The sequence below is a fragment of the Aquarana catesbeiana genome, linkage group LG08, assembly GCF_042186555.1.
Source record: "Aquarana catesbeiana isolate 2022-GZ linkage group LG08, ASM4218655v1, whole genome shotgun sequence".
In the NCBI taxonomy this organism is placed as follows: domain Eukaryota; kingdom Metazoa; phylum Chordata; class Amphibia; order Anura; family Ranidae; genus Aquarana; species Aquarana catesbeiana.
Genome location: NC_133331.1, coordinates 275,744,068 through 275,816,156, shown reverse-complemented (window position 1 = coordinate 275,816,156; position 72,089 = coordinate 275,744,068). Strand labels below are relative to the sequence as shown.

Here is a 72,089-nt window from a genome sequence, read left to right as displayed (position 1 = left end):
CAACTTTGGTAAAAGCCGCACTTGTATGTATATAGGGCGTATGTCATTTCCGGAAATGGATGGATACTGCGGCAGGGAAGCCCCGCTGTGCTGAATCACGTATATGTACGTGATGCAGCATCTCCAGGTAGGGGCGCACGTGGTTGCGCCCGCCGCTCCATCTGTGCTGTGATTCGCTACAGCACAAGTCGGTTAGCAGGTCCTGGCCAATGGGTGTGAACTGCTGATTGGCTTAGCGAATGACAGCACAGAGCCCTGTGTTTAATGACAACACAGGGCTCTGTACATGGAGCAGAGATGTGGCTGTTTTTTTTTTTTAATTAGCCACATTGATTAGTAAAATCGTCACATATTACACATTGTAGGCACACAGTTAACCCTTTGATCGCCCCTAGATGTTAACCTCTTCCCAGCCAGTGTCATTAATACAGTGACAGTGTTTAGTATTAGCACTGATCACTGTATTAGTGTCACTGGTGATGTCAGTGTCAGTTCCCACTCAGTGCCAGTTAGTGTTAGATTGTCCGCTGCGCTATCACAGTCCCACTATAAGTTGCTGATCACCGTCATTACAAGTGTGAAAAAAACTTATGAAAATTCCAGTATATATCCCATATAGGGATGGGCGAACGGTTCAGCCCGAGCATAAGGCCGGACTGAACTTTCGTTGTTCGGACGTTCCAGCGAACATCCGAACAAACGGGTCGTTCGACCGTGTGTTCGCCCCCCGAACCGACCACAATGCATTGTGGCGCTGAACAGTGCATTACAAGCCGTGATTGGCTGAAGCAGTGAAAGCTTCAGCCAATCGGGGCACAGAGCACTGTCAGAGTCATGATTGGACACTGTCATCATGACTTTATCCAATCATGGCTCATTCCCAGCCCCACAGTATAAAAGTTTTCTTTCAATGGCAGCCATTTTCAGTGTGATTTTGGCGTGGAGAGAGATAGAACAGGGCTCTGTTCAGTGCTGTTAGTGAGTGTGCTATACTGTGCTATTTTCTTCAATTGTCAGTGTAGAATATTAGTTTAGTCTCAGTCTAGGGATAGTGTGAGTGTAGTGAGGAGGACCATCATTCAGCTTTGCATAGTGTGCAGCTAGAGTAGGGACAGCTCAGTTAGTTTCAGTGTAGTGTAGTGAGACCATGGGGTTGATTTACTAAAGGCAAATCCACTTTGCACTACAAGTGCATTTGGAAGTGCAGTCACTGTAGATCTTAGGGAAAGCTCTGAAATGAGGGGAAGCTCTGCTGATTTTATCATCCAATCATGTACAAGCAAAAATGCTGTTTTTTTATTTTCCTTGCATGTCCCCCACAGATCTCCAGCGACTGCAATTCCAAGTGCACTTCCAAATGCAGAGCAAAGTGGATTTGCCTTTAGTAAATAAATCCCATCATGTCAGTAATCTTTACATTAGTGTATAGCTAGAGTAGGTAAAGTTTAGATAGCAGTGTAGTGACGGTTGAACACCGTCTATTTGATTGTTTTACTGCCAGTTTAACGCCATATAGTTTTGTGTGTGTTACTGCCAGTTTAACGAAATATAGTTCTGTGTGCGTTACTGCCAGTTTAACGCCATATAGTTCTGTGTGCGTTACTGCCAGTTTAAAGGCCATATAGTTTTGTGTGCGTTACTGCCAGTTTAACGCCATATTGTTTTGTGCGTTACTGCAAGTTTAAAGCCATTTACTTCTGTGTGCATTACTGCCAGTTTAACGCCATTTACTTCTGTGTGCGTCACTGCAAGTTTAACGCCATATATTTTTGTGCGTTACTGCCAGTTTAATGCCATATAGTTTTGTGCGTTACTGTCAGTTTAACGCCATATAGTTCTGTGTGCGTTACTGCCAGTTTAACACCATATAGTTCTGTGTGCGTTACTGCCAGTTTGACAGCATATAGTTTTGTGCGTTGCTGCAAATTTAACGCCATTTACTTCTGTGTGCGATACTGCCAGTTTATATTATAGTATAGTATATACATATAGTTCTGTGCGTCACTGTACATTTGGCGCATTATATTGCAGTATATTATAGTGTATCCGTGAAGTGTGTCTGTGTAGTGTGAGTACTCAAATTAAAGTGCACCAAACACCACTTTACATCGATTAAAGTGCATATACGTACAGATTTCCACTTCTTCTTTACATTTGCTTATAAGTACCGCCCCCTCCCTCCCAATAATGTCTGGGAGGATAACAAGGAGAGGAAGATGTTCCCTTGGCACTGTAAGGGGGCCAGCAACAAATGTGTCCACAGGCAAAGGTGGACATTGTCGTCAGTCCTCAGGCAGGGCATCATTTCCTCTTCCATGAGTCATGCTAAAAGGTGCCATGCAGTGCTTCAGCTGGTGTGTTTAGGGGACAGTAACCACACCGGAGCAGATTCTTGCAGCTCTGCTGAGACAGGCCCAGAGGTGGTTCACACCACGCCAGCTGGAGCCAGGAATGGTGGTGTGCGATAATGGCTCAAACCTCCTGTCCGCCATTAGACAGGGAAAGTTGACACATGTGCCATGCCAGGCACATGTCCTCAATTTGGTGGTTTAGCTTTTCATAAATACATACCCAAGCGTTGCAAGATGTGCTAAAGCTGGCCAGAAGAGTCTGTAGCCATTTCAAGCAGTCATACACAGCCAGTGCTCGGTTGGCTGAAATTCAGCAGGAATTCCACCTGCTCGTAAACTGCCTGATTTGTGACATGCCCACCAGGTGGAACTTGACTTTGGCAATGCTGCAGCGGCTATACATGCAGCAGAGGGCCGTCAACGAGTACCTCTGTGAGTATGGCACGACGGCAGGCTTAGGCTGCCTCTGCTTTTTTTCCCCACGCCAATGGCTGATCATTAAGGATGTATGTACTGTATTGTCACCATTTGAGGAGGCCACAAGGATGGTGAGCCATGACAGTGCATGCATCAGTGACACAATCCCTGTTGTGTTCCTGCTGGAGCAGACTCTGCGTGGCATTATGGACAGGGCACTGGATGCAGAGCAGCAGGAGGAAGAGGAGAACTTCCTTTCCTCTCAAGGCTCACTTTATCCAGACACCATCATTCCTATGTCACAGAACACACAGGAGGATGGAGGGGAGGAGGATGAGGGGGAGGATTCTGGCACTTTCATAGGCTTTAAAGAAGAGGAAGGCATGCGTCAATCTGTAAGCGATGGCTTTGCAACCCCAGGACCCTTGGGAATAGTATGGCTGGGAAGAGGAAGTTCCAGATGCTGTCATCCTGAGTGACCCCGAGGAGTCTGCTTCTCAAACCTCTGCAAATTTGAGGCGCATGGGCAACCTTAGCCTTCAAAGCCTGCGAAAGGACCCAAGAATATGTGGCATAAAGGAGAAGGATGATTACTGGTTGGCAACCCTCCTTGACCACCGTTATAAAGGGAAGGTCTCAGAACTCATCCCGTCCCCACAGAGATTGCAGAAGATAAAATCTCCTGAGGACACGTTAGAGAGGATTTTATTGAATGTTTTTCCTGACTCCAGTAGGTTGCAGTGTCGTGGAAAACATTGTTTTGAGTCTTCTGTTGGTCAAGAGAGGAGCGTTGGAGAAGGGGTCCACCTAAGTGAGGCATTTCGGATTTTTTTTTAGTCCTCGCCGCCCAGGGCTGTCAGCTTCAACATCCCATCGGTAGCGTCTGCATCACATGGTGGACAATTACCTCGGGGCCAAAACAGAGATGGAGAGCTTTCCAGCTGGCTATCCACAGACTGACTGGGTCATGATAATAGACCACTGGCCAGAACTTGCCCAGTATGCTATTAAGTTGTTGGGCTGCTCTGCATCCAGTGTGCTTTCAGAACGGGCATTCAGTGCTGCAGGAGGTTTAGTTACTGATCATAGAACGCGTCTGTTCACAGACTTTGTGGACCGTTTGATGTTTAGAAAAATGAACCAGTCCTGGATTACCAGCTATGAAGCCCCTGATGCTGATATCACTAATTAAGTCTTTTTGGGATGTCCAATCTCTGCAGGACTTCGAGGATGCCTAGCCTTGAGGGTGTTTAATCATTCCAAGAATGTTTTTGGTATAGGTTTCATGGGCACAATTAACATCCAAAGCCCAATTTTTTAGCACCTGTTTGACTGGTGCATATCATTGCAATTTGTTTTTGCCTTCATCAAGAGCACCTCTATAGGGTTACAGTGGGAAGGCGCCCCCAACACCCAAAGAGTAATTTTTCTGCACCTGTTTGACAGGTGCATATTATTGCAATTTTTTACAGCAAGTCCAATTCTTGCTTTCATCAAGAGTACCTGTTTTTCACAAACCTTTTTTTTATATTGATACATGTCCCATAGAGCAGGACCCAGACCCCTATAACCATTGTATGCCAAATTACTTGCATATAACCCTTCACAATGGGCACTTTTGATTTTTGACGTTTGGGTCCCATTGACTTTAATGGGGTTCGTTATTTGGGTCCGAATTTTCTCGGTGTTCGAAAGTTCTGGTGCGAACCGAACAGGGGTTCATTCGGCCCATCCTTATAGATGCTATAACTTTCACACAAACCAATCTATATACACTTATTGGGATTTTTTCTTTACCAAAGACATGTAGCAGAATACATTTTGGCCAAAATGTATAAAGAATTTAGATTTTTTTTTCTTTATTGGATATGCTTTCTAGCAGAAAGTAAAAAATATATTTTTTTTCCCCCAAAACATTTTTAGTGTTGTTTGTTTTTATAATAAAAAACCCAGTTGTGATCCAACACCACCAAAAGAAAGTTCTATTTGTGTGAATTTTTTTATATAAAACGTCACTTGGATACAGTGTTGCATGACCATGTAATTGCCAGTTAAAGTAGCGCAGTACTGAATAGCAAAATATGCCCTGGTCATGAAGGGGGTAAAATCTTCTAGAGCTGAAGTTGTTAGCCCCCCGTTCACACTGAATCCAACTTTGAAGTCGCACGAGTTCAAAGCTGCAGCTCAGTGCAACTTCAGGTACAACTTGGCTGACATCTGTGCGACTTAATGCACAGATGTCTAAGCAAGTTGCACCTGAAATTGCAAAAAATGTGCAGGAACCTTTTTGTTTTTCAAATCAGTGCGGCACCCCAAAGCGGAGTTGCACCGATTTAAAGTTTCATTGCCAGCAAAAGGGGTGCGACTCATCATGCAAGTTGGACCTGTCAAATCTTATAACAAGTCACACCGGTATGACTGGGGGCTTAAAGTTGAAGAAAAGCCTAACTTAAAAATGTTCCCTCCTCCTACCTATCCTGCTTACCCTGTATAAAAAAAGATTTGTGTACTTACGTTTCAATCTGCTCTGGTCCGGTCACGTGATACCGCAGCTCCGTGTAAGCCAGGGGTGCCTATCCGCTGGCCCACAGGCCACATGTGGCCTGGGCGCCCTCTGATGTGGCCTGCCACCTCCTGCTCTGGGATTAGCGGTTTGGCAAGCCCAGATCGCGGGTTCTTGACCCACCATCCCCAAGCATCAGAACAGAGCTGGCGATAGAGGAAGCAGAGCCGATGCTTCCTGTATACCACCAGCTCCTGTCACAAACGGAGTGATACCAAATGTACCTCGCCTGTGACAGGAGTGATATAGGAAGCATCGGCTCTGTTCTTTACTGCAGCCACATGCTTCCTCTAGCGCCGGCTCCTGTCAAACTGATGCTCGGGCATGGTGGGTTGGGAACCAGCCAGCAATACCCAACAGTACCCACCCACAGTACCCACCAACAGTACTCGCCAACAGTACCAACCAGCAGTGTCCACCAGCAGTACCAGCCAGCAGTGCCCACCAGCAGTACCCGCCAACAGTACCCACCAGCAGTACCAGCCAGCAGGACCTACCAGCTATACCAGCCAGCAGTACCCGCCTTGGAGGACAGCCAATAGCAGCCACCAGCCATACCTGCCTGGGGGACAGCAGCAGCCAGCGATACCTGCAGGAATTCTGAGGAAGAAGTGACGATTACGGTCAGTTGAGCTGCAGGTAAACCACAGTGCATCAGTGTGAAAGCAGCCTTAGGTCCCTTTCACATGATCGGGTCCACCTGTCTGTTTTTCAAATGGACCCAGTCGGACCCTCCATTGACTGTCCTCTATAGAGTGCCAGATGTAAATGGACTTGAGTCCGTTTACACCCGCCTATCTCCAATCCGATCAAAAACAGAAGGGGATCTGTCCTGCTCTCTCCCAGGGTGGTTTTGTTACATTGCTGTATCTTTAGTGGTTCCTGGGTGTTGCTTGCTTGGTGATTCGCTCTGACCTCATTGCGCCACCTTGCTTTTTCCCTTTGTTGGAAATTACTTTGTCGATCACTGATTGCTTAACCACTTGCCGACCGCCTCACGCATATATACGTGAGCAGAGCGGCACGGGCAGGCAAAATCACGTACCTATACGTGATTGCCTTCCCGCGGGCGGGGGGTCCGATCGGACCCCCCCCCGGTGCCATCGGCAGTCGGCATTTGGCTGGGAGAGTTGAGAGACGAGGGGGAGGCCATCCGATCGTGGCCCCCCCCTCGCGATCGCTCCCAGCCAATGAGAAACATCCCCTGCCTCTGTATAGTACACAGAGGCAGAGGATGTGATGTCATCTCTCCTCGGCTGGCCAGTTTCCGTTCCAGCACCGAGGAGAGATGACATGTAAGTGCACCAACACACACACACAACACAGTAGAACATGCCAGGCACACTAAACACCCCCGATCGCCCCCCGATCCCCCCCCAATCACCCCCCCCCCCTGTCACAAACTGACACCTAGCAGGTTTTTTTGTTTTGTTTTGTTTTTTTCCTGATTACTGCATAGTGTCAGTTTGTGACAGTTAGCAGTGGTAGGACAGTGAGTATTAGCCCCCTGTAGGTCTAGGGTACCCCCCTAACCCCCCCTAATAAAGTTTTAACCCCTTGATCACCCCCTGTCACCAGTGTCACTAAGCGATCATTTTTCTGATCGCTGTATTAGTGTCGCTGGTGACGCTAGTTAGGAACGTAAATATTTAGGTTCGCTGTCAGCGTTTTATAGTGACAGGGACCCCCATATACTACCTAATAAATGTTTTAACCCCTTGATTGCCCCCTAGTTAACCCTTTCACCACTGATCACCGTATAACTGTTACGGGTGACGCTGGTTAGTTCGTTTATTTTTTTTAGTGTCAGGGCACCCGCCGTTTATTACCGAATAAAGGTTTAGCCCCCTGATCGCCCGGCGGTGATATGCGTCGCCCCAGGCAGCGTCAGATTAGCGCCAGTACCGCGAACACCTACGCACGCACCGTACACGCACCGTACACCTCCCTTAGTGGTATAGTATCTGAACGCATCAATATCTGATCCGATCAGATCTATACTAGCGTCCCCAGCAGTTTAGGGTTCCCAAAAACGCAGTGTTAGCGGGATCAGCCCAGATACCTGCTAGCACCTGCGTTTTGCCCCTCCGCCCAGCCCACCCAAGTGCAGTATCGATCGATCACTGTCACTTACAAAACACTAAACGCATAACTGCAGCGTTCGCAGAGTCAGGCCTGATCCCTGCGATCGCTAACAGTTTTTTTTGGTAGCATTTTGGTGAACTGGCAAGCACCAGCCCCAGGCAGCGTCAGGTTAGTGCCAGTACCGCTAACACCCACGCACGCACCGTACACCTCACTTAGTGGTATAGTATCTGATCGGATCAATATCTGATCCGATCAGATCTATACTAGCGTCCCCAGCAGTTTAGGGTTCCCAAAAACGCAGTGTTAGTGGGATCAGCCCAGATACCTGCTAGCACCTGCGTTTTGCCCCTCCGCCCGGCCCAGCCCACCCAAGTGCAGTATCGATCGATCACTGTCACTTTTTTTTGTAGCGTTTTGGTGAACTGGCAAGCGCCAGCGGCCTAGTACACCCCGGTCGTAGTCATACCAGCACTGCAGTAACACTTGGTGACGTGGCGAGTGCAGTTCAAGCTGGTGAGGTGGCAAGCACAAGTAGTGTCCCGCTGCCACCAAAAAGACAAACACAGGCCCGTCGTGCCCATAATGCCCTTCCTGCTGCATTCGCCAATCCTAATTGGGAACCCACCACTTCTGCAGCGCCCGTATTTCCCCCATTCACATCCCCAACCAAATGCAGTCGGCTGCATGAGAGGCATTTATATGTCCTCCCGAGTACCCCTACCCAACGAACCCCCCCCAAAAAAGATATGTCTGCAGCAAGCGCGGATATAGGCGTGACACCCGCTATTATTGTCCCTCCTGTCCTGACAATCCTGGTCTTTGCATTGGTGAATGTTTTGAACGCTACCATTCACTAGTTGAGTATTAGCGTAGGGTACAGCATTGCACAGACTAGGCACACTTTCACAGGGTCTCCCAAGATGCCATCGCATTTTGAGAGACCCGAACCTGGAACCGGTTACAGTTATAAAAGTTACAGTTACAAAAAAAAAGTGTAAAAAAAAAAAAAAAACACAAACAAAAAAAAAAAAAAAAATAGTTGTCGTTTTATTGTTCTCTCTCTCTCTATTCTCTCTCTGGTGTTCTGCTCTTTTTTACTGTATTCTATTCTGCAATGTTTTATTGTTATTATGTTTTATCATGTTTGCTTTTCAGGTATGCAATTTTTTATACTTTACCGTTTACTGTGCTTTATTGTTAACCATTTTTTTGTCTTCAGGTACGCCATTCACGACTTTGAGTGATTATACCAGAATGATGCCTGCAGGTTTAGGTATCATCTTGGTATCATTCTTTTCAGCCAGCGGTCGGCTTTCATGTAAAAGCAATCCTAGCGGCTAATTAGCCTCTAGACTGCTTTTACAAGCAGTGGGAGGGAATGCCCCCCCCCCACCATCTTCCGTGTTTTTCTCTGGCTCTCCTGTCTCAACAGGGAACCTGAGAATGCAGCCGGTGATTCAGCCAGCTGACCATAGAGCTGATCAGAGACCAGAGTGGCTCCAAACATCTCTATGGCCTAAGAAACCGGAAGCTACGAGCATTTTAGGACTTAGATTTCGCCGGATGTAAACAGCGCCATTGGGAAATTGGGAAAGCATTTTATCACACCGATCTTGGTGTGGTCAGATGCTTTGAGGGCAGAGGAGAAATCTAGGGTCTAATAGACCCCAATTTTTTCAAAAAAGAGTACCTGTCACTACCTATTGCTATCATAGGGGATATTTACATTCCCTGAGATAACAATAAAAATGATTTAAAAAAAAATATGAAAGGAACAGTTTAAAAATAAGATAAAAAAGCAAAAAAATAATAAAGAAAAAAAAAAAAAAAAAAAAAAAAGCACCCCTGTCCCCCCTGCTCTCGCGCTAAGGCGAACGCAAGCGTCGGTCTGGCGTCAAATGTAAACAGCAATTGCACCATGCATGTGAGGTATCACCGCGAAGGTCAGATCGAGGGCAGTAATTTTAGCAGTAGACCTCCTCTGTAAATCTAAAGTGGTAACCTGTAAAGGCTTTTAAAAATGTATTAATTTTGTTGCCACTGCACGTTTGTGCGCAATTGTAAAGCATGTCATGTTTGGTATCCATGTACTCGGCCTAAGATCATCTTTTTTATTTCATCAAACATTTGGGCAATATAGTGTGTTTTAGTGCATTAAAATTTAAAAAAGTGTGTTTTTTCCACAAAAAATGCGTTTGAAAAATCGCTGCGCAATTACTGTGTGAAAAAAAAAAATGAAACACCCACCATTTTAATCTGTAGGGCATTTGCTTTAAAACAATATATAATGTTTGGGGGTTCAAAGTAATTTTCTTGCAAAAAAAAATAATTTTTTCATGTAATCAAAAAGTGTCAGAAAGGGCTTTGTCTTCAAGTGGTTAGAAGAGTGGGTGATGTGTGACTTAAGCTTCTAAATGTTGTGCATAAAATGCCAGGACAGTTCAAACCCCCCCAAATGACCCCATTTTGGAAAGTAGACACCCCAAGCTATTTGCTGAGAGGCATGTCGAGTCCATGGAATATTTTATATTGTGACACAAGTTGCGGGAAAGAGACAAATTTTTTTTTTTTTTTTTTGCACAAAGTTGTCACTAAATGTTATATTGCTCAAACATGCCATGGGGATTTGTGAAATTACACCCCAAAATAAATTCTGTTGCTTCTCCTGAGTACGGGGATACCACATGTGTGGGACTTTTTGGGAGCCTAGCCGCGTACGGGACCCCGAAAACCAAGAACCGCCTTCAGGATTTCTAAGGCCGTAAATTTTTGATTTCACTCTTCACTGCCTATCACAGTTTCGGAGGCCATGGAAAGCCCAGGTGGCACAAAACCCCCCCAAATGACCCAATTTTGGAAAGTAGACACCCCAAGCTATTTGCTGAGAGGTATGGTGAGTATTTTGCAGACCTCACTTTTTGTCACAAGGTTTTGAAAATTGAAAAAAGAAAAAAAAAAAAATTTTTTTCTGGTCTTTCTTCATTTTCAAAAACAAATGAGAGCTGCAAAATACTCACCATGCCTCTCAGCAAATAGCTTGGGGTGTCTACTTTCCAAAATGGGGTCATTTGGGGGGGGGTTGTGCCATCTTGGCATTTTATGGCCTTCAAAACTGTGATAGGTAGTGAGGAGTGAAATCAAAAATGTATGCCCTTAGAAATCCTGAAGGTGGTGCTGGGTTTTCGGGGCCCCGTACGCGGCTAGGCTCCCAAAAAGTCCCACACATGTGGTATCCCCGTACTCAGGAGAAGCAGCTGAATGTATTTTGGGGTGCAATTCCACATATGCCCATGGCCTATGTGAGCAATATATCATTTAGTGACAACTTTTTGTAAATTTTTTTTTTTTTTTGTCATTATTCAATCACTTGGGACAAAAAAAATAAATATTCAATGGGCTCAACATGCCTCTCAGCAATTTCCTTGGGGTGTCTACTTTCCAAAATGGGGTCATTTGGGGGGGGTTTGTACTGCCCTGCCATTTTAGCACCTCAAGAAATGACATAGGCAGTCATAAAATAAAAGCTGTGTAAATTCCAGAAAATGTACCCTAGTTTGTAGACGCTATAACTTTTGCGCAAACCAATAAATATACGCTTATTGACATTTTTTTTACCAAAGACATGTGGCCGAATACATTTTGGCCTAAATGTATGACTAAAATTTAGTTTATTGGATTTTTTTTATAACAAAAAGTAGAAAATATCATTTTTTTTCAAAATTTTCAGTCTTTTTCCGTTTATAGCGCAAAAAATAAAAACGGCAGAGGTGATCAAATACCATCAAAAGAAAGCTCTATTTGTGGGAAGAAAAGGACGCAAATTTCGTTTGGGTAGAGCATTGCATGACCGCGCAATTAGCAGTTAAAGCGACGCAGTGCCGAATTGTAAAAAGTGCTCTGGTCAGGAAGGGGGTAAATCCTTCCGGGGCTGAAGTGGTTAATATGTGATTCCTTTTGTAAGTATTACACTATGGTCAGTTCTTTTTCATCCACATGCCTTTGAGACGAGAGTTTGGGGTCCCTGCTATATCCTCTTAGCCACGCTGTATGCAGTCAAGTTACACCAGCTGGACTTCTCATACCAGGACGGAATACAGGCTGTTTTTTGCTTGCCTTGTGGTAAGCCCAATATTTGTGTGGTGGCGGATCACTGAGTGTAGTGTTTCTCTCATCTCTACCACCGAGTCTTGTTGTGTCCATTTATGGGTTTCTCTCTGAGACTGATTTTGGTCAATTATTGCACATAAGGATTCCCATCTACTACATATGGACATGACCTTTTGATTCACAGTTATATGCATGGACTTATATATATTTTTCTGATTACTGTAATGGTTCACATACATACATGAACTTTTCAACAGGAGTCCTTGGGACATGGTTATAAGAATATTTCACATATCTTATTCATACATTTTAGCGCGGTTATTTCTTTTTCTTTTTTTCATCTGTCCACTTCTGTCTGGGCGGATCAGATCGGGGGGCCCATAGAGTAGAGTGGGCTGCGTACGTGTCTGCTCTGCATATGCAAGGTGGACACAGACCTGTCATCTGCCCACTCCGCTCTTTGTGGCTCGCGACCGGTTACCAAGTTACTAAAGTGGCCCTCGCTCCTCAAAAGGTTGGGCACCCCTGGTGTAAGCCTTTGCTCGCATCTCTGCGTGCCCAAGTGGCTGTGCGTGCGTCACATGTAGGGCTCCGCCCACATTGCTGCACCTAGTAGTCTCATGCCCCTTCCTACATAAATACAGCATCCTCCTCATTAGTTACATGACTTGAGAAAGAGGCAGGTGCCTTGAAACACATAGCCATGCCCACTCTGAGTGTCCCGTGACATCACTTCCAGCTGAAACCCCTTGCGTCCTGTTTCTCAGTTACTTGGACACAGTACACTACCTGAACAGTGGCGGTGATTCTTGGATGGTTGACCTGCATAACAAATATTCCTATCGCCACCACCATGATCTACAAACATGCGCTATGTTTCCTGAGTGTACTGCCACTTGTTTTGTTACATCCTATATCACTATATTGGTGCACTTTTGGTGCCCCCTCAGCTTTTTCAGGTATTGAACATCTGCCCTACCCTGTGTGCCTGCAGAAGCTGCATCCTAGCACCATACCTTGCTGAGAGCCCCAGTCCAGTTTGGTGATGATTGATGGTAAGCAGACAAGTGCAATTCGTTTCAATCCAAATGTAAATCAGTGATGTCACAAGGGGGCAGGGTCACCCCTTAGCTATTTAAGAAATGTCAGACGGAAGAGCGGGCAGTCGGCGGGGAGCCTGCGACGAGACCAGAGTTGTTGTTTTTTTCGGGTGCGGCGGGCGGTGTGATTGAGGCTGGATCTACATCGGGGGACCTTGTCTTTGATTTTTGAATAAATGAATTGTCAAAAACTTCTGTAGTGTCTTTTTTCACTTTTTTGGTGAATGGGTAGTGGTACTATGTACCCTATACTCATTCACATGGGGGGGGGAATCGGGATCTGTTTGCCCCCTTTGTTAAACGGGGATTCCAGATTTTGATAAGCCGACCACCCAGGGTTATGGGGATGAGGCCCTTGTCCTCATCAACATGGGGACAAGGTGCTTTGGGGTGGGGAGCGGAGCCCCCCTGTGCCAAGGCACTCCCCCCATGTTGAGGGCAAGTGGCCTGGCATGGTTTGGGGGGAGGGGTGCTCGCTGCCAGCCTGCCAGGCTGCATGCTCAGATAAGGGTCTGGTTTTGGGGGGGGTGGGACCACAACATTTTTTTTTTTATCTTGGCGTGGTGTTCACCTTGAAAACCATACCAGACCCGAAAAGGCCTGCTATGGACTGGGGGGACCCCACTCAGTTTCTTTCCAGAATTTTCTATTGTCAGCATTTTTTTATTCCATTCATCTGTCAGTGGGGAAGCCCGCTGACAGTTGATAACTCATCAGTAAGGACGCGGTGGCTGGCTTCTCAGACTGTTACTTAACAACCTGCTATTCTTCTCACAGAATTCAAATTGGTCAATTTTTTTCGACCGATCCAAATTCGAATCGTTCTGAAAATTTGGAATTAGTTAGAAAATTATTAAACGAAACGAAATTAAACTAAACAAATACTGAAACAAATCAAAGAAATGAATTTAGCAACGTAACGAATCTATCCGAAACGAAACAAATGTTTCCGTTCTGCACATGTCTAATGGTAAGCATGCTTTAACTGTCTCCATAAGGGTTGCCACTTGTCTCTTTTTTATAAAAATGTAGTGTATCTGTGGGGGTGCTTCAGATGTTAATATGGCTGTGTATGGCCTCAGCCAGCGCTGCTTCGGTCATGCCCGCCCTGACATGTTTCGCCCCACCCTTTCAGGACTTGGTCGTGGGGCGAAGCATGTCAGGAGGCGTGGTCATAAACAGCCAAATTCACATCTGAAGCACTGGATCGGTTTTGAGCGGCGTCTTACCCCACATACAGTGGATATAAAAAGTCCACACACACCCCTGTTAAAATGGCAGGTTTATTTGATGTAAAAAAAATGAGACAAAGATAAATCATTTCAGAACATTTTCCACCTTTAATGTGACCTATAAACTGTACAACTCAATTGAAAAACAAACTGAAATCTTTTAGGGGGGTGTAAAAATTAAAAACTAAAATACCGAGGTTGCATAAGTGTGCACACCCTCTTATAACTGGGGATGGAGCTGTGTTCAGAATTAAGAAATTACATTCAAACTCATGTTAAATAGGGGTCAGTACACAACTGCCATCATTTAAAGTGCCTCTGATTAACCCCAAATAACCCCAGTCATGTCTTTCCTGATATTTTCTTAGTCGCATCCTACATCAAAACCCATGGTCCGCAGAGAGCTTCCAAAGCATCAGAGGTATCTCATTGTTAAAAGGTATCAGTCAGGAGAAGGGTACAAAAGAATTTCCAAGGCATTAGATATACCATGGAACACAGTGAAGACAGTCATCAACAAGTGGAGAAAATATGGCACAAAAGTGACCTTACCAAGAACTGGACGTCCTTCCAAAATTGATGAAAGGACGAGAAGAAAACTGGTCAGGGAGGCTGCCAAGAGGCCTACAGCAAAATTAAAGGAGCTGCAGGAATATCTGACAACTACTGGTGGTACATGTGTGGTACATGTGACAACAATCTCCCATATTCTTCATATGTCTGAGCTATGGGGTAGAGTGGCAACATGGAAGCCTTTTCTTACCGAGAAAAATATCCAAGTCCGGCTAAATTTTGCAAAAACACATCTGAAGTCTCCCAAAAGCATATGGGAAAATGTGTTATGGTCTGATGAAACCAAGGTTGAACTTTTTGGCCATAATTCCAAAAGATATGTTTGGTGCAAAAACACTGCACATCACCAGAAGAACACCATACCCATTGTGAAGCATGGTGGTGGCAGCATCAGTTTTCTCTGGTGTGTTTATCTGTTACCTAGGGTGGTCTGCATGCAAATACACCCTGCCTAGGATTGCCCACTTCTCCTGCCTGACACCCACCCAAGACATTTCTGTAATTTCATAACTCCTCCCAGGAGCCAGCCCACTGCTTTCATCAGGGTTGAGGGCTTGAGAGGAGTACTGAGGCAGGGTGATGTAATGTTGTCAGGAAGCTACATACATCACCCTGCTGGCCCCTCCCATCAACTATGATCTGCCTGCATTGTATACAAAAGCACAGAGACTTGGTAATGATGCTTAAAGCAAGGCATGCAAGGTTTTGTTAACTAAAAAAAAAAAAAAATAAAAAAGGCAAAACGTAACCACTTTAGCCGCGGAAGGTTTTGCCCCTTAATGATCATGGCATTTTTTGCGATACGGCACTGCGTCGTTTTAACTGACAATTGCGTGGTCATGCGACGCTGTACCCAAATAAAATTGATGTCCTTTTTTTCCCACAAATAGAGCTTTGTTTTGGTGGTATTTGATCACCTCTGCGGTTTTTATTTTTTTCACTATAAACAAAAAAAGACAGAAAATTAAAAAAACAAAACAATATTTTTTACTTTCTGCTATAAAACATATCTAATAAAAAAAAATAAAAAAAACAAATGTATTCATTAGTTTAGGCCAATATGTATTCTGCTACATATTTTTAGTAAAAAAAAAAGACAAAAAAAAAAAAATAATAAAATCGCAATGAACGTATTTTGACTGGTTATAGCGTCTACAAACTATAGGAAAGATTTATGGACTTTGATCTTTTTTTTAATGTTTTCACTGTAATGGCGGCGATCTGTGATTTTTAGCAGGACTGCGACATTGTGGAGGACAAATCTGACTCTAAGTGACACTTTTTGGGGACCAGGGACATTATTACATTGATCAGTTACACAGAGGCAGAACGGGGATCTGCCTTATTTACGTAGGCAGATCCCCGTTCTGCCTCTATGTACCGCGATTGCGGGTCGCTAGCAGACATCGAGTCCGAGGGACCTGCTGCGTGCAGAAGACGCGCAAGCCCACAGTGTCACATGCACGGAACGCCATATGGGTATGGCAGTTTGCGCAATAGAGCCGACCTGCCGCTGTGTATATATATGTATATATATATATATATATATATATATATATATATATATATATATATATATACAGTGGCTGGTCAGCAAGTGGTTAAAGAGGAGCTTCAGTCTGGGCAAAAACTGTAGCTGCTGACTTTTAATAGGACACTTACCTGTACAGGGATCCCCTGGATCACTGCACATGCTTGAAGCATATTAACTGCTTCCCGCCCGGTCTATTGTGGGAGCTCTCCTATCCTGGGTGGACCTCATACGACGTCCTCCCAGAATTGCAATTCGCTGCAGCGCGATCTGTCCACCAGACACAGTGGATGACAAATCATTGTAGTGGGCCACTGCTGGTACCATGTGATCGCTGTGACCAATCACAGCAAATCACCTGACAGTTGAACACAATGACTGGTTTTCATTCATAGCCATTCACTGTGTAATCTTGTGTTGATCTCTGTGATTGGTCACAGTGATCACATGGTACAGACATGGCCAATCACAGTGAATCTGTACCATGTAAAAGCTGTGGCCAATCACAGCTTCACAATAAGGGATGAGCCGAACACCCTCCGGTTCGGTTCACACCAGAACATGCGAACAGACAAAAAATTTAAAGTCTATGGGACACTAATGTGAAAAATCAAAAGTGCTAATTTTAAAGGCTTATATTGAGGTTATTGCCAAAAAAGTGTATGGGGACCTGGGTACTGCCCCAGGGGACATGCATCAATGCAAAAAAAAGTTTTTAAAATGGTCGTTTTTTCTCCTGGCCTTTTACTTTTTTGCCACTTTTTTAGCGAATGGGTAGGGATACAATGTACCCCTACCCATTCACATGGGGGGGGGGGGGAGTTCTGGGGGCTCCAGATTCCGATAAGCCCCCCTGCCCGCAGACCTCCACAACCACCGGGCAAGGGTTGTGGGGATGAGGCCCTTGTCCCCGTCAACATTAAAAAAATTGGCGCAGGGATCTCCGTAACCACTTCAATACACTGTGTTATATAAACTACACTGCCTGCACTGACTGAATATAGAACCTACACTGAATATCTAGTCTACGCTAAATGCAGAGTATATATACAGTCATATGCAAAAGTTTAGGAACCTCTGACAATTTCCACAATTGTCATTTATAAATATTTGGGTGTTCGGATCAGCAATTTCATTTTGATCTATCAAATAACTGAAGGACACAGTAATAATTCAGTAGTGAAATGAGGTTTATTGGATTAACAGAAAATGCGCAATATGCATCAAAACGAAATTTGACAGGTGCATAAATTTGGACACCCTTGTCATTTTGTTGATTTGAATACCTGTAACTACTTAGCACTGATTACTTGGAAAACACAATTGGTTTGGTGAGCTCATTAAGCCTTGAACTTCATAGACAGGTGCATCCAATCATGAGAAAAGGTATTTAAGGTGGCCAATTGCAAGTTGTTGTTCTCTTTGACTCTCCTCTGAAGAGTGGCAACATGGGGGCCTCAAAACAACTCTCAAATGACCTGAAAACAAAGATTGTTCTACATTATGGTTTATGGGAAGGCTACAAAAAGTTATCGCAGAGATATAAGCGGTCAGTATCCACTGTGAGGAACATAGTGAGGAAATGGAAGACCACAGGCACAGTTCTTGTTAAGGCCACATAAAATATTGGAGAGGCAAAGGCGAAGGATGGTGAGAATGGTCAAAAACAGCCCATGGACCACCTCAAAAGACCTACAACATCAACTTGCTGCAGATGGTGTCACTGTGCATCATTCAACAATTCAGCACACTTTGCACAGGGAGAAGCTGTATGGGAGAGTGATGCGAAAGAAGCCTTTTCTGCACACACGCCACAAAACGGAGATGCTTGAGGTATGCAAACGCACATTTGGACAAGCCAGCTTAATTTTGGAATAAGGTGCTGTGGACTGATGAAACAAAGATTGAGTTATTTGGTCATAACAAGGGGCGTTATGCATGGTGGCAAAAGAACACAGCATTCCAAGAAAAACACTTGCTACCCACAGTAAAATTTGGTGGAGGTTCCATCATGCTGTGGGGCTGTGTGGCCAGTGCCGGTACTGGGAATCTGGTTAAAGTTGAGGGTCGCATGGATTCCACTCAATATCAGCAGATTTTTGAGAATAATGTTGAGGAATCAGTCACAAAGTTGAAGTTATGCCAGGGCTGGATATTTCAACAAGACAACGACCCAAAACACTGCTCAAAATCTACTCGGGCATTTATGCAAAGGAACAAGTACAATGTTCTGGAATGGCCATCCCAGTCCCCAGACCTGAATATCATTGAACATCTGTGGGGTGATTTGAAGCGCGCTGTCCATGCTCGGCAACTATCAAATCTAACTGAACTGGAGATGTTTTGTAAGGAGGAATGGTCCAAAATACATTCATCCAGAATCCAGACACTCATTACAGGCTATAGGAAGCGTCTAGAGGCTGTTATTTCTGCTAAAGGAGGCTCTACTAAATATTGATGTGATTTTTCTGTTGGGGTGCCCAAATTTATGCACCTGTCTAATTTTGTTTTGATGCATATTGCGCATTTTCTGTTAATCCAATAAACCTCATTTCACTACTGAAATATTACTGTGTCCTTCAGTTATTTGATAGATCAAAATGAAATTGCTGATCCAAACACCCAAATATTTATAAATGACAATCATGGAAATTGTCAGGGGTTCTTAAACTTTTGCATACGACTGTATATATCAAATACACTGCCACTAACTAACCTGCCTGATCTAGCTCAATCTCCATCCACACACTATACATGGCCACTATGTAAGCAGCCTTATATAGTGTGGGGCGTCCCCCTGAGCCATGATTGGCCAAAGGCACTCTGCCTTTGGCCAATTATGGCTCTCTCAGCAGAGTGCGCTGATTGGCCAAAGCATGCGGATCTGGTGCATGCTTTGGCCAATCATCATACAGCAATGCAATGCAATCTCGCAGTGCATTATGGGGCACTCAAATTTCCCGCGAACGCTCCATAATATTCGCTGTTCGGTGAACGGGTGAACAACCGATGTTCATCAAGCTCGTCCCTATTCACATTAGTACACACTGGCTGAATGGACACCATTCATAAAAAATGATTGCTTAAAAGGAATCATAGTGTGTAAAAAAAAAAAAAAAAAAATCCTGATCACTTCCTCACTTACTACAGTAACACTGTACTGCTCTGGTCACAGTGTGGAAAAAGAAAAAGGAAAAAAAGTTGTTCAAAATTGAAAAAAAATCTTAATTCTTTTTTTTTTTTTTTGCATACTGTCACCAGTGTCCCTGACCACCACCACGCCAGTTATATAATGATGCTGTAATGCACTAGTAACATTATGTAATTGAAAAAAAAAATGTTTTTAATTCCTTCATTTTTCAAAAAAATGCGTAAAAAAAAAATTACAACTTAAAAAAACTCATGATGCCTCTTACTAAATACCATGGGCTGTCTACTTTCCAAAAGAGGGTCATTTGGGGGATATATGTACTGTTCTGGCAAATGTACAATTAATATACAATTAATATATCTTTGGGATTTCTTTTTTTTTTTTACCAAAGACATGTAGTAGAATACAGTTTGGCTTAAATTTATGAAGAAATTAATTTTTTTTTTTATTGGATATGTTTTATAACAAAGTAGAAAATATTGTATATTTTTCAAAATGTTCAGTCTTATTTTGTTTATATATATATATATATATATATATATACACATACACACACATATATATATATACACACATACATACACACACACACACACATATATATATATATAAAAATATAAAACTCAGTGGTGATCGAATACCACAAAAACAAACATCTATCTGTGTAAAAAAATTATATACATTTTATTTGTGCACAGTGTTGCATGACTGCGCAATTACCAGTTAAATAGTGCAGTGCAGGATAGCAAAAAATACCCTGATCATGAAGGGGGTACAATCTTCCGGAGCTCAAGAAGCAATAACAAACTCTGTAGCAGACTAAGAAATATGAACGTGTTTATTTTATTTATTTCTCCATATAAAAGAGAATTCATGCAACTTACATTAAAACGAAAAAAAAAAAAAAAGATATATATATATATATATCAAAATGAGAAAAGTTAATAGTCACCGTATAAACATAACATTCCTTATAACTTTTATCTGTGTTAAATAATTTATAACAAAACTCTTTTCTGCCCAAATCTATCACGCCAACACCTTAAAGCGAAACTCTGCTCAAAAGATGGGAAAATCTATTGGCTGCTGCTCAGCCGCAAAAGAAGGCTATCTTTTTTCTGTACAGTGACTCTTTGATTTGCATCAGTGCTTCAAAAGCTACATAACGGCTTTATGATGAAAAATGTGACGTTTCCTGAAGCTATAATTTACATCCAGTGTGGTCCCTGCCCCGCCTCCTTAAACATGTTGGAACTCGGAGTGCTACCTGACCCCCCCTCCCCCAACACAACTCCCGTAAGGGTCTGTAAGCAGGAGACATGTCAGAGCTTTAAGCTGGCTATACACTAATAGAATTGTGAACTCTTTCGCCACCAAAGCAGTTTTTAATTTTTTTTTTTTTTTGCGCATGGTTTAACCACTTCAGCCCCTGGCCAATTCTTACACCTCTCCCTTCCACATTTTTTTTTTTGCTAGAAAATTATTTCGAACCCTTAAACATTATAAAAGTTTTTTTTACCGCTTCAATACTGGGCTAATCTTGGCACGCCTTTCCTACATATAAAAATCTTTTTTTTTTTTTTTTCTAGAAAATTACTCAGAACCCCCAAACATTTTATATATGTGTATATATATATATATATATATATATACACACATACATATACACACACGCGCACACACACACACACACACACAGTATCTCACAAAACATTTATTTCACATTTTTGTAAATATTTTATTCTATCTTTTTATGTGATAACACTGAAGAAATGACACTTTGCTACAATGTAAAGTAGTGAGTGTACAGCTTGTATAACAGTGTAAATTTGCTGTCCCCTCAAAATAACTCAACACACAGCCATTAATGTCTAAACCGCTGGCAACAAAAGTGAGTACACCCCTAAGTGAAAATGTCCAAATTGGGCCCAAAGTGTCAATATTTTGTGTGGCCACCATTATTTTCCAGCACTGCCTTAACCCTCTTGGGCATGGAATTCACCAGAGCTTCACAGGTTGCCACTGGAGTCCTCTTCCACTCCTCCATGATGACATCACAGAGCTGGTGGATGTTAGAGACCTTGCGCTCCTCCACCTTCCGTTTGAGGATGCCCCACAGATGGTCAATAGGGTTTAGGTCTGGAGACATGCTTGGCCAGTCCATCACCTTTACCCTCAGCTTTTTTAGCAGGGCAGTGGTCATCTTGGAGGTGTGTTTGGGGTCGTTATCATGTTGGAATACTGCCTTGCGGCCCAGTCTCCAAAGGGAGGGGATCATGCTCTCCTTAAGTTTATCACAGTACATGTTGGCATTCATGGTTCCCTCAATGAACTGTAGCTCCCCAGTGCCGGCAGCACTCATGCAGCCCCAGACCATGACACTCCCACCACCATGCTTGACTGTAGGCAAGACACACTTGTCTTTGTACTCCTCATCTGGTTGCCGCCACACACGCTTGACACCATCTGAACCAAATAAGTTTATCTTGGTCTCATCAGACCACAGGACATGGTTCCAGTAATCCATGTCCTTAGTCTGCTTGTCTTCAGCAAACAGTTTGCGGGCTTTCTTGTGCATCATCTTTAGAAGAGACTTCCTTCTGGGATGACGGCCATGCAGACCAATTTGATGCAGTGTGCGGCGTATGGTCTGAGCACTGACAGGCTGACCCCCCCACTTCTTCAACCTCTGCAGCAATGCTGGCAGCTTTCATACATCTATTTCCCAAGGACAACCTTTGGATGAGATGCTGAGCACGTGTACTCAACTTCTTTGTTCGACCATGGCGAGGCCTGTTCTGAGTGGCACCTGTCCTGTTAAACCGCTGTATGGTCTTGGCCACCAAGCTGAAGCTCAGTTTCAGGGCCTTGGAAATCTTCTTACAGCCTAGGCCATCTTTATGTAGAGCAACAGTTCCTTTTTTTCAGATCTTCAGAGAGTTTTTTGCCATGAGGTGCCATGTTGAACTTCCAGTGCCCAGTATGAGAGTGAGAGCGATAACACCAAATTTAACACACCTGCTCCCCATTCACACCTGAGACCCTGTAACACTAACGAATCACATGACATCGGGAAGGGAAAATGGCTAATTGGGCCCAATTTGGACATTTTCACTTAGGGGTGTACTCACTTTTGTTGCCAGCGGTTTAGACATTAATGGCTGTGTGTTGAGTTATTTTGAGGGGACAGAAAATTTACACTGTTATACAAGCAGTACACTCACTACTTTACATTGTAGCAAAGTGTCATTTCTTCAGTGTTGTTACATGAAAAGATATAATAAAATATTTACAAAAATGTGAGGGGTGTACTCACTTTTGTGAGATACTATATATTTATTTAGCAGAGACCTATGAAATAAAATGGTGGTTATTGCAATTTTTTGTCACACAGTATTTGCGCAGCAATTTTTCAAAAGTGATTTTTTTTTTGGGAAAAAAAACACTTTCATGTATTAAAAAAATAAATAAATACATAAAAACACACACTAAAGTTAGCCCAATTTTTTGTATAATGTAAAAGATGATGATACACCGAGGAAATAGATACCTAACATGTCACGCTTTAAAATTGCGCACACTCGTGGAATGGCGCCAAACTTTGGTACTTAAAAATCTCCATAGGTGACACTTTAAAATTTTTTACAGGTTGCCAGTTTAGAGTTCCAGAGAAGGTCTAGCGCTACAATTATTGCTCGCACGCTAACGTTTGCCGCAATACCTCACACATGTGTGGTTTGAATGTTGTTTAGATATGCGGCGTGACCTACGTATGCTTTCACTTCTGTGTGCCAGCACTAGGGGACAGGGGCACTTCAATTACATTTTTTTATGGTCTATTTTTTTTTTTAATTATTTTTACACTTTCCCTTTAAAAAATGTTTTAAATCACTTTTATTCCTATTACAAGGAATGTGAACGTCCCTTGTAATAGGAATAGGGCATGACAGGTCCTCTTTATGGAGACCTCTCTGGGGTCCCCACATCTCTCCTCTAGGCTGGAAAGCCTGAGATCCAAAAAAATAAAAAAGGTCTCAGCTTCCAAGCAAAAGAAAAAAATCTGCCGGCGCCGGAAGTGATGTCATGACATTGCTTCTGGCCTCCGAGGATCATAGAGATTGCCAGCTCTATGGTAAACTTCCACCGCTGGCCAACTCATTTGCCCATTCGATTGGCGAGCCAGTCAAACTCCAGGACATCATATGATGGCCTATGGTATGGAAGTGGTTAAGCAGAGGCCTTAAAGAATAAAATGGTGCGTGTTGCAATTATTTTATGCCACGCAGTATTTGTGCATCTGTTTTTTTTGGAAAAAAATACATTTTAATGAATTTTAGTGCACACAAACAATAGAATAGCCAATTTTTATGGTAAAATCTAAAACAGGGGTAGGCAACCTTAACCCTCCAGCTGTTTTGAAACGACAAATTCCATGAGACGTTTCAAGACACCGACAATCATAGGCATGGCTCCTAGAGGCAGAGGCATGATGGGATTTGAAGTTTCAAAACGGCTGGAGGGCCAAAGTTGCTTACCCCTGATCTAAAAGAAGATACACTGAGTAAATAGATACCCAACATGTCACGTTTTAAAAAACTGTGCACACCTGTAGAACGGCAAAAAACTACAGTACATTAAATTATCCATAGACACCAATTTAAAAGCCTTTACAGGTTACCACTTTAGAGTTACAAAGGTGGTCTGGTGCTGGAATTGTCGCTCTTGCTCTGATGTTTGCAGTGATACCTCACATGTGGTGCAATCGATATTTATGACGCGCACGTTCGCCTTTGCACACAAGGGGGTGGGGGCTCTTTAAACATTTTTTTTTAACCCTATCGCTTAAAAAAAAAATTCTATCAACTTTATTGCTATCATAAGAGATGATCTACATCCCTTGTAATAACATGGGCAATGATAGGTCCTCTTTACTGAGAGATCTGGGGTCCTCCCTTCTACTTGTCGACACCTGCCATACCGGTCCCAGGTTAGCTAATGGGCGCCTGTAAAACATGGCAGGGGCATGCACGAAGATGGGAGGGACCGGAGCTTATGGTCCCCTCTACCTGGCGGCACCCTCCACATCGGTCCCAGGTCCACTAATGGGCGTGCACGTGGGGGGGACACTGCCATTTACAGTTCCCTCTACCTGGCAGCATCCACCATGCCGGTCCCAGATCTACTAATGGGCATCAACATGAGAGAGACACTGGCACTTACAGCCCCCTCTACCTGGTGGCATCCCCTATGCCAGTCTGAGGTCTACTAATGAACTTGCACGTGGGGGGGGGACACTGGCATTTACAGTTCCCTCTCCCTTCCAGCATCCACCATGCCGGTCCCAGGTCTACTAATGGGCATCCACGTGGGAGACACTGGCACTTACAGCCCCTTCTACCTGGTGGCATCCACCATGCCGGTCCCAGGTCTACTAATGGGCCTGCAGGTGGGGGGCACTTGCATTTACAGTCCCCACAACCTGCCGGCATCCACCATGCCGGTCCCAGGTCCACTAATGGGCACGCATACAGCGGGGCACCGCCACTTACAGTTTCTTCTACCTGGCGACACCTGCCATGCTGGTCAAAGGGTCTGCTAATGGGTGTTCAGAGCCCAGAAAACATAGCAGGGGCACGCAAGGGACGACAGTACTTATGGTCCCCCTCTACTCTGTGGCACCCACCATGCTAGTCCCAGTTTAGCTAATGGCCGTACAGAGCCCGGAAAACGTGGGAGAAAAGCACACCTGGGGGGACCGGTGCTTACGGACCCCTCTACCCAGGGGCACTCAGCACTCCAGTGCCAGGTCCTCTAATGGGCGTGCAGAGCCTGGAAAACATGGCAGGGGTGCACCTGTGGAAGCAATCCAGCAGCTGCACAGGAGCAGGATCACTTTCATCTGATAGCTGACACAGTGGCAGTAAAAGGGTTAAAAAAGTTTTCTCAATTTTGTAGTTGTTAGTGGGATCAAATTGACGTTCCTTTTCTACCACGGTGATGAGAAAATTCCAAGAAGGGAAAGTTGTTTGTTCAGAACATGACATTTATTCCAAAATCAAATATTAAAGGAAATGAAATGTAAGTACTTTCGACTAACATTCGCCCAGTTATCGAATGTACAAACATTTTTCAGACGAACGTTCATTGGAAAACCTATTAGTGTATTTCATTGGAAAACCCATTAGTGTATAGCCAGCTTTAGTCCAGGAATTTTAGTTAACCTCAACCAGTACAGACTTGCCCAATGTAAATGTCATCTGGATGATGAAGACCATAAATAACGGTTACAGGTACAGACTGAACGTGTTTTATTTTTTATTCTTTTAGTTCTTTACACGTATGTTCACTTTATTAGGTACACCTACTTAATGCAAAAGTCAAGCAGAAAATCACGTGGCTGCTATGCAATATAAAAGCAACAAGTTCATCAATGGTCTCCCAAAAAAGAGAGGATGTGCGATCTAAGAGGCTTTAACTAGTGGTGCAGTTGTGATGTCTTACGCATTTCGGAAACTGCTGACCTCTAGGGATTTCAAAGCACTAACATCGACACTGCCGACAAAGAGGACCCTCAGCAGAAAACTCTTGGATGGGTATAGAACAGTTCATATCACTCAAGAGTCTGGTTGAAGTGTTTATTGAAGAGGACACCTAAAGGTAACGCGTTTCAGGGGAATGCCTCCCCCTTCCTCAGGGTTGGAATTATGGATGTCATTGAAACAGCTATTAGATCTAGAAGGAGGCTCATTACAACTTCTCCAATCTTCCTATAATTGCTGAGTGGCGGCATGGTATTGGCTCATTCTAAGTCCCATTGCTGTTCCAATTACATTCATAGGCATTTCAGAGACATTTTCCCAACAAAAGCGTTGGCTTTACCCGTTGTCTTCAACAAACATTCCAAAAAAATAGGTAAAGCCAGCGCATTTCAGAGTAATACCTCCCCTTTCCTCAAGGTTGGAATAATGGAGGTCATTTGAACAGCTATTAGACCTAGGAGGCTCATTACAACTTCTCAGATCTTGCTATAATTGCAGGGGGGGCGGCATGGTATTGGCTCATGCCAAGTCCCATTGCTGTGCCAACTACATTCATAGACATTTAGGAGACATTTCCCCTGAAAAGCATTGGCATTACCTGTCTGTAATAAACATTCCACAAAAACAGGTAAAGCCAACGCGTTTCAGGAGAAAGGTCTCCAAAAAGCCTATGAATGTAATTGGCACCTCAATGGGACTTTGAATAACCATACCACCACTCTGCACACTTCCTTTAGATTTACCAAAACCATATAATATGAGGTCAGACCTTAAAAGTTTCAACTTGTATCCAATCAGGCAGGCCCATGCACTACATGGTTTTGGTAAATCTAAAGAAAAATCAGACAACAAAAGTTGTATAGCGTGTATGGGGTCTTACTCACATTCATTATTCCTACTCTGAAGAAGGCATTCCTCTGAAACGCGTTGCCTTTACCAGTTATCTTCAATAAACACTTCAAATAGATTCTTGAAGGGTATGAACCTTTGTACAGGGTGCTCTTCTACACCCATCCAAGAGTTTTCTGTCGTGGGTCCTCCTTGTCACCATGAGAGAGGTAGAAGACAGTAATAGGCTCCCCTCTTCATTGGGTACTAGCCCCCCAGAAGGAAGGCTTACTCCACAGTGCATGCACCAGTACCTAGTCTTGTATTTATTGGTCCAGCATGGTCACAAAACACACCAAAATGTTCTCTTGGTGCACACCCTAAGCTCTTTAATACCAACTAGGCATCCTTTTCACATTCTCAATATATTAATATTGTGCCGATCACATGTATCTTTATGGGATTTAAAAGATAGGTGTACCTAATAAAGCACTAGGTTCAAGAGTAGTGATAAGTAGCTTTAATAAGTGCCAACCCATGCGGTACAGGGAACTCTCCACCCTGAGGTATACAACCTAGGAGTCAGTTGTTCTGTCAATCCTGAACGACCTTATAGACATGGTGAGGCTAGCATGCACTGACCTGTCTGTCACCCGATCCTACTGGCTTTGCCCTGCCCACTTTATTCCTAATTAGGAATTACAACGCTTGCTTATGCTTTAGTTTCCATCATTTTCAATTAAAGGATTAGTCCACCCAAAAAGCATAACTTGGTGTTCAGTAAATGCCGATGTGGTCTACTGCTTACTGAATTTATAAAAAGCCTCTCAGTACCCCCACATTGGGGTAACTTTCCCTGAAGGAACGCCAACTCTGCCTCATGCCGCTGCATATTGGAACAGTTTTGTTCCTAGATGTGTTGTCAGGCTCTCCCTGCTGGACTCTTCATAGGAATATATAGTGTAAAGGAGCCTGTATGAGCTAAACCTCTACGTTTTTTGAGAGTTCACCTCAAAAATGTGAACAAAAATTCTAGCAGTGTCACACATACATATTCATTTCATTCTTCGCAGAGCTTCTAAAGCATCCTAAACATTTTTAAACAAGCTCTATGTTTAATATTTACATTTTTTTATTGGCTGTAGTTGTCATGTTGGTAGGCCCTAAGGAAGAACTGTACGCTTGCAGCAATTTAACTATTTATCCAGGGATACCCAGCAAAATATATAAATTTCTGCTTTTCTCCCCCGTACTTTGAGCGGTTATTACTGGCCAGTGCAAACATTGCATTGCTTACGTTCAACCTGTCTCCAGTCTGCACTGTGACCAGGATGGATTATAATTTAGACACCTGTTACCTATACCTGTTTGATTCAAAGTCTTCAGTGCCAGCTATTAATATATTAATTCCTAGATCTCTACTGCCTTTCCTGTTGGCAGGGCTGGTCTGCAGACATGTGCTCTTGTATTAGGTTAGTTATAGTGTAGGGAGCACGTGTGTGCAGACCAGCCCTGCGAATGAAGAAGGCATTAGAAATCTAGATGTGCATTCTGCTTTCCATAATTGGCTGTTTAAGGTCACATAGGTGGGCAAAGCTTAGCTAAACCTATGCATGGGATATCTGCTTCTAGCGGTTAGTGATCTTCATTGACTACATGAGTGCGCTGCAGCATATAAATCACATTAACGTTTTTTATTTATCCAGGGATACCCAGCATAAATATAATCTCTACTTTTCTCCCCTGTACTTTGAGAGCTTTTATTACTGTCCAGTGCAAACATTTCATTGCTTACGTTCAGCCTGTCTGTAGTCTGCCCTGTGACCAGGATGACATCCATTACCTGTGTCTGTTTGATTCAAAGTCTTCAGTGCCAGGACCTATAGGATAATGATTTCTAGATCTCTAATGACTTTCATGTTGGCAGGAAGGCATTCCAGATCTAGATGTGCATTCTGCTTTCCATAACCGCTTTAAGATCCCTTCCACACTGGAGGCACTTTACAGGCACTATAGTGCTAAAAATAGCGCCTGCAAAGAGCCTCTTCCGTCTCTCCAATGTGAAACCCCAAGGGCTTTTACACTGGTGCGGTGCACTGGCAGGATGTCAAAAAAGTCCTGCAAGCAGCTTCTTTGAGGCGCTTTAGGAGCGGTGTATACTCTGCTCCTAAAGTGCTCCTGCCCATTGAAATTAATGGGAAGCGGCGCTTTGTGGGCGCTTTTAACCCTTTTTCACCCGCTAGCGGGGGGGTTAAAAGCGCCCCGCTAGCAGCCGAAAAGTGCGGCTAAAATGACGGTGAAGCAATGCAAAAATAATGGCGCTTTACCGCCGACACTCGCAATGCCCCAGTGTAAAAGGGCTCTAAGACTAGGCCTTAAAGAATAAAATGGTGGGTTTTGCAATTTTTTACGTCACACTGTATTTGCACAGCGTGTTTTCAAACACATATTTTTTTTCAAAGCAATCCAGCAGCTAATTAGCTGCTACGGTTGCTTTTACAAACTACAAGCCAGGCACCGAGAGAAAAAAGCAATACCGGGAATAAGCCTGTAGCTGCAAGTAATAATCCCGGTATACCACTTGAAAGCCGCAAGCCGCAACATAAATATTTGTATTGCGTTCAAGTGGATAATTGGCTAATTGGCTGTTTAAGGTCACATGTGTGGGCAGAGCTTAGCTAAACCTATGCCTGGGCCAGCTGCTAGCAGTTAGTGATCTTAACTGGATTACATGAGTGCACTGCAGCATATAAATCATAATTTCATTAGTGAATACCACAAATACCACATGTAATTGGAGCAGTATATGGAGTAGACGCAAGAAAAATATGATCTAGCACAACCACAGTGACAGGCCCCCATCCCTAATATACCTATGTATGCAAAGAGCTATGGTCATTTGACTTTGTGTGAGGCCAGCCACTTAATGAAGTAATGGTACAAAAAATACATAAAATAAAATGAAAAATGTATTTATAATACAGACAGAATTAAAAATGTTCTCCAAATACATGATGCAATTGTTGAAACAAATTCCATTAAAAGCTGACATTCATATAATAAAATGATGTCATAATATATAGATTCATGATGGTATTTAGGGCAGGTAAACGATAAATATAAGTTATAAAAAAATCAGACTGTTTTGACATAAAAGAACTTGACATGTTTTGAGGATTCATCCTCTTATCAGGAGTGTAATGTCAAAAGGTATCTATCTATAAGTATAGATGGTAAAAAATGGTGTATTATTAGGGATTGCCTATGTCGAACAAAGAAGGGAAGATGTAGGAAAGACAGAGGGTCAGCTAATGGAATATATGATGGCCCAGCTGCTAGGGGAAGACCGGGGGTGTCGAATATGATGTCAGCCCCGGGGCTGAGGCAGGGGCATGCATCCCAGGCCATGGGAACAGCTGATTGGCAGGCCAGATTACCGTGCTGTATGAAGATGAACATGGAAAAGAGGAAACACATCTGTATCTGCACCACTCTAAAAAATATATAATAATAATAATATGTGCCGTGATACAAAAACTATATGTGTAGATAATATAAATGCATGAATGCAAGGAGAGTGTGCAGATACCTACAAGGTGTGTCCAGCAAAGCCTGAAGAGGCCATAAAAATGTGACCAAAGTGTGAAAAGGAAAGAAAAAAATGAATCCAAAGCCAACCACAGCCATGCATATGCTGTTGTAGTGAACCAAAACCAGTGAATATCAGTATAGTGGTCAAACCCTAAAAAGACCAATAAGAAACCAAGGTGAGTAGGCGCATCAAGGAAACCAAAGTGAATGAGAACAGAAAAACAAAATGATTGTAAAGAAAAAAAAAAAAAACGTACATATGTGATGACAGGGAGTACACTGATGTGAACGTGCGTCTCTAGTGATCAGAACAAGATAAGTGATGGACTGGCCAGCCTCGGCTAGAAATACCCAAGATCCTGGGCATGCCCCCTGCCAACATCATGCTAGACGCAATGAAAAGGGACATCATATTGGACACCCCCCCTCTTCCAATAGCAGCTGGGCCATCGTATATTCCAGTGTTTCTCAACTCCAGTCCTCAAGGCGCACCAACAGGTCATGTTTTCAGGATTTCCCTCAGATGAAAAGGCTGTGGTAATTACTAAGGCAGTGAAACTGATCAAATCACCTGTGCAAAATAGTGGAAATCCTGAAAACATGACCTGTTGGTGCGCCTTGAGGACTGGAGTTGAGAAACACTGGTATATTCCATGAACTGACATGTAAGTGTTAGACCCTCTCTTTCCTACATCTTCCCTTCTTTGTTCAACATAGGCAATCCCTATTAATACGCCACCTTTTACCATCTATACTTATAGATACCTTTGACGATACACTACTGATGACAGGATGGATCCTCAAAACGCGTCAAGTTCTTTCATGTCAAAACAGTCTGACTTTTTATAACTTATATTTATCATCTACCTGCCTTAAATGCCATCAAGTATCTATACATTATGATATTTTATTAATTATATGAATGTCAGCTATATTTGGAGAACACTTTTAATTATGTCTGTATAATAAATTAATTTTCATTTTATTTTATGTATTTTTTGCACCATTACTTCATTAAGTGGCTGGCCTCACACAAAGTCCCATGACCATAGTTCTTTGCATACTTACTTATATGGCGTAGACGCCTTCCTTGTTTTTCTCAGTCCTTGTCTGCAGTTGCAGACATGGATATGCTGAATGTAAACAAAGCACTTTTTGCATTCTCTCAAAGCACATGGAAAGACAAGGTCCTGTTTGCAAAAATGCCCAAGTATCCGTAGGTGTGCTTGTTCTTCCAAAGCCCATTTCACAGCACCAAGCTTTGTCTGCCTGGTTTGCAATTTTTAAGGAATAAAATGGTATTTTGGATATTTTTTGGAATGCTTGCTTACAATCGTTCTGCATCCACCTATGCTTTCAAATGTATTCGCCAAATGCTTGTACTGCCCTCACAAACTATTACACAGTTTGGGAACTCAGCGCTGAGATCTTACCCAAGTCCCTGAGAGATATAAGAGACTTTCAGGTGTTTAACTCTTCAGCATTTACCAAACACCAAAATATAAATTCCTGGCAGACTGGCCCTTTAAGGTGCTAGTGGAATACTGGATCTACCAGCACCCACCCAAAACTAAGCTATCATTTTTAAGGAGGACCTCCCCTTTAAATCAGCTTCCTCCCTGGAAAGCCACCTGCATCCCCCCGGCATGGCTTAGCATATGCTTATTCAGGATATGATTGGATCCAAAAAGTTGACCACACTCCGGACAAGGCAGGGGTCTCTGTGGCAAGTGAATCTTCTCGTGGCGGACCAGGTCCGACTTCTTAATAAACCTCTTTCCGCACTGCGAGCAGGGGAAAGGTTTGACGCCTGTGTGGATGCGCCTATGCATGAAAATGTTGGACACGCTGGTGAAGCGTTTACCGCAGTCTGGGCACGCAAACGGCCTTTCGCCAGTATGTATGCGCTCATGTCTGACCAGGTCCGGCTTCCGCGAAAAGCTCTTCCCGCAGTGAGAGCAGGCGAACGGCCGCTCGCCGGTGTGGATGCGCTCGTGGATGACGAGGTAGGAAGCGCTGGCGAAACACTTGCCGCAGCCCGAGCACACGTGTGGCTTCCGGCCCCGGCACAGCAGCTGGTGCTTGGCCAGGTTGCTGCTGTTGGAGAATGATCTTTTGCAATCTGGGCAGTTGTACATTGGTTGGGTGGTGTAACCAAGCCCACTGTTAAAGTTCTCCCCAAAGCCTGTATAATTCAGCAAAGTCTGGTTTTTGCCTAATTCTTCAGTATTAATTGAGTCCTTGCTATCCTCTTCTATGCAAACGTCCACAAAGGCATCCTGAGCTGGTTCTTGAGGTGTAAAATCTTCCACGTTGTCCTCTTCTCCATGTTCCATCTTAACATGGGTGGTAGCAAAGTTGACGTGTAAATTGTTGCTGCGGCTTGCTAGCACCCCTCCTGCTGTAGTATCCTGTATATGTTTCACAGGTAGGTAGATTTCTTGAAACGAGAGGCTTTCCTCCTCCCAAGTAACCAACTCTTGCTTGATGCTCGTTAACTCATCTTGAGTTAGGTCCGCGGGGGTGAAGATGTTGGTGAACATTACGTTCTTGGCTTCCTCTGGGGTTTGGGCCAATCTATACGGCCCTGGTCGTCTGTTAGAAGCTGCATATACGTCCATGTGGGTAACGCTTTCCTCTGGGCATAAAGAAGAAACCTCGAAGATACAGTTTGATGGGTTATCCATCTCTGGGAGATTTAGGGCCGTATGACTCTTCTTATAGGTGGACACGCAATTTTGGGGCCACACAGACTGATGGTCATGAACCTCAGCAGATTTTTGAACCGTTTGTGGATGAGAACGAATTCGGACCACGTCGCTTTCCATCTCCTTTTCAGGTTCGATGGTCATCAGACAGTCCTCGTCATCAGAGCAATTGGGTTCTTCAAGCGGTTTTGGAATTTCGGTTATACGGTCAATTACGGGATCTTCAGGCGTAGAGTAAATTATATCATTGTCTTCATGGAAAGAAGACGACTCTTCCCTGTCCTGGTCAAGCTCCGTCTGCGTGTATTTTGTACATGAGGCCACAGGGGTTTTTCCATATTGACCCATTTTTGGTGCCTCTGCACAGTTCTTGGTCTTCGGCTTGCACAGGTCGGAGATCGTCTGCTCGTCAAAGTGTACCTTGTGCGTTTTATGATCATTGTGGGAGATTGCGACTTCTGATTCACCTGGAAACGAATAAAGAGATGTTTTTTTTTAAGAATTTAAGAAGAAACAGTAATTTTTAGCCAAATTGAGTTTTCAATTAATATTTCAAGTAATTTTGTTCAACCACTTCAATACTACAATCCAATTTCACCCCCTTCCTGCCCAAGCCAGGTTTCAGCGCTGTTGCACTTTGAATGACAATTGCCCAGTCATGCAACACTGTACTCATGTGACATTTCTGTAATTTTTTTGAGACAGAAATAGCTTTCTTTTGGTGTTATTTAATCACCACTGAGTTTTTAATTTTTTGCTAAACAACGAAAAAAAAAGGACAGCAAATTTGGGACAAAAGACCCAAAGTGTTTCTTAGATTTTGTTATAAAATTTTGCAAAGAAGTGATTTTTCGCCTTCGCTAATGGGCACTGATGAGGCAGTACTGATGGGCAATGATGAGGCGGCACTGATAATAAGTGTACTGATGAAATGTAAATGTGCCCTGTCAGTATTGCCAGTTACTGGCTCTCCTTTCCTCATGCTGTGACAGCGTGCCAGGAAAGGAATGCTGATAACCCACAAGTTTGTTTACATATGATCAGCTGTGATTGGACACAGCTGATCACATGGTAAAGGTCCGCTGTGATTGGCCCTTTACCGCTATTTCTGATCAGCTGTGTCCAAAGGACACAGCGTTCAGAGTGGGCTGGATGGGCACCCCAGAAGGCGTGGTTCTGGAAGAACGTCCATGGAGCCCTCCCAGAACTGGGAGACTGAGCTGCAGCTGTCTTTTGGCTGTAGCATAGTCGGGAAGTAGTTCATTTCTAATTTTTAATTTATATGTTTTAACTGCTTGCCATCCGCCAACAGTACACTTACTGCTGGTGGGTGGCTCCCCCAGGCACTTCCTGGTTTAGAGGGGTTCATGCGCGTGCCCACTGCTCATCTATGCTGTCACTGGACACAGCATGAGTTCGCCATACTGATCGACGGTGGCCACTCAGAGCACAGAGATCTGTGTGTTTTTAAAAACACAACACAAAGGCTCTGGCTGGATTTCTCCCTGCTATCAGTTATCGTTCAGAACTGAAAGGAGAGGCCCAGCCAGATGATCTGTGAGTAAAAGCAGCACACTCGTTTTTCTCTGGTCTTTTGTGGGTATAAGATATTTCACGATAATTGTTCATTAGTGTCTACATTATGTTGATGCTTGTGTTATATGTTTCCTAACATACATTTTTTTAAATATGATTTCAGTGTCCAATTTGTTTATATCGGAGAGCCAAAGTCCTGATGAAGCAGATGATTCCGTGAAACACGTCGACCTTCAGATAAGGATCTCATTGGACCTTCATAGACTAACTTTCCTGACAATTTTTGTCTGAGGACAAGTGATATAGATGTCTTTACATTATGATACTGTGAAATCATTCAGATTTTAAGGTTTGTCTCAACCTCTATACTTTTAATGCTTGTCACAATAAAGCTGAATACTTTGTAATTATTTTGTCTCTCTTTACCTGTGGAGGTATATTTAAAGTCCCAATATATTATTCTCTTCCTTTGTTATGTTGCAATGGGCATGATAGCTTCAAATGGTGTGAGGTTGTTATAAACACCCCTCCCCCAATATACATTACGGTAAAAGCGGCACACATACACTTGCTAGGGACACAGTTAACCCCTTGATTGCCCTCCTGATCACTCCTGTCACCCAACCAGTGTCTTTAATACAGTATTATTATGACTAATCACTGTATTAGTGTCACTAGTGAAATCAATATCAGTTAGTGCCCCTCCCAGCCAGTGTCTGTTAGTGCCAGATTTCCAGCTACACTATCACAGTCACACTACAAGTCACTGATCACCACCATTAGCAGTATAGTGCCTGTACGGATCAGTATCTTGATTACAATCAGAACTATACCAGTAACCCCGATAGTATAGTGCCCCCAAAAAAAAACGCAGTTTGGTTTTTACCAAAGACATGTAGCAGAATACATTTTGGTCTAAATTTATGAAAAAAATGTGAATTTATTGGATATGTTTTATAATAAAAGTAGAAAATATATTTTCTTGCCCAAAATTGACGTCCTTTTTTCATTTATAGAATAAAAAAACAAAAACCCAGAAGGTGATCATTTACCACCAAAAGAAAGCTCTATTTCTGTGAAATAAATTATAATAATTTCATATGTGTACAGTGTTCATATGTGTACAGTGTTCATATGTGTACAGTGTTCATATGTGTACAGTGTTGCATAATAGCAATTACCAGTTAAAGTAGTGCAGTGCTGAATAGCAAAAAATGGTCTGGTCATGAAGGAGGCAAAAAACTTCCAGAGGTCAATTAAACTAGTATTTTATGCCTTCTAATTAATGTAATATAGGGTATCTCTTATCTATGGCATATGGGTTACAGGACATTTGTTGGATTTTTTTGGAAAATGAGTATAGTTGTGTCTTTTTAGGCTCCTTCTCTATAATTGAATTGTTGCACTGAGCCACTTAGAGGGTAGGGAGTGAAGAAAGAGCGAGTAGTAATTTCTCTGACTCATGGAGTTGCAGTTGTCAAATTTCAGCTTAAGCTCCTGAGCTCTGTAAACAGGTTTTCTCACAGCAAAGCAGCTAAGAAGAGCCTACCAAGTATGTGATGATCCAAGACCCGCTCCTGCTGGTGGAAATTACATTATAAAATATTTACAGGCAATATTTTATAATTACATCATCCCAAAAAAAAACATTCTGCTTTTTAGCATGATCATAAAGAAAGTGTATACAAAACAGGATAATGAATGGGTCTTAGCTAACCTTGAGAGGTAAAAGGCTTTGCATTTTCTGCTATGACTTCTTTGTAGAGATCCTTCTGTCCTTCTATATACTCCCACTCCTCCATAGAGAAATAGACAGTGACATCCTGACACCTTATAGGAACCTGACACAAACAATGATACAGTTATCATATACAGTATAGTTACATAGTTAAAGTGGTTGTAAAGACATAACATTGTTTTTACCTTAATGCATGCCCTGCATTAAAGGTAAAAATGACTCAGTAGCAGTATCGCCCCCTCACCCCCCTGTATAATCCTCACTCAATCCAAAGCTGTGTCCGTCTGCAGGGACTCTCTCCCCTCTCTCTGCTCCCAGAGGCAGCTGCGGAAACCATTGGCTACTGCTGCTGTCAATCAAATCCTGTGGAGCAGAGAGCGGGGGTGAGGCTGAGCCACGCTCTGTGTGTCTACAGACGTACACAGCCCAGCTTGTGAGCGAGCGTGCACATCAGGTTCCACCCACCCCACAAGAAAAATTTCTCGGCTGATGTGCCTGTCAATGTGAGTGCAGTAACAGCTGGTTTTATCAGGCTCAGTGTTCCTAAACTGTTCTGAGGATGTAAAGTGCATTAGGGACACTCTGGCCACCTGTTTCCAACAGGTACATGACTCTCCTAATAAGAAAACATCCAACCGCTGTACACCAGCTCAGCCCAAGTGCAAAAAAAGAAACCGGCTTCAGCCTGGCTCCATCCAGGCCACGCCTCCCTTCCCGACATGTTTCATCCCGCTCACAGGGCGGTCAGTCACCTCAGTAAAATGCGTTGCGATGGGGGTGACAAAGAAATGATCAGTCTATCATTTTAATAGTAGGTTTATGTTAACAAGGAGAGACAGAATAACAACAAAAATATCCAGAAAAATGCATTTGCATTTTAATGAGTGAAAGTATTTGATCCCCTATCAATCAGCAAGATTTCTGGCTCCCAGGTGTCTTCTATACAGGTAACAAGCTGAGATTAGGAGCACTCTCTTAAAGGGCTCCTAATCTCAGATTGTTACCTGTATAAAAGACGCCTGTCCACAAAAGCAATCAATCCGATTCTAATCTCTCCACCATGGCCAAGGCCAAAGAGCTATGCAAGGATGTCAGGGACAAGATTGTAGACCTACACAGGGCTGGAATGGGCTACAAGACCATTGCCAAGAAGCTTGGCGAGAGGGTGACAACAGTTGGTGTGATTATTCGCAAATGGAAGAAACACAAAATAACTGTCAATCTCCCTCGGTCTGGGACTCCATGCAAGATCTCACCTTGTGGAGTTTTAATGATCATGAGAACGGTGAGGAATCAGCCCAGAACTACATGGGAGAATCTTGTCAATGATCTCAAGGCAGCTGGGACCATAGTCACTAAGAAAACAATTGGTAACTCACTACGCTGTGAAGGACTGAAATGCTGCAGCACCTGCAAGGTCTCCAAAACCATTGTTGGCAATCATGGAGGTCAGACATTTCTTGTAGTTCTCCACCAGGTTTGCACACATCTCAGGAGGGATTTTGTCCTACTCCTCTTTGCAGATCCTCTCCAAGTCATTAAGGTTTCGAGGCGGACATTTGGTAACTCAAACCTTCAGCTCCCTCCACATATTTTTTATGGGATTAAGGTCTGAAGACTGGCTAGGCCACTCCAGGACCTTAATGTTCTTCTTCTTGAGCCATTCTTTTGTTGCCTTGGTCATATGTTTTGGGTCATTGTCATGCTGGACTATCCATCCACGACCCATTTCAATGCCCTGGCTGAGGAAAGGAGATTCTTGTCCAAGATTTGACAGTACATGGCCCCGTCCATCGTCCTTTTGATGTGGTAAAGTTGTCCTATCCCCTTAGCAGAAAAACACCCCCAAAGCATAATGTTTACACCTCCATGTTTGACGGTGGGGATGGTGTTCTTGGGAGTCAGAGGCAGCATTCCTCCTCCTCCAAACACTGCGAGTTGAGTTGATGCCAAAAAGCTTGATTTTGGTCTCATCTGACCACAACACTTTCACCCAGTTCTCCTCTGAATCATTCAAATGTTCATTAGCAAACTTCAGATGGACCTGTACATGTGCTTTCTTGAGCAGGGGGACCTTGTGGGCACTGCAGCATTTCAGTCCTTCACGGCGTAGTGTGTTACCAATTGTTTTCTTGGTGACTATGGTCCCAGCTGCCTTGAGATCATTGACAAGATTCTCCTGTGTAGCTCTGGAATGATTCCTGTTCTTCGAAAAACCGATCATTGAAACTCCACGAGGTGAGATCCTGCATGGAGCCCCAGACCGAGGGAGATTGACCGTTATTTTGTGTTTCTTCCATTTGCGAATAATCGCACCAACTGTTGTCACCCTCTCACCAAGCTGCTTGGCGATGGTCTTGTAGCCCATTCCAGCCTTGTGTAGGTCTACAATCTTGTCCCCGCCATCCTTGGACAGCTCTTTGGCCTTGGCCATGGTGGAGAGATTGGAATCTGATTGATTTCTTCTGTGGACAGGCGTCTTTTATACAGGTAACAAGCTGAGATTAGGAGCACTTCCTTTAATAGAGTGCTCCTAATCTCAGCTTGCTACCTGCATAGAAGACACCTGGGAGCCAGAAATCTTGCTGATTGACAGGGGATCAAATACTTTCACTCATTAAAATGCAAATCAATTTATAACTTTTCTGAAATGCGTTTTTCTGAATATTTTTGTTGATCTTGTCTCTCACTGTTAAAATAAACCTACCAGTAAAATTATTGACTGATCATTTATTTGTCAGTGGGCAAACGTACAAAATCAGCAGAGGATCAAATACGTTTCTCCCCTCACTGTATATAAATCTGTTGCAAGCACTTGCAGAGGAGTGACGGAAGTCTGACACTCTTTATGAATTCCACCCTATATGTCCAGATATTAATTTTCCAAAAAAATTAACAAGGTAATTTTGCAATGCCATAAATGGGGATGGGCAAGTGTTTTTTTGGCTCCCTTGATCCATGTGACCGGTCCCCTGCAGCTTCCCCTCTGCAGCTGCATGTTCACCCCCACCATGTACAATGCAGGACTAGTAGCCTGGATTGCACGTGATGACACCAAGGTCCCATCTACAGACCAGAACTTCAGGGAGGAGGAGGAAAGTGCTGGAGCAAGGGGTCAGGGGAGTAATCTTCAGCTCTCCCTAGACCAGAAATGCGGAGTGCCTGAATCCAACCCCCCCCCCAGGCCATTTCATTAGGCCCTTGCAGCTATCCTACAGCTGTGGCACCCCCCTAGTCTCTGCCCTCACCTTGTCTCAACTGTTGACAGCAGAGAGGACAGAACTCCTCCTACAGATCCAGCGCTTCTCCATGAAGCTGCTGAGAGACTTGTCTCTGCCCTCCGTCATCTCAACAGTCAGCAGCAGAGAGGACGACAGAGCTCCTCCTAAAGACTCCTCTCGTCTCTGACCCCCCTCCGTCTCAGCCGCAGAGAGGAGGACAGAACTCCTCCTACAGATCCCGTGTTTCTCCATGCAACTGAGGAGAGGCTCATTTCTGCCCTCCCTCGTCCCAGCAGTTGGCAGCAGAGAGGACAGAACTCCTCCTACAGATCCTGCACCTCTCTGTGCAGCCACAGCCCCGCCTTATCTCTGCCTCACCTCCGCAGCCCTTCTCTGGTCCTCCTCCAGACCCTGCACTTTCTACTTTCCAGCTCCACCCCCAGCTTCTTCCCAACAGTAGCACAAGGTAATATTTGTCTGATTATTAAAAAAACAAAACAAATTGTACAGTGCTATTGGAGATCTGCTTGTCATGATTTTTCCTAGACTTCTACTTTCAGAACTAGTTGTCTATTGGATAATATCCCAGAATTCTCGGCACCGCTCACCTCTCCCGTCAGCAGCTCAATGATCTTCTGAGTGACTTCTAGAATCTTCTTAGAGTTGATTTTGCTGGATCGCTCGGGGAAGCGAGGGTGGCTGCGAGGTGTCACCCGCTCGCTGGCCTTATTAACAACTGTGCAACCCTAGAAAAACATTATCTGTCATTTACTGGATAACAAAGCAATTCATAACTTTAGGCAATCATTTTTTCCATGTAAAAGTCTTAGTTCGCCTCTGAAAAGATGAGCTTACACTTTAAAACAAGCGGTGAGGAGGTAACATATCACCTGATCACCACCTGTCAAAAACCTCTGAAAAGCATTCCAAGCGCTGATCACTTTTCAGAGGAGCGGAACTCCTTCCTTCACGTGTAAACGAGCTCCTAAACTTTCATTTTACATAAGAAAAAAGTGGGAACAGGTAAAAGGTATACATTTTTTGGCTCTTTGACCCCTCTTGTGATATAAAAGTGATGTCATGTGACCTCCCAGAATCCTCCTCACCTCTCCGGTCAGGTCTGTGTTTTATTAATAGAGATAAGAGTGATGTCATGTGACCTCCCAGAATCCCCCTCACCTCTCCGGTCAGGTCTGTGTTTTATTAATAGAGATAAGAGTGATGTCATGTGACCTCCCAGAATCCTCCTCACCTCTCCGGTCAGGTCTGTGTTTTATTATTAGAGATAAGAGTGATGTCATGTGACCTCCCAGAATCCTCCTCACCTCTCCGGTCAGGTCTGTGTTTTATTATTAGAGATAAGAGTGATGTCATGTGACCTCCCAGAATCCTCCTCACCTCTCCGGTCAGGTCTGTGTTTTATTAATAGAGATAAGAGTGATGTCATGTGACCTCCCAGAATCCTCCTCACCTCTCTGGTCAGGTCTGTGTTTTATTAATAGAGATAAGAGTGATGTCATGTGACCTCCCAGAATCCTCCTCACCTCTCCGGTCAGCAGGTAGATGATCTCCAATGTGAGGCTTAGTATCCTCTCAGTCACGTGATTCTCGTCCATTGTAAGTGAACAGCTGGGCGACTCTGAGCCAGTCCAATTGTTGTGTCTGTGTGGCAGCGGAATGTCTTGCTGATGGGCAACAGAAACCTAAGTTGTGACAATGGCATTTAATATGATTAGATGCAGATTTCACCTTAAAGACACAATATTGCATTAAAACAAAGATTTTGAGATGACATAGGTGTCCTTTTATGAAACTGAGATCAGCGGCGATCCCGAGTCTCACCGCTGATCTCAGCGCTTTACCAGTTTATGAAACTGAGATAATCAGCGGAGAACATGTTCTCCGCTGATTATCTCAGCAGAGTGAGAATTCACAGAAACGGCCAGTTTATGAAGGTGCGATCTCCACACCTCACTGGCGATCTGTGACAGAATTCTCACTTTCTGATTCACCATTTCAGAAGTGGAGAATCAGAGTGAGAAGCGTGAAACTGGCTGATATTCTGGAGAAAGAAAGAAGTCTTTTGACTTCTTTTTTTCACCAGTCAGAGCACACCTTCCCCACCATTACACACCCCAAAACCAGCAGGATAGGAATTTATAGTGTATATATATATATATATATATATATATATATATATATATATATATATATATATATATATATATATATATATATATATATATATATATACACACACACACACACACACATATATATATATATATTTTTTTTAGATGTTCATGTCTCTGGCTGGGTTCACACTTGTGCGATGCGTGAACCAGCGTGATTCCTGTGCGGGTTTTCACACCAAACTCTTACAGGACCCTTTTTTGGTCCACAGCAGAATCGGATTGCATGGGTGTTCACACCCATGCGATTCGATTACTGTCCGAGTTTGCAAATCGCACTGCGATATGCGAACTGATTTGGGGGTGTTAACTTTTAGGCCCAGTTCACACTTGTGCGATGCCGGACATCGCACAGGCATCGCATGTTATTTGCAGCACACTGCCATTCACATTACATGCGATGTCTGTGCGGTGCGATATCAGCTGTACAGATAGTATGGCTGATATCGCACCGCATTCGGTGCAAACACGCACAGGACCCTTTTTTCTGTTCGGACCAGAATCGGATCGCATGTGTGTTCACACATATGCGATCCGATTCATGTCCGAACTGTCAGTTCGCAGTGCGATATGCAAGCTGATCTGGGGGTGTCCTTAACAATGTATTGACACTCCCCAGCGATTCGCATATGGCAGTGTGAACTGACATGTGAGTCGGTGCGATGCGGGAACCCGCAGTGGATTCGCAGTGTTCTCGCATCGCACCAGTTTATCAATTTTTATGTTTATCTATAATGAAATATATTTTATTTTAATTTATTAATAAATATTTATACTTGTATACTTTATTAAAATTATTTTTTTAATGATTATAAATGTATTTTGCATTTATATGAATGGTGTATAGCTGCATTACATATGTGCATTACATTCATTTACTATACACCATTCACATTTAAATAGGGACATGTATGATCTTTAAATATTGATAAAAACAATGTTTTTTTTATAATTAGGTTAATGTATATTGTGTAGGGGGAATTTATCTTTATTATTTTATTAATATGTTGGGGAATAATGTGTGCTGATTTGTGTTAAACTTTTGTATTTTATGGTTCCTCATCGTGTAATCCCACTATATCACACGAGATTACAGTGAGAGGAGCCATTCTCAGGAGTTCCCGGCGTTTGTAGATCGCTCCTCAACTCAACATGAGAAGCGATCTACACACTTTCATAAACAGGCACTCAGAGGAGAGCGATCTCCTCTGAGAATGCCTGAGAACTGAAAAGCGGTATTTTACCGCACTTTCATAAAAGGACACCATAAAGCATCAATCTACCCAAAAGTGATATTTTAGTTATAGTTGGAACCTCTTGACCCCGTGCCTTCGGCTTCTTTTAGGTTTTGGATACTCCATGAGATCTTCATATTCTGTTCCTTTCCACCTTGCAGTTTTGGATGTTCATGTCCAGCTCCTTCTATTATATTCTCCATAATATAAAATAAATTAAAAAAAACTGCAGGGATAGTAGGAACCATATTGGGCACAGCAGGTGTACAGGCCTATGAACTCAGCAACGGAATGGTGGGAACCCCTCATAATGGGCACAGCAGGTGCACAGCTCCAGGAACTCAGCACAGGGATGGTGGGAACCCCTCATAATGGGCACAGCAGATGTGCAGACCAGGGAACTCAGCAACGGGATGGTGGGAACCCCTCATAATGGGCACAGTAAGTGTGCAGACCCAGGGTGTAGGACAGTGGTGGTCAACGTCTTTGATATGGGTGGGGGGGTGTAGGACAGTGTAAGTCATTTTTCTTATCATGGGGGGACATCAAGTGTAACCCCCAACATCACCCAAAGGGCTGCACACCTGTAGTGTAAGTACTGCAGAGACTTGGGGAGGCGGGGGGAGGTGTAGGACAGTGATGGTCCCCTATGTTGATATGGGTGGGGGGGGGGGGGGGGGGAGGGTGTAGGACTGTGGTGGCCAATGTTATTATGGCGGGGCCTCAAATGTAGCCCCCGACATCGCGCAAAGGGCCACACACTGGCTGTGTGGGCAGAAGAAGCTATTTACCGCAGAGTACAGCGTAGACTTGGTAGGGGGGGGGGGGGTACAGTGGAGATTGGGGTGGTAGGACAGTTGTGGTCAACTTTCTTGATATGGGGGAAGGAAGGGTGTAGGACAGTTGTGGTCAACTTCCTTGATATGGGTGGGGGGTGTAGGACAGTGGTGTTCAAATTTCTTGATATGGGGGCCTCAAGTGAGGCCCTGGCATCACCCAAGGGCCACACATAACATTCAGTAAATATTCAGAGACAGCAGACACACAACAGCATATAGTCAAAGACTATGGGCATGATACAAGAGATGGTCAGAGACTGCAGACATGCTGCAAGAGACTTTCAGAGACTGAGCATGCTATATAAGTTGCCAGAGATTGCGGACATGCTTTAGGAGACATATTACAAGAGACTACTATAACTCAATATTATAACAGGGCAATAGGGAAAAACAGAATTAGTGTCTGCAGGGGCCCCTAGGGCTGCACAAAAAAATGTCAAAGGGCCACATCCGGCCTCCAGCCTGCAAGTTGGGCACCAGGGGTGTAGGGTTTGAGAAGATGCTTTTAAAGGGCAGAGGAGAGATCTGTGGTTGGTTTAATAGACCCCCCCCAAAAAAAGGAGAAAAATTTAAATAAAAAAATAAATTAAAAATGAAAGTGTCCCCAGCCCCCCCATGCTCGCATGCAAACACATACATATGTAAACAGTGTTGCACCACACATGTGAGGTATCGCCGCAATTGTTACAGTGAGAGCAATAATTGTAGCTCGAGATCTCCTCTAACGCTAAACTGGTAACCTGTACAGGCTTATAAAGCGTTATCTACAGAGATTTCTAAGTACTGTAGTTTGGTGCCGTTCCACAGGCATGCACAATTTTAAAGTATGACATGTTTAGTATCCATTTATTCGGCATAACATCATCTTTTATATTTTACAAAAAAAATGGGTATTATATTGTGTTTTGTGCATTAAAATCTTGCTAAAGTGTATTTTTTTCCCAGAAAATTGTGTTTGAAAAACCACTGCGCGAATACCGTGTGACATAAAAAAATGCAACATCTACCATTTCATTCTCCTGGGTCTCTGCTTAAAAATGATATATATATATTTATTTTGGGGTTCTAAGTAATTTTCTAGCAAAAAATAATCGTTTTCAGCTAAGGAAGCTGCCATTTTGCAACTGTCCTGATGCCACACACACGTGATCAGTTGCTTGCTTGAGAGTTAAAGTGGAACTAAACTCTCCTATTGTTTTCAGCCAAGGAAGCTGCCCTTTTGGCCTCTGTTTGATTCTCAGCTGCCATGGTGCTGCACGTGATCAGTTATGACTCCAGCCATGTGATGCTTTGACAGTTTGGTTGAGGACACAACCAATGTTACAGTTACCAGGATTTAGTTCCGCTTTAACAGCCCATTCACACCACTTACGGTGCAGGAAAGGTGCGTTTCCTGTCCCTTTTTTGAAGCACGCTGTCGTTAATGGCATCTCATACATATCTAGCAAAATGCGGGTGTTTGCGCCCACCAAACCACATGGTACTGCAGTGGGATTTTAAAAAGTTGCCCCTGCCATCCTTAAGAGCCTTTTCACATTTGCAGAGCCTGGGAGTCGGTGGTAAAGCGCTGCTGTTTTTAGCTGCGCTTTACCGTCGTTTTAGCTGTGCTTTTTGGCCACTAGCGGGGTGCTTTTAACCCCCGCTAGCAGCCGAAAAAGGGTTAAAAGCACCCGCAAAGCGCCACTGCTTTCAATGGGCTGGGGCGCCACTGATTTCATGGGGCAGGGGCGCTTTAGGAGCTCCTAAAGCACCTCAAAGAAGCTGCTTGCTGGACTTTTTTTGACATCTTGCCAGCGCACCACCCCAGTTTGAAAGCCCTCGGGCTTTCACATTAGAGTGAAAGGAGGGGCGCTTTACAGGCATTATTTTTAGCGATATAGCGCCTGTAAAGCGCCTCAGTATGAAAGGGGTCTTAAGTGCATTCGGCAGCCCATACGCAAGAACATGCGCATTTTGGTGTGAACCGGCCCCTAAAAGGTAGGACTGCCACCTCATCCTTTTAAACCCGAACACATATGAATTACACGGGTTCTGAGGGTAATTGAATGCAGATGAGGCACCAAGCGAGTTCAATTACCACCCTGCCACTGTCAAATGACGGCGGGACGGTGCAGCTCTCGTTCTGGATGGACGTCATATGATGGTGCACCCAAACTGCCGCGCCCGTGGGGGGCACGCAGCACGGCGTGATCCCAAACTCTGTAAAGAGCTTTAATCGTGTGATCGGCTGCGTCCAATCACAGCTGGTCACATGTAAACGCAGGAAGTGCCGGTAATCGGCTCTCATCTCCTCACACTGACAGAGCCGATAAGTGGCATCTCCTCGAAGGGGGCACCAGAACAGGTAATCAGGGTACTGATCATCAGTGCCCGGATTACAAAAAAAAAAAAAAAAGCGCAATCCATGTCCACCAGTGCCAGCAATCAGTGCCCATTAGTGATGCCAGTCAGTGCTGGCTTTCAGTGCTGCCCATCAATGCTGCCTATAAGTGCCCACCAGTGCCGCCTATCAGTACCTAATCACTGCCACCTCATCAGTGCAGTATGGTTGCCACCTCATCCCTTTAAACCCGAACACATATTAATTACACAGGTTCTGTGGCTGATTAAGGTGGTAATTAAACTCACTTGGTGCCTTATCTGCATTTAATTAGCCTCAGAACCCGTGTAATTCAAAGGTGTTTGGGTTTAAAGGGATGAGGTGGCAACTCTACAGTGCCACCTATCAGTGCTCATCAGTACCACCTATCAGTGCTCATCAGTACCACATATCAGTGCCACCTATCAGTGCTCATCAGTACCACATATCAGTGCCACCTATCAGTGCTCATCAGTACCACATATCAGTGCCACCTATCAGTGCTCATCAGTACCACATATCAGTGCCACCTATCAGTGCTCATCAGTACCACATATCAGTGCCACCTATCAGTGCTCATCAGTACCACATATCAGTGCCACCTATTACTGTCTCCTCATCAGCGCACATCAGTGAAGAAGAAAAAAAATTACTTATTTACAAAATTTGATGGCAGAAACCAAGAAAAACTTTTTCTTTTTTTCAAAATTTTCAAAAAAAAAAAAAAAAAAAAAAAAAAAAAAAAAAAAACCTGGCGGTGATCAAATGCCACCAAAAGAAAGCTCTGTTTGTGGGGATAAAAATGTCATTTGGGTACAGTGTTGCATGCCCGCGCAATTGTCAAAGAGTGAGAGCGCTGAAAGCTGAAAAATGGCCTGGGCAGGAAGGGGGGTGAAAGTTAGATGCCCGGTATTGAGGTAGTTAATCAGCCACAGAACCGGTGTAATTATGTGTTTGGTTTTAAAGGGATGGAGGTGGTAAGCCTACCCTAAAGAGATGGTGGGGTTAGGGTTGCCACCTCATTCCTTTGAACCAGAACACATATGAATTACACAGGTTCTGGGGGTAATTTAATGCAAATAAGGCAACAAGTGAGTTTAATTACTACCTTAATTAGCCACAGAACCTGTGTAATTAATACGTATTTGGGTTTAAAGGGATGAGGTGGCAACTCTAGGTGGGGTGGGCAGGATGAGGTTAAAGCCCGACTCCTAGAATTAGACCAAATCTACTCTTGCTGTGAGGTTTTAAAGGGTCACTCCTTCCAAGAACCAGTTTTTCCTGGACCTTGGCGAGGTGAAGTCTTCTTCTGTCTCTCGGGGACTCCATTGGTATCTCTGCTTTTCCCGAGTCCACAGACATTCCAGGGAAGCCTCACTCGCTTTCTATTATGGTGAACGGGAAGACTCCCAAGTTGATCAGGAACAGCGCCAGGATGTGTTGTCGCCAGAGTCCATTGCCAAAGCCATTGAACTCAACCCAGCCAAACACCACCTAAAACTGAAATCTTACTTTTGCATGGACAGAACTTTTGAACAAAACAAAGTGAATAATGTACAGCAAGGACAACAGATGTCTAGTGAAGCATGAGATTCTGGAATTCAGAATGCATTTCCTGGTTGTGCTTTGATTCCAATGGGTCCTGTCATACACACAGCTCCCCTCCCCCCACCACAGGAAGAATGGATTGTCAGCTCAATAGACAACACTGAGCATTGCTTACCTTCCAAAGCATGAATCACATAATAGGCACAGCATATATAGGAAACACAACCTCCATAACACTGCAGGCAATCACCCTTAAACAACACCCTGGAAGTGATCTTCCCACTTCAGAGGATTCTGGGACTTGTAGTGCATTGGACTCCGCTTCCTGACATCCAAAGAGACCAAACATCACAATTCTTCAAATGCAAAAGGTAAATGACATTGCTACAGTCAATATTAAACGGTGTCTCCTAATATTCACCGAATTATCCTTCTTATACTTGATATAAATATGTTTTACCAAACCTGTCTTTACTACAGGAGCCATTTTTCTGTGGCTCTTTTTACCTTATTATGAATGGAAAGTGGCTTCAAGAAAATGGCGCCTATATGAGGCTATAATAACAAGGTTTGTAGACATTTTCTTTACAGCTTTCCTTACAAGAATAACTCACATAATAGGCACAGCATATATAGGAAATACAACCACCTCCATTAGGCTGCTTAAACAGCACCCTGGAAGTGATCTTCCCACACTAAAGGATTCTGGCACTTGTAGTGCATTGGACTCCAACTTCCCAACTTCCTGACGTCCAAAGAGACAAAACATCACAAAGATTACACATAACATGGCTACAGTCAATATCAAACGGTGTCTGCTGAAATTCAGCTAATTCTCCTTCTTATACATGAATAAAAGCTGCTTTACCAAAGTTGTCTTTACTACAGGAGCCATTATTCTGTGGCTCGTTTACCTCAATATGAATGGAACAGTGGCTTCAACAAAATGGCGCCTTCATGAGGCGATAATAGCAAGGTTTGGAGACATTTTCCCTCACAGCTTTTTAGACGGTATCTTCGTGTTTAGAACTACATTAAAAATGTCCAAATAGTTGTGTTTGGGACCTGCAGACTTTTATTTAGATGACATAAAGTTGAGTAAATGTGGAACGTTTTTATGTAAAACACATCATTGAAGTAAAATTGACTCATTTAGGTGATATAAAGCTGAGCAAAATGTGAAAATATGATTTTTGAACACATATTTGCAGTAAAAGTGGCGGCAAGATTCCATACATTAATCTCTGTTGCTACGTTTGTGTAAAATAAGTTCTCTGTGATTCTTCAATTGCTTTGTGAAAGCAGAAAAGCATCGGTGGTCTACGCCAAAATGGCGCCGTAATTCCTTCAACGGGGACACGGCTGAACAAGAGGCGTTTTCCTTTTCTTCTTGCGCCTCTTTGTGAGCTTTTAGCTCGGCTGTGGTCTTCAGGGAAATGGCGGAATAAGGAACCCAATAGGGGGAAAGCCTAAACCGCCGCTGCTAATGTCGGGATCATTTAGCCTCTAGTGGGCACTGGCGCGGCTGTCAACCAGAGAGAGGCTTGGAACGCAGACAGGAAGTTTATAACAAACTAATATCCGGTGTTTAAGTTATGTCAAAGCTGGAGCTGTCCCACTGCTGGCTCCAATGTCTTCGTCTTCTTCTAGCTGAGCCTGGGGAACCACCTTGTATGTAGGTGAGTTGTGGAGCCCCCCAGCGGCCATGTGTCCTGGCTGAGCCTGTGTGGAGGGCTGAGCTGGGCTCATGGCTGCCAGGAATATTAAATGTCCATTGTGTCAGAGGGAGCCCCCTCCATAGAGGATTATCACATGGAGGGAGGGGATGTCCCTTGTATATAATATTCCTTCATGTAGATCTGATGTTCTGGGCCATGATTGCTGCATTTTGTATTGCTAGTTTGGGGATCAGATTACCTTTGTCCCCGATATAGGGGCCTATGATGTGTGATATGTGGGTCGCACGTCTTCACCCTCCATAGGTCCCTATTTTGGTTATCTATATGGTACCGAAACGCGTTGCCTTAAGGGCTCTTGCCCATGGACACCTAAAAATGCTATGTTTTTTTTTTTTTTGTCATTCAGGTGTTTGGTAAAAAATAAACAATGTAAATGCAGCACATTGATTATTATGGGTCTGTGCACGCTGCACGTGAACCTGCGCTTTGTATAGATCAGGAAAAAAAAGACAAAATTCTGCGTTACAGGATGGTATTTTACACGCGTGCAAATACAACGTGACCCATACAAAAACTAGAAGAATGTTGTGCGCATATACTATATGGGTCATCCTCACATTTCTACGCAGGAATTTTCTGCCACAAATCTGATGTTCCCTCGCCGCCTTCTCCTCCCTCTTCCCTCGCCGCCTCACCCGCCTTCTCTTCCCTCGCCGCCTTCTCCCTCTTCCCTCGCCGCCTCACCCGCCTTCTCTTCCCTCGCCGCCTTCTCCCTCTTCCCTCGCCACCCCACCCGCCTTCTCCTCCCTCGCCACCTCACCCGCCTTCTCTTCCCTCGCCACCTCACCCGCCTTCTCCTCCCTCTTCCCTCGCCGCCTCACCCGCCTTCTCCTCCCTCTTCCCTCGCCGCCTCACCCGCCTTCTCTTCCCTCGCCGCCTCACCCGCCTTCTCCTCCCTCTTCCCTCGCCCCCTTCTCTGCCTCACCCGCCTTCTCTGCCTCACCCGCCTTCTCCTCCTCTTCCCTCGCCGCCTCACTCTCCTTCTCCTCCTCGCCCGCCTTCTCCTCCCTCGCCGCCTCACCTGCCTTCTCCTCCCTCTTCCCTCGCCGCCTCACCTGCCTTCTCCTCCCTCTTCCCTCGCCGCCTCACCCGCCTTCTCCTCCCTCGCCGCCTTCTCCTCCTTCCTCCTCCATCCTTTCTTCTTTCTTCTTTCTTCTTTCTTCTTTCTTCTTTCTTCTTTCTTCTTTCTTCTTTCTTCTTTCTTCTTTCTTCTTTCTTCTTTCTTCTTTCTTCTTTCTTCTTTCTTCCCTCCCTCCTCCCCCTCCTCCCCCCGCCTTCTCCTCCTCCCCCCGCCTTCTCCTCCCTCTTCCCTCGTTGCCTTCCCCTTCTCCTCCTCCCTCGCCCGCCTTCTTCTTCTCCTTTTCCCTCACCACCTCACCCGCCTTCTTCTTCTCCTTTTCCCTCACCACCTCACCCGCCTTCTTCTTCTCCTTTTCCCTCACCACCTCACCCGCCTTCTTCTTCTCCTTTTCCGTGGTTCTGTTCTTTTGCACTCTCATGTATTCCACCTTCTCCTTTTTTAGTTGTCCGGTCTTGGGCCTTCCCCCTCTTCCGTTGTCACATCTTCTGCCTTTTCCTCCTTCACTCTCATGGTTTCCATCTTCTCCTCTCCCATTGCCGTGTCTTCTGCCTTCTTCTTCTGTCACATCTTCCAACCTCTCCTCTTTTTTTTGTCATGCTTTCCTGCCTTTATTTCTTTAGTCCATCGTCCTCTTCTCTGTTGATTTCTTGGGTTTAGTGCCTAAGGATAGAAGGTGTGTGTTTTTTTTTTATTTTTTATATTAGGAACTGTTTGTATATTTTTGTATTGTTAGTTTAAATAGTTTTGAATATGTTGTTTGTTCTACACAAATCAGGCAGACTGGTATTGAATGTACTAAGATAAATTGACCTGCACAGACCTTAATATGCATTGGGTTGTAGTAATGCCTGTAATATGTTTAAAAGCACTTGAAGGCATTGTACACTTTCAAATGTTTTCATTTTAACTATGTATTAGTGCAGTTATATTGCCTGTGCTGTTTGCCTTACATTGTAATGAGGGGCTTACATGTCATGGCTGATCAATTCACCTATATCCATGGTTTTGCTATAGCAAGCCTGTCCCTTATCACCAAAAGGACAAGACATCTTCCTGTCCTGGGTCACAGCGTCCAGTGCATGCATTGCCACCCACTCTGTATTGCATCACAAATGCGGGAGTTCTAATGCACTAGAAGAACATCCTCCAGCTGCATGGTAAGCTCTGTGAATGCTCTGCCTGCCAGATCTGCACAGCATTGGACGGGGAGACCCGGGGATTGTGGGATATGTAGTTTCTTCACAGGAAATGTTAGTTCTCACACTACAGATGGAGGTCGTGTGTTAACCTTTGCAGTGCCTTGCTGCATGACTCATGTTGAAACTCAAACTAGATCTTCTGACATAGGAATGTGAAGATTTGCTCTATGTACACTATATTGAAAACATTTATTTTCTGTGCTATGTGTATCCAAACTATCGAATGCCACACACCAATTTATCTGAATACCAAATAAATATGTATCTTAATATGCAACAAATCAGCAAGCAACAATTGTGTATACCAAAGACAAACGTGCTCCAGTCCCCCGATGATGTTCTCTGGTAACGAGACACATTGGGCTGGGTTTAATCAGTGACATCATCACGTTCACTGACTATTGGAAGTGTGGCATTTCTTGTTTGCCTCTGTGGGTACAGAGACAAACATGCTCCAATCCCCTGACTATGTTCTGGTAATAAAACACATTGGGGGGGGCTTAATCAATGACATCTTCACGCCCGCTGACTGCCAGAAGTGTGGGTTTTTTTGCTCGTCTCTGTACCCACATTGTAAGTTTCTGTCTGCTACTAAATAAAGGCGATTTGTATAGTAGTTTTACACTTTGTGGGCTCCCGCTCTTCTTGAATATTTTGGAGGATTTTTTGAGTCCTATTGCAGTGAGCTGTTGCTTGCTGATTTGATGCATTTTATGTGTTGGTATATTGTTATCGCTATTTATTGAGTTGAAGGAAGACTACATGATCAATGTCCATCTTATACAGGTGAAAATTACAAAGTGCAGGTAGGAAGGGTTATAATGCCTTTTTAAGGGTGTAGTTCTTCTATTTTTAGATGAATTTCAGTTTTACGGCTGTGAAAATATATATATATATTTATAATATCGTAATATTTTTATGTATTAGTAGATTGCGTTTGGCCAATTCCAGTGTGTTCAGTAGTCTTTATGTCTTAAACCGCATTGGTTGTTTGTAGAAATCTTCTTGGAAGTTGCTTCAAGCTGACCCTGCTTTGCGGATTCCCTGAGGATGGACAAGAACAGAGATCATGTGGCTAAGAAGATATTAAAGCTCACTCTAAAGATCATCCACCTGTTGACTGGAGAGGTGAGGAGGATTCTGGGAGGTCACATGACATCACTCTTATCTCTATTCATAAAACATAGACCTGACCAGAGAGGTGAGGAAGATTCTGGGAGATCACATGAAACAACTCTTATCTCTATTAATAAAACACAGACTTGAGTGGAGAGGTGAGGAGGATTCTGGGAACACTATCACGATTATATGAACTGTCACTGACCAGCAGTTGTCTTCGCAGGCAAGGAACTTAGAGGAGCACATATTAGACCGACATGCTCCAGTTCTGAGTAGGTTAAACAAGAAAGAACAACCAGGCTGGAACCAATACTAGCCAATACTAGTAACAAATAGGTCCTTGGTGTGTGATTTAGTTGCGTATTCAGGATTCAAGCTATCACCTCATGGTATTTCTGCAATTTTGTAGTGTTTGTAGGCAATATGGTATGCGATGATACTCCCTTTTTTTTAATAGACCATGGCCATGTACAGTGAAACATTGATCTATTCCTCCTTATTTAGGACTATGGGCCTATTAACAAAGAATGCATTTGTAACGCACCCCTTAACAAAAGCCAGAGCCCCATCATGGAGCCCCCACCTTCCTCCCTGATCCCTGAGGGTACCAATGACCAGAAAATACTGGAAGTCACCAACAAGATCATCAAGCTGCTGACGGGAGAGGTGAGCAGTGGTGGGAATTCTGGGACATGTATTGTAACTGTACTGTCTGCTCTCATGTTGTACAACGATGTGCAGATTGTTGGCGCTATATAGATCCCGTATAATAATTCTAATAATAATGTGTCTGGATGGTGACTGTATCATTGTGTATGTCAGGTTCCTATAAGATGTCAGGATGTCACTATCCATTTCTCAGTGGAGGAGTGGGAGTATTTGGAAGGACACAAGGATCTCTTTGAGGACATAATGGAGGACGATTGGCAGACCCTCACACCTCTGGGTAAGAATTTTGGTTTTCCACTTTTTTCAAATACTCATAAACATTAACTCTTCACATGGAATAATGGGGTACTTGGCCCTGTTACCAAATGATGTTCTTATTTTGAATATAAAAAAAAAAAAAAAAAAAAAGTTTTCGTACCACTACTTCCAAGCTCCCTCATGTGACGTAAAGCTTAGATCACGGATTCTACGACTACCAGGAGCACTGTGGATTGTATGTTGCCAAGAACCCAGCACTGCGATCACAGAAAGCTTGTAACACAACTCAAAGCTGAAGGCTTGAGTGTCTCCTCGCCAGTACTCAGAGTAAGGAAGCGAGCGTCTGACTTCCCCAATCCAGAAGTGTCAACATACCGCAAATGGGATGCCACTCAACCGACCCAGTGCTTACAAAGGTGTATGACCTCGCCCTCTGACCAAACCCTCGGTTGGCAGGATGAAACGCGTCAGCGCGTAGTCGGAGCAGTGCCGGCTGAGGCCATACACCTTTGTAAGCACTGGGTCAGTTGAGCGGCATCCTATTTGCCAGATAATGACCACACATGCACTTGCTGATTCATAATATTAACTTGACCCTTAGGATTATCCAATCTCATAACCCTTCCATCATGGTAACCCTAAAACTAGCCCAACCATAAAATTGACCCTTAAAGTAGAACTATAGGCAAAACCTTCTCCCCTTTTTTTTTTTTTTTTTTTTTTTTTTTTTAATTTTGGATAGGAGGGTATAACCCCTGTCAGTTTTTTTTTTTTTTTGTCATCTGTATCTGTAAGTGAGAGGAATCATTCAAAGTGAGGGAACAATGGTGTTTCTTCAGTAGTAGAAGATTTTCCTTCTATTCCTGTTCTGATCGAATTTTATGTCCCATAATCAAAACAGGAAGTGAGAGGAAATAAGACAATTTATTGGGGTCCCCCCCAGGTCAGCAGAGCTAGGGTCTCCATTGGAAGATTTCCCCTCTATCACAGGGTTAGTTGCGGTCATGTGCACTGCTCTAGGCACACTACAAATCCCATAGTCCATGGTGCCTAGTCTTTCTCAGTAGAGCCAACAAGAGGATGGCTATGTTTCTACATATATTCGGACCATGAAGAATGAAGGTAGCACCCCCCACCCCACCCAATAGGAAGTTAGGTCACAACAGCAAACAAAATCTGGAGCTTTGAGGAGGATGAGAGCGTAAGAAGGGACTTTGAGGTTTTTTTTTTTTTTTTTTTTTTTTAACTAGTCTTGATTATCATTTGGCCTTGAGTGCTATCAAGACCAGATCTTGGCTCTAGCAATTCCTCTTCAAAGTCTGCTTGCCACGCATTTCTTGGTGGCAGCCTTTGTACATGGTGCTGCTCACATAGTTTCACCCATCTGTGACTCCATGGGCTCTCTTCTTGGTTCTGTCAGGCTCTTCAAACACTGCCATTTAAATCTATAAGGTCCTCTGTCAACTTTCACCAACCACATAACTGGCTGACTGACATCTTTTTGTTCGCCAATCTCCATTTTCCACTTCATCTGGCTGTACCCAAACAAAATGTATATCATTTTTTTTCACACAAATAGAGCTTTCCTTTTGGTGGTATTTGATCACCTACTTGAGTTTTTTTTTTTTTTTTTTTTTTTTTTTTATTAAATAAATGAAAAAAGACTGAACATTTTGAAAAAAAAATACAATATTTTTTTACTTTCTGCTATAAAATATTTCCAAAAAAAAAAAGTAAAAAAAATCAAATCTCTTAAATTCTGGGCAAAATGTTTGCTAAGTGTCTTTGGTAAAAAAAATCCCAATAAGTGTATATTGATTGGTTTGTGTGAACGTTATATCGTCTATGGGATACAGTGGATATAAAAAGTCTACACACCCCTGTTAAAATGTCAGGTTTCTGTGATATAAAAAAAATGAGACAAAGATAAATTATTTCAGAACTTTTCCACCTTTTTAATGTGACCCATAAACTGTAGGGAAGTAGAAATAAAATATGGTTGCATAAGTGTGCACACCCTTAAACTAATACTTTGTTGAAGCACCTTTTTGATTTTATTACAGCACTGAGGCTTTTTGGGTATGAGTCTATCAGCATGGCACATCTTGACTCGGCAATATTTGCCTGCTCTTCTTTGCAAAATAACACTCCAAATCTGTTAGATTGAGAGGACATTTCCTAATGCACAGCCCTCTTCAGATCACCATAGATTTTTAATTAAGATTCAGGTCTGGGCTCTGGCTGGCCATTCCAAAGCTTTAATCTTCCTCTGGTGAAGCCATTCCTTTGTTGATTTGGATGTATGCTTTTTGTTGTCATGCTGAAAGATGAAGTTCCTCTTCATGTTCAACTTTCTAGCAGAAGCCTGAAGGTTTTGCCAATATTGACTGGTATTTGGAACTGTTCAGATTTCCCTCTATCTTGACCAAGGCCCCTGTTCCAGCTGAAGAAAAACAGCCCCAAAGCATGATGCTGCCACCACCATGCTTCACTGTGGGTATAGTGTTCTGGTGATATGCAGTGTTGTTTTCAACCTTGGTTTCATCAGACCATGACCCATTTTCCCACATGCTTTTAGGAGACTTTAGATGTGTTTTTGCAAATTCAGCCAGGCTTAGATATCTTTCTTCGAAAGAAAATGCTTCTGTCTTGCCACTCTACCCTATAGCCCAGACATATGAAGTATATGGGAGATTGTTGTCACATGTACCACACAGCCAGTACTTGCCATATATTCCTGCAGCTCCTTTAATGTTGCTGTAGGCCTTTTGGCAACCTCCCTGATCAGTTTCATTCTTGTCTTTTCATCAATTTTAGAGGAACGTCCAGTTCTTGGTAATGTCACTGTTGTGCCACATTTTTTCCACTTGATGATGACTGTATTCCATGGTATAAATAATGCCTTGGAAATGTTATTTTATACCCTTCTCCTGATTGATAACTTTTTAACAATGAGACCCCTCTGATGCTTCGGAAGCTCTCTGCAGACCATGACTTTTGCTGTAGGACGCGACTAACAAAATGTCAGGAAAGACCTAATAGAACAGCGGAACTTTATATGGGGTTAATCAGAGACACTTTAAATGATGGCAGTTGTGTACTGACTCCTGTTTAATATGAGTTTGAATGTAATTTCTTAATTCTGAACACAGCTCCATCCCCCGGTTATAAGAGGGTGTGCACACTTATGCAACCACATTATTTTATTTTTGCTTCCCCCTCATGATGCGGTTGGCAAGCTGTTAACATTTTTCGCAATCATTTATAGAAGGGGCCAATAGCTTTATAGCCACCCAAATCAGTTTAAGTAGAAAACCCAATGACTGAAAAAATTTTGACACAATGTGTTTAAAATCCTCTTCTAACAGCTGACATTTATAAATGGCGCTGGCTAAAACTTTTTGAACTGCTGACCATTATACCTACTTTATGGTGAACATTATGTGAACACCCCTCTAAATTATTAAAGGATGACTGTGCCCCTGTGCAAAAACCAGCTTGATGAGAAACAAAACATGGTTTAATGAGTTTGGTGCGGAGGGAATTGATTGGTTTGCACTGTGTCCAAACCTCAATCTTATTGAGCACCATTGGGATGAATCAGAATGCCGATTGTGAGCCAGGTCTTCTCATTCAGTTACAGCATCTGATCTCACAAATGCTCTTTTGTCTGGCCACAACTTCCCATAGACACACTCAAAAATCTTGGAAAACCTTCTCAGAAGAGTGGAGGATAGCTGCAAGGGGAGCTAATTTCATATTAATACTTCTGGTATTTAAATAGGAAGTCCAACATGTAGATGTCATGGGCAGGTGTCCACTTTTTTATATTTTTTTGCTATAGATATATAGTCTGTTGGTGAGGAAGTTAAGGAAGGAAGTTACATCTTTTGTTTTTTCCTACAGGAGAATTGATTTCCTGCGGTACACCAGAAAGAAGTCCCAGTCCTGTTTATGCACAAAATCGTTTAGAGAACATCGTCGATGTATCTCGAAAACCTGAAGAGGAAAATAACAGTATTACCCGAGATGCTAAAGACAAAGATGACCAGGGGTCTATAAATGAAGATTACGGTGTATTGAAGGATTGTAGACAGAAAACAGGTGATCCCCCAAAGGGTTTAAAACAGGATGTTGGCCATATCTCTAAAGATTCTAGACAGGAAGTTGCCAACCTCCCAAACGAAGACAAACAGGAAGTTGACCAAATCCAAAATGACTGTAGACAGGAAATTGACCTAATCCGAAAAATTTGTAGGCAAGAAGTCGAGACTATCTTAAAGGACTGTAAACGGGAAATTGAACGTATCCAAACAGACTGTAGACCGGAAATGAACTGCATCTCTAGACATTGTAAACCGGAAGCTGGCCACCTCTTAAAGGATGGCAGGCAGGACGTTGACTGCATCCCTAAAGATTGTAAACAGGAAGTTGTCAGCATCTCCAAGGATTGCAGACAGGAAAATGAACATAACTCAGGGGATTGTAAATTGGAAGTTGACACCATCCTAAAGGACTGTAAACGGGAAGTTGACTGTATTCCAAAGGACTGTAGACGGGTGGTTAACTCCACGCCAAAGGTCTGCAAACAGGAAGCTGAGCGTAACTTGAAGGATTGCAGATGGAACACTGGCCATGTCCGGAAAGACTGGGAGCAGGAAGATGAAGAGGCCCAGCAGTATTATGAGGTAGAATCATCAAGGAGATAAATGAATATTGGAAAGATTGCATTTCCATATGTTTATTGTTTCGGCTTTTTTTTCCATATAGGAAGAACAACTGAAAGAAGTAAAAATTGAGATCTTATCAGATGATGAGTGGGATGATGAAGAATGGGATGACACATATAAAGAAGGAGAAAGCCCTATATATATTAACACAGGTGAGAAAATTTATAGTTTATTACCCCACAATACATAGATGACTATTTTCAGGCATGGTTCCTCGTGCTAAGAGAACGTTAAGGGCCATCTCAAAGCTCCTTCCTTCCTTCCATGTAACCTGTTGTCAAGGAGCACCACCCCGACCCCCCCCCCCCCCCCCCCCCCCCCAGACAGCAGGCAGGGGATCTCCTGCCTGCACCCGCTGTCACAATTTAAAAAGAGCTTCTGTGAATGAATGAACTACAACCACTGTCTGCCATTGCGACAGACTGCTTGTAGTTCTCAATGAACTGCGAGGACGTTGGTGAATGTTCTTGTTAGCTCATTGATCTTCCTGCTCTCCAGTAACTGTCTGTCCGTACAGGCAGTCAATTATACTATGATTCTGTAGGCGCCTGGCATTGCACCTGCGATTTGCTGATTGTGGATGCAATGCTCTGAAGGCTCCAAAAACAAAACAAAAATAATAATTGCACTTTTTTTTTTTTTTTTTAAGGTGAACTTAGCCTTTAAAGCTTGTTATGTGGCTGACACGCCTGTCAAATAGACGTTACTGCCAGTTAAGGTGGGAGGGGCGGGGCAGTACTTTTGAACAAACTACATTTCCCATGAGCAGTGCCTCATCCAATCAGTGAGCTGGGGAGGTGGAGCTAGGTGTGGCAAACTCTTATTGACAATCTGAAGACTTGGCAGTCAGTGGTGACAATGCTAATAGCCCCACCAATATTAGCAACAACCTACCGCTATTGTAGTCGCAGGTACAGTGGCTGCAAGGGAGACAACACTGAAGTACATTTAGGATGCATTTTATTAAATAAATTACTCTTTATGCCTAGTACACATGATGATAAAATCGTATGAAAAATACTACATTTGGAGCGATCGTCCGATAATCTGATCGTTAATACACAGCTTTCGAGAGCCGTTCAAGACAGTTCATGCGAAATTATCCGAAAGGACAAACAAGAACTATTATCGTACGAGAAAAACCAAATTAGTACAGTATTTGTCTGTAAAAAATCGAGTGACCAAGACCACGCTTGCTTGGAAATGAAAGAATCCATTACAATACAACACATTACATCATTGCGGGAAGTTGTATTCTGTCTTACTAGAATTTTCGTAACTCTAGTAACCAATTTGTTTTCATTATGAGACCAGCAAAAAAAAAAACTGATCATCATTTGTCCGATATTGTCGTCATGTGACAAATCATTAGTAAGAACTCATCTGGAATATGCAGTTCAGTTTTGGGCACCAGTTCTCAAAAAGGATATCGGGAAACTGGAGAAAGTGCAGAGAAGGGCAACCAAACTGATAAGAGGCATGAAGGAGCTCAGCTATGAGGAAAGATTAGAGGAACTGAATATATTCTCTCTAAAGAAGATGAGATTAAGGGGGATATGATCAACATATACAAATACATAAGGGGTCCAAATAGGGAACTTGGTGTTGAGTTATTCACTTTAAGGTCATCACAGAGGACAAGGGGCACTCTTTACATCTAGAGGAAAAACGTTTTAACCACTTCAGCTGCGAAGGTTCACCTCCTTCCTCACCAGGCCATTTTTTTGCTATACGGCACTGCGTTGCTTTAACTGAAAATTGTGTGGTCGTGCGACGCTGTACCCAAATAAAATTGTATGTTCTTTTTTTTCCCACAAAGTAGAGCTTTCTTTTGGTGGTATTCGATCACCTCCTTTTCTTGTTTGCGCTATAAACAAAAAAAAGACCCACAATTTTGAAAAAAAAAAAAACGATTTTTTAACTTTCTGCTATAAAACGCATCCAATAAAAAAATATAGTCTACAATCTATGGGAGATAGATGGGCTGCTCAGTAGATTGCTTTAAAAAAGACCTGGATTATTTCCTAAATGTACATAATATAACTGAATGTTAACATTTACAGGTAAAGATGATCCAGGGAATATTCGATTGCCTCTCGGGGGATCAGGAAGGAATTTTTTCCCCAGCTGGAGCAAATTGAATCATGCTTTGCTGGGGTTTTTCGCCTTCCTCTGGATCAACTGTGGGTTTTCCCCTTCTTTTATTGGTTGAACTGGATGGACTTGAGTCTTTTTTTTTTTTTTTTTTTTTCTTCAACCAGACTAACTAACTATGTGTACGAGTCTTTAGTCACTTGTTTGTATTCCTCCCACAGACGAATCCAGTGGTGGAAATACACCAGAGAAATGTCCTCCAAATCTCTATCTTGATTGCAGAGAAGATGATTATGAATCATCCCAGGATTATCAGGTACAATCACTCAAGTAGATCGAAAATGAAAAGTTTGCCTCTATTCCCATTCTGATGGCAACTCAAAATGTTGGATTTTTTTCTCACTTTTAGCCATGCTTACAATAGTTTGTTAGCAGGACTAATTGGCATTAAAACATAATAAAGAGAGTTAGCCTGGAGACCGAGCTATCAAGTAATTAAATTCTTAATTTTAATGATTAAAATGAAGTATATTGAAAGCTAACCTGTAAATGCACACCTTTTAAATGTGGACACCTTTTAAATATTGCACGTGTCCAACGGTGAAGGTTTCTGTTCATTTCCTGTCCCAGAGACGCACATTAGAACTGGGTCCCAGTTTGGCCTGTAAATCCCCTCTTGACGGTACATTCCAAATAATGCAGAGAAAAGGCGTACCGTATATACTCGAGTATAAGTCGAGTTTTTCAGCACATTTTTTTGTGCTGAAAGTCATTTTCCGAACCGACTTTGGGGCCCAATATCTCAGGGCCACTTTATGCTAAGAACCCCAAATTTGGTGTGCAAACCCAGTGGAACTAGTACCATAACATATCCAAAGCTGGGGTTCCTAGGACCAAGTGGCCCCGAGATACGGGGCCCCAAATCTGTTTGGAAAATGTCATTCTCTGCTGCAGAAAAGTGCTTGACATTTTATGAACCGATTTTTGGGGCCCTGTATCTCGGGGACACTTGGTGCTAGAAACCTCAGCTTTGGATATTTTATGGTGATATGTTCACTGAGTTTGCACACCAAATTTGGGGTTCCTAGCGATACGGGGCCCCAAAGTCGGTCAACTGTGTCCATCTGCAGCAATGTCATTTCGGGACCATTTGGGTTCAGAGACCCCAAATTTTGGCTGCAGCTAGGGGGCATCTAGGAACCCTTAACTACCGACTTTGAAGTTCGGGGGACCTATGGCTGCAAATGGGCACAGTGAGGCATGCAAATGGGCACAGTGACGCTGCAAATGGGCATTGTTGATCCTCTTTTCCACTTACAGTAGCTGTGCATTTCTCACCCTCATCTTATACTCGGGTCACTAAGTTTTTTGCCATTTTTTTTTTTTGTGGTAAATTAGGGCCTCGACTTATACTCGGAACGACTTATACTCGAGTATATACGGTAGTATTTTTTCAGTTTCTACTTTATTCTTGACTCTCCAGTGCTCTCTCATTCTCCTGAGGTCATCACTGCAGAATACCCGATGGTTTCAGGTATGGGGGAGCACATAACCACCTCTTATGTTACCGTGTTTGGGCCTAGCATCACATGACTTAAGGGGTGATGTCATCGCACCCGTTGAGTGCCAGCCCCGGCTGTTTTGGTGGCAGCTGTGACGGCTCATTTACACTTGCTTCAAAATGTGCAGTTGGACATGCTTTTTTAAAGCACTCTAATTGCCAATCAAAGTGTCTGTCACTAAATAAAATGGTAAGCTTACAGTTCTGTTCAAATGTTGCGTTTGCTTTAAAAATTATACCCCATGTCACTTTCTTGGCACTTCAAAGCATCTCCAAAACCGCCATAGAAGTCCTATGAAAAACGCTGGCCAACAGCACCTAAAAGCAGTTGAGAGGCTTTTTTTCAGTGTTACCTTTGCTTTTGGAGTTATTGCAGGTATATGAGATCTCAGGATGCACTGGGAAACCAACACGCGAACCGGAAAGACATCATCAGCAAGCACTTCCAGTTCATGTGTGTATATTGTGGAAGTGTCTGGTGCAGATGTCACATCTGGTGTGCAGTGTATAGCAGCAGGAAGGTGAGCCGGGTCCGGACTGGAGTGGAGCAACTAGCAGATGGCACGAGAGAGAGGGAGAGAATGAATTTCACACATGGTGATCAGTGTAGGAGCAATATATAGCGGGAGGTGAGTGGGGACCAGAGAGAGGATGATCAGCAGAGCTGGGGGTTATTACTAAGTGAGGTATCAGCAGAGTTGGAGGTACTACTGAGCAGGGGATCTTCTGAACATGTGTGCTAAAAATCTGGGGATCTGCTGAACAGGGGTACTAATGAGCCGAGGTTCTACTGAGCCCCTTTTAAAACAAATTGTAAATCAACAGACAGGGCATTTGCCAAGCCTAATTAAAGCTTACAAAAGCATCAAAAGCACATAAAAGCATGTTAACTGCTTCAGCCCCGGAAGATTTTACCCCCTTCCTGACCAGAGCACTTTTTGCGATTCGGCACTGCGACGATTGCACTCAAACAATTACGCGGTCGTGCGACGTTGCATTCAAACAAAATTGTTTTTTTTCCCACAACTATAGCTTTCTTTTGGTGGTATTTGATCACCTCTGCGGTTTTTATTTTTTGCGCTATAAACAAAAAAAGAGCAACAATTTTGAAAAAACGCAATATTTTTTACTTTGTGCTATAATAACCCCCAAAAATATATAAAAAAATATTTTTTTCCTCAGTTTAGGCCGATATGTATTCTTCTACATATTTTTGGTAAAAAAAAAAAAAAAAAACCGCAATAAGAGTATATTAATTGGTTTGTGCAAAAGTTATAGCGTCTACAAAATAGGGGATAGTTTTTTGGCATTTTTATTATTAATTTTTTTTTTTTTACTAGTAATGGCAGCGATCTGCGATGTTTATCGGGACTGCGATATTATGGCGGAAACATCGGACAATTTTGACACGCTTTTGGGACCATTGGCATTTAATACAGCGATCAATGCTATAGAAAATGTATTAATTACTGTAAAAATGTCACTGGCAGGGAAGGGGTTAACACTAGGGGGCGATCAAGGGGTTAATGTGTTCCCTAGTTTGTGTTCTAACTGAAGGGGGGAGGGGACTGTGCAGGGGAGATGACAGATCGCTGTTTATGCTCTTAATGAACAAACGATCTGTCTGTTCTCCCCTCAGAGAACCGGAAACTGTGTGTTTATACACAGAGATCCCGGTTCTCCGTGTGTCAGCGGCAATTGCGGGAGCCTGACAAGGATCGTGACCGACGGGCACTCGCATCAGCTCGGGGGTGAGCAGGGGGCGCGCGCCCCCTAGTGGCCACAGGGGGAAGCGATGTTACATAACGTTGTTTCGCCCAGCCGTGCCATTCTGCCACAGTACAACTGCAGCGGCTGGTCGGCAGGTGGTTAAATCGGTAGGCGCTTTAATGTGTGTTAAAGTCGAAGCAAGTGTAAATGAGCCCTGATGGAGAAAGGAGTAGTAGTGAGGGGGGGCGGGGAGAGGCAAATATAAAGTATTTGGGAGTTGAGCTTTACATACACTATCATCTGAATGGGTTGGGTCTTTTTTAACTGGACTGTTTTTGTGACTCATATCTTCTTCTTTACCCACCATGTTTTTTTCCCCCCTCTCTTAGCGCCTTGTTCGGCCTCAGGAAAAAGCAAGCTCCTCGCTAAGCAAAAACAATTCTCATATTTTACCAAAAAGTCAGCCCGATAATGGAGCAACTTCCAGTACAACGCTAAACAACATGGTAAAAAGATGCTCCATGGGGCAGAGGACTTTCCCTCCCGGTCAGATGGAATTGATGAATCACTTTGGAATTCCACCTGCTCAGGAACATGCCCAAATGCTGCAACAACACCAACAACAGCAGCAAAAAAATATCAACACTGCCCGAAAAACTACCTCAGACATTCAGACACTCCAGAATTTTTTGAGTGAAATGAACGAAAATCGTAAAGTCGAAGACATACCTCATACTGAGCTTGACACACTGCTTTCGAAGTTCCTTCTTGTGGTGAAAAGGAAGGACGGCAATGAGTACGAGCCACACACCCTCCGCTGCATGGTGGGAAGCATTGATCGGTACCTAAAAGAACACAACTATATGCATACAATTGTATACGGGAACAGCAAAGACTTCCCGTTGACCAAGCAGTCACTAAATGCCAAAATAAAATTTTTGAAAAAGATAGCGGAGAGCAATCCGCCGATCAGACAGGAGGCTTTGACGGATGACGACATTGAAAACCTCTTCAAGAGTGGTACACTGTCAATGGACAACCCAACAAGCTTGCTAAACTTGGTGTTTTTCAACAACGGAATTCATTTTGCCCTTCGGACAAAAGAACAGTACAACCTCCAGTGGGGCGACATTAAGATGAAAATGGACCCAAGAGGGAACCAGTATTTGGAGTACACTGATCGCCAGATGGAGACAGTGGAAAACCGCAAAAATGTTAGACAAGTAAAGCCAAGGATGTACGCAACCCCACACGCACCAGACCGAGATCCAGTGACCGCATACCTAAAATACAGGAGCTTTAGGCCAGGTGCCATGATGGCACCAGATGCCCCTTTTTATTTAGCCCCCAACGTCAACTACAACCCTGCCTTCTCAGAATGGTTCCGTTCCACAAAAATAGGAATCCAGAAAATTCGAGCGATGATGACGACGATGAAAATTCGGGCATCTCTTCCAGAATCGAAAAAGAAAGTAGGGTATATTACAAAAAAGAGATTGGTAGAAAGACTTCCACAACACCTCTTGACAGCCCCCTCAATGGCACAAACTATGCCGAACAACGTACGCAGCAGTGTCAATCATTCGATTGCCACCGAGGTAGCGCAGCATAAAATGCCAGCCATGATTAATAACATCCCGACATCAATGGCAAGTCAGTCACAAGACAAGATGATGATGTCTGCTAGCAGTTTTCACCCACGACCTTCAACAAGCAGATATGGGGAGCCACCTGTCCATAAAAGAAGCTTCATGGAACCTGACTTAATTCAGCATCACAATGCGGTCATGCAGCGTAATTCTGCCCTCTTTCTCAATAGCTACACTCAACTCATACCAGATGAACCAGCAAAGAAGCGCAAAACAGTCCCTTACGACTGAGTCGGAGTAGCGTGACATCGCGACAGTGTGCTCCAGCTGCCTTCTCTAGCAATTTTTTGAAAAGTTGCACCCTGGACTTCCGTTTAAGTTCTCTATTTTTTATCATATTCATGATTTATGATTTTCTTAACTTTCACCTCAAGCTCTATTTATTCAACTTTTTAAGTCATATAGTATCTTATTTAAATGAAGCTGACTTGTTTCTACAAAAATTAGGGTTGTGGTATTTTTTCTTTCAGTAAATTAATTAAAGGCAAAGTGTCATGAGGGCCACGTACCTGAGGCTGAGCTGAGACCAAAGTAGTGGGGAGGCTTCCCTTGCACCTCGGGTCCTTGAAGTCTCTGGAGATGGAGACATAGACTTGGTGGACACCGAGTGGCACGGGTGCCAGGGGTGCAGAGCACCGTGCAAGCCTTAGTCCGAGATCCGAGCTGAGGTCAAGTCCAGTTTGGCAACGAAGTATAAAAGGGTTAATCAGAAGAAGAATGGTTGAGATCCAAGCCAGGGTACAAATTCGAGGTCAATGGCAAGCAGCAATCAAGAGTAGTCAAATAGGTTTCCAGGTCACAACGAGTTCAGATAGATCACACACTAGCACAGGAACAAGGGGGGACTGAAGATAATCTAGCAATTTGGCAGTGTCTGGGCTGGGCTTATATAGGGAAGTTCGAGGTCACTTTCTGTGGACCTCCTGGGCATTTTCCCGCCTTTTTCCATCAGGTTGAGGTCACCTCCTGGGCATTTTCCTGCCTTTTTCCATCAGGTCTTTTGCGCAGGTGTGGGTTGGCGCACTGAGGCGTCTTTGGCGCATGCTCAGTTGGCACGGATTTCCTCTTGCGGCAACACGCCATTGATGCATGCGTAGTAAGCCCTGGACTCTTACACAAAGGCTAGTCATAGAAGATCTGCCGATGATGTAACTGCCAGATGATTTTTTTCCTTGAATGCTTGTACACAAATACTGTCTAATTGCAAAAGCATGCAGGTCCAGAAGCAGACCCCCCCACCCCACTGCAGGAAAGCCTTGTGGGAAAATATGGTCACTCTAGTGGCAGATGCTAGAGGGAGAATGCTAACAGGCAGGTTAAATGGTCTGTTTCTTCAAGACTAGATTTGGGTGGAGAGCAAATTTTGGGTAATGTTGGTTTGGGAACAAAGGGAAATTTTTTAAATTGCTGCATGATATTAAATGACTAAATTAACAGTGATCTCCAGTAGAGCAGCATTGGTGCGTACTGGTGAGTCAGCCATTGGCTTCTTATGTCTTAGCTGCTCCAGTGAGAGTGAGATGTTTCTGCCACAAATTTATAAAATGCTGTCACTGTCAAGCTGTTGCCAGTAACAGAATCACCCCTTTGACAAAACCCATAAAGGGTCTCTGGAGATGCCCTCATTGATAAAACCTATGACATGTCTCTGGAGATGCCGTCTTTGACAACACCCGTGAAGTGTCTCTGGAGATGCCCCCCTTCTACAGCTTCTCTGTGTTTCAGTTTCTGGGCACATATTTCCTTCACTCCACTGAAGACATGTGCTTTGTTGAAATCCTTACTTTATCACTCCTGCAGTTGTAAGCATTTAGTTTACAAGACTGGAGGATCCTCGCAATCACAGAGATACAACTTCCCTTTAAAATGTACCATTACCGATAAAAAAAATAACCTACTTCACAACTGGCCTCTGAATAAAATCACTTTTTGTTTGTTCTTAAACCTCATATGAGGGAATGAGAGAAAGCTGGCATCCTGGAATTGGTGTGGTAGGTGCTTGCAGCAGGTAGCGGTTTCTTCAGCAAAGGTTCTAGATACCAATGGGGGGGGTTGAGGGCCCATTGCATGAATATCGCTCTTATGCCCCGTACACACGATCGGAATTTCCGACAACAAAATGTTGAATGTGAGCTCGTTGGCGGAAAGTCCGACCGTGTGTATGCTCCATCAAACATTTGTTGTCTGACTTTCCGCCAACAACAAATGTTGGCTAGCATGCTCTCAAATTTTTCGCCAACAAATGTTTGTTGTCGGATTTTCCGATCGTGTGTACGTCGGACAAAAGTCCAAAGTACAAACGCGCATGCTCGGAATCACGCATCACTATTGAACTTCCTTTTTATCGGCTCGCTGTACGTCTTGTACATCACTATGTTTGGAATTGTTGGCCAACATTTGTGTAACCGTGTGTATGCAAGACAAGTTGGAGCCAACACCCTTCGGACAAAAATCCACGGTTTTGTTGTCGGAAAGTCCGATCGTGTGGAAGGGGCATTAGACCCCATGCACACTATACAACTTTTGTTGTCTGATTTACCAAAACCATGTAGTGCAAGGGCCTGCACTACATGGTTTTGTATAGTGGGTATCCAGCTTTAAGGGAGAGGAGCATGCACAGCACCACAGCACTAATCTGGACAGTTAGCTGGAATCGCCATCAGTCTTGCAACTATGAATGAGACACAGTTGACACCAGCTCATCGGTGGCAAGCAGGTGCCTTTTACCTTTCAACCTTTTATGGCTGTACATTGTAGTAGTATAGTAAAAAAAAATTCTCGCCGTACCCTCTGTATCTCCTTTTTTTTCAACGCCTGGTTTCCAGTCTGCTGTTTCCATCACACCAGAAGTCACTTCCTCCGGCTGGAGGAAAGAGAATCCCTTATTGTGTTCAGTTTTGAACTGCTAATACTACCATATATTCATAATGAGAGTTTCGCAGTTTAGTCATGTAGCATCGTCAGTTGCTGTGGCGTTTATATTAGTCTAAGCTGCCACAAAAATGTGATTTAGTGTTTACTAGCCTTGCAGCACAGGTACCCAGAGTTCAGTTCCCACTAGGATTACAGTCTGCATGAGCAGACATTTTATACATTTGTGTTATGTTGTATTATGGAATATTGGTATACATTTTACATGCAGCTTATGGGGTTATACAGCCCAAATTCGAAAACAGGATAAAAATTTTTTTGCAGTGGGGCTTCCTCACACTGCAATGGTTAAATGCTTGTAGAAGGTTTTAGAAGAGACCGTATTACTTATCTGACTCCTCGCTCCAGCAGGCGGTGGCACTATTCTCCTCTCCCCGAAGCTCTGCACTGTGGGCAGAGCCTTGGCCTCATCATGGACAGTGAAGGGCTATGCATTGTACACGGTGGAACCCTGCATTGCACATGGTGAAGGCAGGAGTGCAACCATAGTTACATAGTAGGCGAGGTTGAAAAAAAGACACAAGTCCATCAAGTCCAACCTATGTGTGATTTTCTGTCAGTATTACATTGTATAACCCTGTATGTTGTGGTCGTTCAGGTGCTTATCAATAAGTTTTTTGAAATTTATCGATGCTCTCCACTGAAACCACTTCCTGTGGAAGGGAATGCCACACCCTAACCGCTCTTACAGTAAAGGACCCTCTACGCAGTTTAAGGTTAAACTGCTTTCTTCTAATTTTAGTGAATGGCCGCGTGTCTTATTAAATTCCCTTACGCAGGAAAAGTTTTATCCCTGTTGTGGGTTCACCAGTACGGTATTTATACATTGAAGTCATATCCCCTCTCAATCGTCTCTTTTGCAGAGAAAACAAGTTCAGTGCTTGCAACCTTTCCTCTTAACTAAGGTCCTCCAGACCCTTTATTAGTTTTGTTGGATTCTTTCCAGTTCCAGCACATCCTTCCTGAGGACTGGTGCCCAGAACTGGACAGCATACTTCAGGTGCGGCCAGACCAGAGTCTTGTAGAGCGGGAGAATTATTGTTTTATCTCTGGAGTTGATCCCCTTTTTAATGCATGCCAATATTCTGTTTGCTTTGTTAGCAGCAGCTTGGCATTGCATGCCATTGCTGAGCCTGTCATCTACTAGGACCCCCAGGTTTTGCAAGAGTACTTTTTTTTTTTTCCTAATATATTAATTTTACATGACCTGATATATAGGCTCAGGGTTCATGCATCACATTATTGCAGTGATACATTTGTTATGGTTAAATAGGACATCCTCGTATAATATATAATAAAAAAGAATCTGTAGCATCAGCGATAGCTTACACTCAAGCTACCGGGCATTATGCTTTATGCAGTCAAATGGCAACACAAACCTCATACCGGTCATGCAGGTGTCATTTCACACAGCATGGTGGTTAATGGTTTAGTTCCAGTGGAAATCATATTTTGGGAAGTTAGGCACTTTATTTAATGGTCCAAGCCTAGCGATAAATTTTGCTAATCTTTCAAGTAAATTGTATATGTAATACACAAGTTATTGATAACCCCTTTTAGCAGTAGTCCTTTAGGACCGAGAGTTCCCCTTTCATGTTCACCATAATATTGTTGTCCTGCGAAGTCATCTTTTTGAATACTGAGGGCTGGGAGCTACTGGAAGGCTGTTACTCTCTCTCTCTAACTCTCTAGGACTTGTGTGGACTTGTGAAATTCTCCTATTTGGTCCCTTTTTTGGTTTATGAATGATAAGTTCCTGTGCTGTTATCAATCATTGTTTTTAGCTGTGTCTGAGTACCACAGAACCATGCTCTCTATTTTATGTAGAAGAGAAGAGGGGAGGAGTGCTGTAGTGTACCCTGTTTTCATCCTGATACAGAAAACAGAACACAGAAAGCATTGTCATTCTAGAACTTTTTAGAAATACCAGCTAAAAGTAAAGGAAAAAAGCTTGAAAAAAATGCAGCCACTACATCTAAGGACTGGTAAGCGCCAATATATTATATTTCCGATTTGGGGTTTTTATACACAAGATTAATATTCACATGCTGATTTTCTACTTTCTTTAAAGAGATCAGGTCCTGCAAAACTTAATGGAAGCCTGCATGATCCTAAATAAAAAGTAAATGAGAACACCCTGACGGAGTAAAGAGCTGCCACATCCCTTATGCCACGTATACACGACCGGTTTTGCCATCGGAATAAACTCCGAAGGTTTCTCCGACGGAACTCCCCCTGAATTCCATTCAAGCGGTCTTGCCTACACATGGTCAACCCAAAGTCCGACCATCCAGAACGTGGTGACGTATAACACTTACAACGGGACTAGAAAAAGTGCAATAGCCAGTAGCCAATAGCTATAGGCCTAATAGGTCTTCCCGATAGGAATTGGTTCCGTCGAAAATATTTAGAACATGTTCCATTTCTAGGTCCGTCAGAATTTTCGAAAAAAGAAGTCCGATGAGGCCTGCACACGATCGGAATAGACGATGAAAAGCTTCCGTCGGACTTTTTCTGTCGGACATTCCGCTCGTGTGTACACGGCTCAACAGAATGCAATACATACTACTAGTTCCCCTTGGGCCTTTTCAGGCAGCAAAATTACTCTACTCTTTAAAAGAATGTACAACTTTATACATAATTAAAAGCAATCACAAATAAATACCCTACATGCATGGTTCCCTCATAATATATTCACTGTACAAAAACATTAAGAAAATATTGTTGGTCATATGTTCATAGATATTTCTCATGCAATATCTAGATGGTGGCCCTGATGAGTTTCGATCAGAGAATATAGATCTTCAAGGGCATGGCCGGATATCATCTAAGTCAGTGCTTCTCAACCATTATTCAGTGGAGGCACCCTTTGAAATTATAGATAACCTCAAGGCACCTGTTAAAATTATAGGCAGTCTCAAGGCACTCCGTTTCAAAATTCTAAAAAAAATATTCTATTAGCTTTACATAATGCAGCAACATCCACATGTAGGACGCCCATCGTTAGAGGTGATTTACTCATCCAAAGCAAATACACTTTTTCACACTGGTACTGACTAGTATTCCAATGTTTCTCCTCTACCTCAATTTCTTTCCATCAGTCAGCTAATGTCACCCCAGTGATGAGGAAAAGGAGCACAGGAGGGTCAAACAAGGATGCGGCGGAGGCAACAGACATCCTCCTTATTAATTAATGTCATTGGTTGTTAGGATGCCAGTGTCTAGAAAGTCATAATGGTGCATAATGAGAACCCATAGCTTTGTGTAAATAAAAAGCAGGATAGATCCACCTGCTGGCTTGTATACAATACAACAGAAACATTAAAGACCCCCCACCACAATACAGTAAGCCATCCCAAAAATTAGACAAAACAATTATTACACAAAAAGAAGTGCATTGCTTAAACATGTACATGTACATTGCCTGTGAAGCTAGCCAACTCGACCCACATCGCCTCCTCAGAAGAAACAAACAACCCTCCCCACACAACTAACCAAGATAAAACAAGCTATATGTAGAAACCACCCACACTCTCCAGAAGGTGTAAACTATGAAGCCCACCATTATTATTGCAGAAAAAACAATTCACCTGGCCCATCAGACGCACAGGGTTACATTTACCTGGCCCATCAGATGTACAGGGTTACATATCCCAAAAAAACTCATGTAGCAAGAAGAATAACCTTGAGTAAGGCTGGGGTTAGTCTGTTATAGTTAGAGGTGAAGCCATCCACCCACCCCGACCTTATCAAATTTTAAGTAGCCCCCCCCCCATTCAAATATGTGGGTTTATAAAAGGGGTAAGGCTTTGTTAACCGAAACCTTCCAGGACTCTACAGATGGAAACCCTTCCAGGTAAGGACTATGCATTTCCTAGCATGAATAGAATAATAAAGTGAGT

General features: G+C 43.3%; 2 protein-coding genes across 2 annotated transcripts; one reads left to right on the top strand and one right to left on the bottom strand.

The window, feature by feature from the left end:
* Positions 1 to 30,994: 30,994 nt before the first annotated feature.
* Positions 30,995 to 47,764, bottom strand: LOC141106511 (uncharacterized). Its single transcript, XM_073597331.1, has 5 exons — positions 47,623 to 47,764; positions 40,819 to 40,977; positions 39,883 to 40,020; positions 36,033 to 36,156; positions 30,995 to 33,246 (listed from the first exon to the last, which is right to left on the bottom strand). The coding sequence occupies exons 1-5, from the start codon at positions 47,632 to 47,634 to the stop codon at positions 31,679 to 31,681; spliced, it is 2,001 nt and encodes a 666-aa protein (XP_073453432.1). The 5' UTR covers positions 47,635 to 47,764; the 3' UTR covers positions 30,995 to 31,678.
* A 1,220-nt stretch (positions 47,765 to 48,984) lies between these two features.
* LOC141106504 (uncharacterized) lies at positions 48,985 to 65,699 on the top strand. Its single transcript, XM_073597319.1, has 8 exons — positions 48,985 to 49,126; positions 52,464 to 52,594; positions 53,090 to 53,251; positions 53,408 to 53,531; positions 57,419 to 58,200; positions 58,283 to 58,394; positions 60,558 to 60,652; positions 63,997 to 65,699. Exons 2-8 carry the CDS (start codon positions 52,517 to 52,519, stop codon positions 65,485 to 65,487), a joined length of 2,844 nt encoding a protein of 947 aa, XP_073453420.1. The 5' UTR covers positions 48,985 to 49,126; positions 52,464 to 52,516; the 3' UTR covers positions 65,488 to 65,699.
* Positions 65,700 to 72,089: the final 6,390 nt, after the last annotated feature.

Coding starts and splice junctions, on each gene's coding strand:
- LOC141106511 (XM_073597331.1), bottom strand. Junction 36,157..39,882: donor TTGAGCTGCTGACGGGAGAG/GTGAGCGGTGCC, acceptor TGTTTGTGTCAG/GTTCCTATAAGGTGTCAGGA. Junction 33,247..36,032: donor AAAGCCTTTTACCTCTCAAG/GTTAGCTAAGAC, acceptor ATTCGTTTCCAG/GTGAATCAGAAGTCGCAATC.
- LOC141106504 (XM_073597319.1), top strand. CDS start 52,517: ATGGACAAGAACAGAGATCATGTGGCTAAGAAGATATTAAAGCTCACT. Junction 58,395..60,557: donor CCCTATATATATTAACACAG/GTGAGAAAATTT, acceptor TTCCTCCCACAG/ACGAATCCAGTGGTGGAAAT. Junction 60,653..63,996: donor AATCATCCCAGGATTATCAG/GTACAATCACTC, acceptor CCCCTCTCTTAG/CGCCTTGTTCGGCCTCAGGA.